The sequence below is a fragment of the Leucopleurus acutus genome, assembly GCF_964270905.1.
Source record: "Leucopleurus acutus genome assembly, chromosome: 12".
Classification (NCBI taxonomy): domain Eukaryota; kingdom Metazoa; phylum Chordata; class Mammalia; order Artiodactyla; family Delphinidae; genus Leucopleurus; species Leucopleurus acutus.
In genome coordinates, this window is record NC_139154.1 from 88132247 (window position 1) to 88203954 (window position 71708).

A 71708-nucleotide genomic window follows, 5' to 3' on the forward strand; every position below is an offset into this window, starting at 1 on the left:
AACGCTTCCTTACACCTCCTCTGCACCCTTGCCCATTCTGTAACTTGTTTCCATGCCTACTAGACTTAGGAACCTCCTTCAGGCGGGGACCATGTCCTGCCCTCAAGCTTGGTCCATGACCTAAGCTCACGCGTGGTTTCTGAATGCATAGGGAAAGAACAGATGGTTGGATATGAGGCGGCCCCATGGCATAAACTCCTGCAAGGCCTCACCTAAATGAGGCCTCCCTGTTTTCATGGGAATAAAGAGAATGTGATGAAAGCAAAGAGTCTGTTGACATCATCTCTGAGCGACGACCACTCAAACATAAAAAGCTGCGTCAGTGGTTGGGTCCCCTCTACCTTTCTCTTAACACTGCCTGCCGCTGACTGTTCCAGTCACAGCGATTGTTTTCTTTTAATGTCAGCATAATGCCTGCTGCTTAACAAATATTGGGATGAATGAATGAATGTGAAATCTTCTTTTTTTTTGAAAGAAGGCATCAAAGGAGTGGCTTTGAAAGGCATTTGGCATATCACAAGCTTTTCTGCTTTGGGTTGTCCATCACAAGACTTGACTCAGTCAGAAGCGGAACAGAGAAATGGGTCTGGGTAGCAGTTAGGAATCTTCTGCTCTAGGGACACACAGTATTTGTGTTTTCCTCAGTCCTGCGTCAGTTTCCTTCCTTCTCAAGAAAGAGCCCAACGATGATGGTGTTTCCTGCCCCAACCAGAAGGCTCTGGCCTCTCCTTTGTCAGAGGTCCACACTGGCCCTGTCACAGCCCACATTCACCAGGAACTTACTGTGCACTGATCGGGGGGAACACAGGTGGTTTCCTACCGTCACTTCAAGTGCTAACATTATGCAGTGGAGACCAGTCACAGAAACGAAACGGTCCAGGACTAAAACAACCACCCTCGGAGATTAAAGTTTTCTGATCATCATAGCTATTAAGTGCAAAGGCTCTGGACTCAGACGGACCTGGGTTCAAATCCAGCCTCTGACTCTTTCTAGCCAAGTCACTGGAACAAGTCAATTATCCTTTGGGATTGGAATTGGAATAATCTGACCCACATCACAGGATTATCATGAGGGTTAAAGGATATAGTGTATGTGAAGCCTGCACAGTGTGTGTGTGTGTGTGTGTGTGTGTGTGTGTGTGTGTGTGTGTGTGTGTAGTAAGTGCTCAAAAATGGAAAACTATGATTAAGAACTTTCAAAAATACTTTGACAATATTCAGGACAGAAAGGGAAAATATTCTTTGAAGACACTGTGCTTTAAAGAGAATGGATTGTCTGTTGTTTAGGAGTCAATGTTGCTTATAAATCAAAGCCCCAGGGAAGAGTATGAAAAGATAGTGACGGCATCTAAAAAAATAGCTGTGGCTCTTACAGGCCCCAGGATTGATGGGCAGACAGTGACGGGGCCAGGGACACGCAAGCCTTTCTCTGAGAGCTGGTCCGAGAGGATTAATCCTGAAGGGCTCACCTCATTCTCCTCTGCTGGACCTAGAGCGACTGAGTCAGAACCCAGAGGAGCCACGGTCAAGGGGCCAAGGTCAAGGGGCCAAGGATGCCAGTTCCAGGCTGTGAGCCAGGGCTTCTAGGTTTAAGGGAAGGTCAGGGGATCCCAGATGCCGGACCGGAGGGGGACGGGGTGAGCCGCGCTGCCCTGAGAGTCAGGCAAATGCTCGAAAGGCATCGCATATCCGCGCTGTCCTGATCCTCCTTGTACCACCCAAAGCCAACCGAGGATCAAAATTGCCCCAAATTTCGGCCCTGCTTATGACAGAAGTGTTTCCTAAGCTAAATTTGGTTTTAGTTTTGAAGTGCCTGAGATGCACTGTTCAAATGGGTCAAGTTCCTGGCTTCTTATATGGATCGAACCATCCTCCACGCCGTGGCTGAGCTGGCTGCCCTCACGTCTGCCCCCTCTTACAACAATTCCGGCCGTCATTCCAGAGGTTCCATGAAGAAAGCTTGGGGTTAGTGGTTGGGGGAGCACAGCTAAGCCATCAGCCCTTGGGAACAAGGATTAACTTCTGGTGGAGGGGGCGGGTCCACTTGTGTGGTTCCCGTGAGCAGCAGGGCAGTTACCCTACGGGAAAGAGAAGAGAGATTTCTAAACATAGTGACAGCTCCATCAGCAGGAGGTTGGGTTCACGCGAGGACAAGGACCCTGCTCAGGGGAGCCTCGATCTGTCTGATTTGGGTCTGATTTGTGAGAGCTTGCGGCTGACTTTGGCCCCTTGCCCTGGGCTCAGATCAGGGGCAGCGTCCTCACAAGGGCAGCCCACAGCTAGGCAGTGTCGTGTAGTGGGAAGAGCATTGGACTGGGAGCCAGAAGACCTGACTTCCAGTGCAGGCTCCGCCACGAACCAGCTGTATGACCTTGGGAAAGTCACCTGATTTCTGTGGGGCAACTGTAAAATGAGGGGTTGGTGGGGTAATCTCTAAGTTTCCCATCAGAGTGTGATCCAGGGCCTATTCGACCCCTCCTTGGCCCCGTGCTTCCAGGGACAGAGATGGGAGACGGCGAGGGAGGGGAGGGAGGACGCAGATGGGAGCCCCAGGGGGCTGCGAATCAGGACTCCACTTTCTCCTTCTTTTTGCTTTTCTTCAGGAAGGACGGGGTGCGGAATTTCTTCTTCTTCTTTGAGGGAGACTTGGAAGGCGAGCCCTCTGGGGACATGGGACCGCTGGTGACCGACTCTGTTTTGTCTTTCGAGGTATCGACATCCGTGTCGGCGCTGGTGGTCATCTGGCTGAGGCCTTTGCTGAGGATGTCCTCTGCCGTCTGCTCATCCTCCCTGCCGTTGACCACCACTCCTTCTGGCTGCGTCTTTTCCGGCTCTGTGGTGGCTTTGCTTGTTTCCGTCTTCTGAGCCTCTTCTAGAAAAAGATCCAAAGACGTGACCCATAAGATTACATTCAGGCGAGAGCTTCGACCTGGGGCTAACAGAACCATTTCTAGGCAATTATATAAAGGAAGTCTAGAGCAAAGAGAGGGGCGGGCTGACACGGTAAGGGGAAAGGGGTAGGCAGGGTTCTCTCCCAAACAGGAGAGAACAGGCCCTTGGCAGGCCAGGGACTATGGGCTCTTGCCTACAAATGTAAATAGGTAATGATCTCCAGAAATGGCAGCAGCCCAGCAGGGGCCCGGTTGGGAGCATTCCTAGGAACAGACAGAACAAGGGAACAGACGCAGACTACAGAGAGGCTGTAGGAAGGGGAGGGCACCTCCGTGGACAACTCAGGGGATGCATCTAAGAATTGTTGTGACTGGTTCAGTTTCACTAGTAAAAATATGGAAATGACATGTTTTCATACCCATTTCATTTCCTACACCTCTGAGGAACTTTTCAAAAATGGAGAGTATCTTCCCAGTAGGCAGAGAGGGGCAGGCAGAGGGAGGGTGGGATTCCCTGAGTGGCATGGACCCTACAGACTGCCACCCTATTCAAGGCCAGGAGTGAAAGCCTCCTGCTGCCCTTTCTCCTCCTTCCCACTCTCTTCCCACCCTGCTTCCACTCAAGCTTTGAAATGCCTGTATGGGGAAGGAGGAGGGAAAATTCTAAAACCGTAGACTTTGAAAAGTAGAAAGGAAGGTAAAGTTAATCTAGCTCCTCCCCATTTTACAGATAGGAAAACTGAGTAAAGCAGTAAAAGCGGGCAGACCTCAGTTTCTTGCCATCCCAACTTAGTGTTCTTTTCACTACGTGAAACTGAGAGGGGTGTGTGTGATTGTGCATGTGTGTGAGTGTGCATGTGTGTGAGTGTGAGGGATATCACACCACAAGAAAGTGGGAGTGTGGGAGCTGGGGAAGGTGGGAGACTGGTGTCCCTTACAGACAGAGTGGGGCAAGACAGATGTCTTGGGAAATGGCTAGGGTTCTTGACGGGGTAAAGACTGGAGAAATGTCTGGTTACATGGAAGATGGGACAGAGGGGGGTAAATTTGGGGACAGTTAACATGGGCTAGTTTAACTATCTGGGTAAGCAAACGTCTTCTCCAATAACTCCTGAGGACTGTCCCCTCTTAGTACTGAAGACCTCGGCCCTGGCTCCCATTCTTCCTACTGTCTGGCCCGCCTCCTGCCATCATCCAGCTACCAAGTCCTCTAATGCGCTTGACTCCTATGGCCCTTACTGCCCTCCCGCCCACCATGCATTCCCATGGTCATCACTGGCCATTCTCTTGAATGCAGAAAAGCAGTCCAGACACAGCCTTCCCCCTGACCGCTCCCCTCTCCTCTCTTCACCTGCTTTTGGCCTCATCGACCCTCTGATCCCTGGACCCCTCCCTGCCCTTGCAGTCTGTTTCCCTCTGTCTGGACCACCCTTCTCTCTCTTCTCTGTGTCCCCAACCTTCACCCACACAATCAATCAGCTTGAGTGTTACCCTCCCCTTAAAGTCTTTCCCGGTGCCATCCCTGCTTCCAGGTAGAATTTGTCACTCCTTCCTTTCGGCCCCTACTAGATAAATTTCCATCACAGTGACTGTGAAACAATCACTTCTTTTTTATGCCTATCTCTCCCCTCAAAACTGAAATAAATCAGACAAGACTGTGTTTAATTACCTACGTGACTAGCTTATAGGAGGTACTCAGAAAATGGTTGTGGAATCCATGAATGGTTGAATGCATAAGCAAACAAATGAACGTGTGAATGGTTTTATTCTAACCAAGCCAACACCATACCTCATCTTTCTTGTCTGTCCCAGCCTGAGCCTTCTACGCTGAACTGGACCCAACCTTGTAAACAAACAGCTGCCCTGCATGCTGGCCTTTGTCTCCTGTACCTACTCCCCTGTTCCCACTCTTGGCCTCCTGGGCTCTTGTACCTCCAATGACCCCTCACTTGGATGACCCGTGAGGATGTGTTTCTCAAGTTACACCCTCTCAGATGATTTCGTTACCTGCCTTCTAGCTCCACGAACACAACTATGGATCAGAGGACCCCACCTTCTGTCCAGGTGCCATTTCCTGCCCTGTGGCGATAGGCACCCTCGTCCCAGCAGTGGCCTTCACCCACGCCTGCCCCTTCAGCTGCATCTGCAACCGCAGCCCCTGCTGGCTTGCTCTAGAAGAGCACAGCAGGATTCTTCTCCCCAGCCAGAAAACAAGTCCACACCGGGCATGTCACCAGCTTCTCACAGAGCTCCCACACCATGAATCGTCTGGGGAGCACCAGCAAACAGAACGTGGGGCTGGGAGGCGCCATGGGCCTTGGAGGAGTCGGGTTCCAGATCGAGGTCACCACTCCCTCAGCTGGGGGGGACAGAGACCCCTGGAGGGTACAGTTGGCCAAGAGAAGGGGCAGCAGTCAAGGCTCTAGAAATAAATACTTATTGGGCCCCAGTAAGGAAAGTATCAAGGACCAGCTCTGAGAGTCCAGATCCCTCCTTTGTTAACAGCCCACGACAGTTAAGGTCAGAACTACCTGGGTCTTCAGCTATTTGAAGGGCTCCAGGAGCTGCGGCAGAAGCGAACTCACCTTCTAGCATCTCCTAAGACGAACCACTGGCTTTCTCTCCTAGATGGGGCACTTCGAGCTCTGGGAGTAGGAGACAGGTGTAGGGTGGATGGAATGGGGTAGAGGCTGGGAAATCGGGGGATCTATCCAAGGATGGTGGCCAGGAAGCAGAGGGGAATAGGGAGAGTGGATTTGGAACAAGACTGGACTTGGCAGCCTAGGTCCATAGCCACACCCTTGTGGCTTGGGAAGAGCTGAAAGGCTTGAAGAGGCTGGAGGAGGAAGGGAGGTGCTTTGGTAGGGAGATGCCGAGCTCGTTTGGGTACCTACCTCTCAGACTGGATTTCTCACTATCCCTCAGCATCCAAACACTTGTCTCTCAGTCCCCCGATGTCCCCTTCCAGAAATGCCCACTCCCTGGACAGCCCACTCTACTCCTATCTGCCAGTCCAAGCATATATCTCCCCAAGGTCTGGTTCCAGCCTCCCTTGACATTTGACAACGATTTTGCCCTTCTCTAAACCTACCACCAATATATGAATTTTACACTTGAGTGTGGTCCCCTCCCACTCTGAATCTGGGCTGGCCGTGTGGCTTGGAGAAACCAACAGAATGCAGAGGAAGTGCCACTGAGCCAGCCTCAGGCCGAAGAATTAAGAAGGCCCAGCAGCTTCTGCTTCTATAGTTTGGGGAGCCTTGAGGCACCATGTGTAAAGTCCAACTACCTTGATGGAAACACAGATGGAGAGGCCACATGGAGAGGACCTACAGTTATATGGAGGGACAGACAGACAGACAGAGAGACAGAGAAAGAGGCCCAGCCATTCCACTGTCCCAGCTGAGCCCAGCCTTCCAGCTGCCCCTGACAAGGCACCTTACATGTGAGTGCACCGTGTTGGAAGTTCTAGCTTAGTCAGGCAACCAGATGACTGCAGCCCCAGCTGACATCAGTGGAGCAGAAGAACCACCCGCTGAGCCTTGTCAACCCACAGAAGAACTAATTTCCATAAACCAGTTCTCATTAGGCACTATGATTTAATAGTTATCTACTGCTGCGTAACAAACCACACCAGAACTTAGTGGCTTAAAACAGCAAGCAGCGTAGTATCTCTCACAATCCTGAGAACACAGTACGTAAGGAGAACTCATTTATGAAAGCACATTACAAGGGCCTTTTATATTTATGAGCTCATTTTATCCTGATAACAATGCTGTAAGTCAGGAAAGGCAAGGATTCATGTTAGTCCCCCATCCTGCAGTGTTTTCATGCAACTTATTTGGGATGGCTAAATTAGTAAGTGACACAGCTGGCCTTCTGATGTTGAATGCAGGGCTATTTCTTTGCAGGCATAGCCAATGCTCCTGAGGGGCCCATGGAGGGATTAGCTCAGCAGGGGCAGGGACAGTCAGGAGCCAGTCAACAGAGAAGGTGATGACAGAGATGGCCAGATGTGAAGGAACAGGACTGGAAGGACTCCTTCAGAGACGCTGAGGGGTAGGAGTCAGGGAGGCAGATGAGGAGTGACACTGAGGTGAATTAGCACAAGAGGATTTGAGAGCATGGGGACCAATGGTGTAAAAGTCATTCCAGATCCGATGGGTGAGCTACATGTCAAAGTGCAGATGCTACTCGGGGGGTCAGCCCTGTTGTTCTGAGGAGCTGGGCAAGCCAATGGGCAGCCTGGCCAAGCCCACCCAGTCCCACTTCACACCGGTCACCCCAGACAGCTCCAACTGGTGCCTCTTCACGCGGGGAAGGCACCAAGGAGGTCCACGCTCCCCAGCTCTGCGTGTGTTACAGGAAGACTCTTTTCTAACAACTCAACTAGAGTGTGCCTCTCCATGGAGCATAGATTTGGGCCAGAGAGAAGCAGGAATCCTGCTGCAGTGGGAACGACGTCAGGCAGTGGGAAAGCAGTGATCCCACCCCTCACACCCCTCTCCTTCCCCGCTCTGTCCCACTGAGTAGCAGAGGTCACTCCAAGGGGCTCCCAAGAGCTGAAATGGAATTGCCACCCCTTGTCCCACTCCTGCCACCAGCCTCCTCTCCAGTGGGCTCGCCTTCCTGCAGTTGGTGCAGGGATGCTGCAGACGGCAGTCAGGCCGGGTGCTCTCTGCATGCAGATAAGGCAGTTGGTCCCCAAGGCCATTCAGGCTCTGGCCCCCAGCCCTAGAAGAGGTCATGGGCTCCTCAGAGGGGCCCATGCACTAGGAAGGGGTGGGGTGCAGATGTGCTCCCAAGGGCCACAAGCCCTCCGCCAAAGGGGGCGTCCAGCAGCTGGCCCAAGGCCCGTTCACTGTGGGTGGAATGTCCCATGGAAGTACGGGAGTGTGTTAGTGCACGGGTATGACCTATGTGTGTCTATCCTAGAGGGATGCCTAAACCATGCACAGCACATGTGGAATTGGCGATGACTTCGATGGTCAGGAAACCTCCCGAAGGCAGGGTTGTGAGCAGCAAAAGAAAGAACTGAGGAGCAACATATTTCCTTTGTAAACGTCCTCCCTGCCCCATTGCACGTATTGGAGTGAGTTAGTAAACAGCCTCTCTATACTTACTACAGAGACAAGTATTCAGAATCGGAGGAAACTCCTTTGACGAAGGCACCAACGGGAAGAGAAAGGAAGACGTTGTGGAGGCAGGTTGACAACACCACGAGGAGACACGATGAACACAGTCATGGGACATCCACTTGGGGCTCCGGCCTCAAGCAGATGGGTTTCCCCTGCCAATGCTGGGCCTGTGCTCAAGGCAGCAGTTCACTAACAGAGGGAGCTCAGAGTTGGGGATTCGAGCTGCATTCACACGTGTGGCCATTCTACCGGGGCGGGGGGGGGGGAAGGTTCTATCAGGACACCCAGCTGCTACTGTCTGCCTGGGGTTCAGCCCTCCCTGGTGAGGGCTCACAGTTGGGGTGGCGTGCCCCAAGGGAGGAGCATTCATGCCCCGGAGCGATTCTAGGAGCTCATTAAAGACACTCGCATGATCTGGGAGGTTTGGACTATCATCTTATTACCCATCCTATGCATATCATTAATCATAACCATAATTAGATCTTATATTTACATCAGGCTTTTACTCTTTCCAAGTATGTCTTCACCTACACCTTCCCTTATATATATAAGAACCTTAAAAGGGGAAAATATTAGTAGCCCCATCTGACAGACAGGGAAACTGAGGCACGGAGATTATCTGATTTTCTAAAATCAACAGTTGAGTTGGGCCTAGAACTCAGTTCTCTAAACTAGTAACTCATAAAGTGGTTTTCAACCTGGGCTACACATTAGATTCACCTGGAGAGATCCAGGCTGCACTCCCCCATGCCCACTCCTAGACCACTGAACTCAGAAACCGCTGGGGTGGGACCCCGGCAGGCGTCAGGGATTGTAAAGCTCCCCAGGTGATCCCGACGTGCAGCCAACGTTGAGAACGACACCATCAGCCTCACCTGGGGGCCTGCCAGAAATGCAGGGTCTCAGGTCCCACCCCAGACCTACTGTGTCTTCATTTTAACATTTTAGTCTTCATTTTAACCAGATCCCTAGGCGATCCCTGTGCACGTTAAACTCTGAGCACTGGGCTGGTGAGTCTAGAAAGGCCCATCAGCCAACCTGGCCTGAGTCAGAGATGAGAAGGCCGTGGGTCAATCATTAACGTACTCAGCATTGCTTAGACTCAGCTTAACCTGTAAGGTGTATCGTCACAGCTTGTGAACGGAACAAGCTTAAAGTTGGTAACCCCTGTTTCAGGTTCCCTAGAAACAGCAGAGGGGAGAGTCTCCCGTAGGAGGGCAGCACCTGTTGAAAGGCAGGTGCCCTGCAGTGAAGACCTGCCCACCCCCTATGCAGACCCCCTTCTCGGCCTGCGGAGGCCCCTCTCCCTCCCAGATGCTCAGCTCCACTCACCGTCCACAGACTTGGAGGGAGAGCCCACGGGGCTCTTCGTCTCTGACTTGGCTGGGCTCTGAGCTGGAGAAGCAGGTGCAGACTTTACAGGTGAGCCAGGCTCCTCAGGGGCAGGTTCTTTCTCTCCTGAAAATACAGAAAGCCAGCTCAGGATAGAGGTCAAGGAGAGGAGAGGTGGGCAGACCGAGAGTGCTTTAAAACAACTGCTTTCTTCGGCTTGGTCCTCATTTCTCCTGGCTGGAGTTAGCTGCTTCCTCTAACTTAAAAAAAAATTCCTGCTCCATCCTAGGGGAGGCAAGTGGGAGGAGTCGGGAGGAGTCGGAGTCCGTTTCCTCCCTCACAGGACATCTTTGGATGGACTTTGTTACCCCTGATGTGGACGGCAAGACTGCAGGGGAACTCCCACCCACGATCTGTTTGCATGTAGCTTATTGATTATTTGTCTAATTTACATGTCCGGTCCAAACAATCTCTAGACACAAAGAGCACCCTATTTTTCTATCTACTTTTTCGATTGGCACCGAAAACTCCAAGCAAGCTAACTCCAAGAAAGCCAGCGAGGATTCTTCTAGTGCCTTAGTTCCTAGGAAGATGGCTGAGTCTGGGTGGGGACGGGGGCTGTGGAAGGGGGCCCTGCCCTGAGGGAATGAAAGCCTTGCCTGGTGGACAAAACCAAGAGCTGAATTCTGTGTCTCAGACCCCAAGTGCACTTGAAGCAAAGAGAAGGGACAGCTCCATGTGGGGCACAGAGAGGGCTTCCTGGCTGGAGGGGGTTTGCCACAGAGGCCGAAGTGTAGATAATAGTGGATCAGGCTAGCCGAGAAGAGAAACTCTGTCAGGAGGGGACAAAGGCATGAACAAGCTCTCAAGAGTATGACTACTTAGGAGTCAGCATGGAGAGATGGGCTCGACTGAGATTCTGACATAAAGGACTCAGCTGCTGGATTCTGACATAAAGGACTCAGCTCTGATTGCCCGGCTAAGCGGTTTATACCACATCTGATAGACCATCAGTAATTATGATCACTATTATAATGAACATATTATTACAGCTAACGTTTGTCTGGTGTCTACTGACCGAGGCCATATTCGTAGGCAGTATCCTAAGCACTCCTCACGGATTAACTCCTTATTCCCAGGTGAGAGGGTCAGTGGGGTCATGGCGGCAGCACCGTTAACTGTCAGGCACGAGCCATGAGGGGCATTGGTGTGATTAACAAAATCATGCTGATAAGAATATTATTTGCTGGGCTTCCCTGGTGGCGCAGTGGTTGAGAGTCCGCCTGCCGATGCAGGGGACACGGGCTCATGCCCCGGTCCGGGAAGATCCCACATGCCGCGGAGCGGCTGGGCCCGTGAGCCGTGGCCGCTGAGCCTGCGCGTCCGGAGCCTGTGCTCCGCAACGGGAGAGGCCACAGCAGTGAGAGGCCCGCGTACCACAAAAAAAAAAAAAAAAAAAAAAAAAATTTGCTGATGGAGCAGGAAGGTCAAAGTGAGGACATGACAGAGAAGAGACAGAAAGAAGCAAATGAAGATTGAAAAGGAAAGTGAGACAAGGCTGGATTGAGCCCTGGGGGCCCTGGCAGGCAGCAAGGAAGGGGGTCCAGGGCTGCTGGCGGGGAGTGAGGGTCATGGTTTGCTCTGCTGCCTCTCTGGGTGCCCCGAGCTCTCCCCTCCGCCTGGGAGGTCCTGAAGCACCAGCTTCCGGGGGTTATTTACCATCGAGTTCTAGCTTCTTCCTCTCCACCTCTTTCTTGTACTCTTCCAGCTCCTGATCCGTGAGTTGGCTAAAGGGGTTGGGCGCTATCTCCTCGGCCTCGTCTTTGGTATCCGCCTGGCCCCGGGACATCAGCTGGCTCTCTGTGGACTGAAAGTTAACCACAGAGTGTGTCGCTCTCTGAACGCCGCAGTCGGGGCCCAGGCCCGAGCTTCCTTTCAGACTCACGGGGCTGCCAGTGGTCTTGCTAGCGACAGCGTGGCATGCAGCTCCATGGCAACAGCTCGGGGCCTCGGGGGTAGGGGTTGTTCACTCCGTCCCACGGCTACACCTCACCCCCCAGACCCGGCTTCTTTGTAACTGCCTGGATGAACGCAGGGGGTCCTCCCTCTGCCCCAGAAATAAAATCAAAGAATGCTCCCAAGCAGAAGGAAGACACACCTTTATTGCGATCTCTACTGTGGACGCTTGCAAGCCGTCACTGTGCAAATACAGCTGGCGGCCCACAGTCAGTCAGCCAAAACCCAGCATGCAAAGCGTTGGCTCAACCAGTGTCACGCCAGCCGCTCCCCGCCATGCACCCCACCACCCCGCATCAGCAGCGCAAGCCACAGCACCCAGCGATAAGTCATATGCAAAACACACAGTGGCTTTGGTGTTCTCAGTCCAAACTGTTAGTCCTGTTTTGCACACAGTCATAAAGAACAAGGGGGCCAAGGTCCTGAACCTTGGATATTCAACCCGCCTGTACTGCAGGTCCCTGAAGGGACATTGGCAAAATCACTGTGCTTCACCCCCTCTGGGGAGCCCCTGGCTCTGGGGAGCTCACCAGCTGGGCCTTGTGTAAGCTTCGGGAATCCTTTGATCCCTCTAGCTCGGGACAGCTCAGACTCCATAGCCCTTTATCCTAACTCAGCAACCTCATCTCAGCCTTTGGGAATTCAGTGGTCCGGAGCCAAGGAGTCAAAGAAAGTGAGCGGGGGTGGGGATGTGAGCCTGGGCAGCTGGCCCACACCACACACTCCAGGCCATCTGGCTCTGGCTCATCAAGTCTTCTGATGATGGGCCCATGGGCTCCTTCCAAAAGAAGGCAGCACTGGGCCTATCTTAAGGAATCATGGGGTTCAAAAAAGTCCAAGACTGGGATCCCAAGAAGAGGGACTCCAAGGAGAGCACTCGGTATAAATGGCAGAGTTTTTAACAATGTTGATCATAGTATTGAACTCCCACCTCCCCCCATTATCATGGAGTATTTCTATCCTTGACCCTGTAGCACATTTGCTGTTCCTCCTCTTGGCTCAGCTGAGGTGGGGTGGAGGTGATGACATAACCTTCACACTTCCCCTGCCAAGAGGCACCCACCTGGTGGGTTGCAGCCTGATCTGCAATCATGACATCACCTCAGTTTGCTCTGCAGAGAGGAATGGTCCCTGTATCCCCTGCCCCTGCCCTTACTGCTAAGGAAGATGCCACTGCTACTTTGCAATGAGCAGCAATGATTTCCAACACAAGCCAGAAGTCTGACGTTCACCCCTTTTGCTAAGCACTAAACAAAAACTGTTCTATCTCAAGCAGGGGAACAACTTTATATTTTCTAACTCTACGTGTGTTTGTGTGGGCAACTCACTGCCCCTTCCCATCCTGTAGGAGTACCGGTCCTTATATACATGTCTGCCCTCTGAGAGCCTGTGAGCATCTTCCCAGAGCTACGGCCTGATGGTGCTGTTTCCACGCACAGAGGCCAGAGCCGCTCAGGGCAGCCAGGCCTAGAGCCGCTGGGAGAGGCCAGCCGCGCTCCTGAGAGGTCACTCTGCGGGACACTGACAGAGGGCAGAGGGGAGTTCCAGGGGGAGGCACAGAAGCCGCATCACTCCCGTGGGCAGGCTGGGCTACTCCTCCCCTGCCTGGCGCCCACGGGAGGCGATGAGATACTGTCCCCAGTCCTCACAGCATCCATTTTGCAGCAAGAGCACCAGTGCCCAAGATCACAGGGGAAGGTGGGCATATAAGGACTCAGGGGTCCTGCTGCCCGGCCCCAGGCACTGCAGACCCAGAAGGCAAACACGTTTCCCCTCCAGACAAGGGCAGCGTCTGCTGTACCGGGCTTCGGCTCTTCTCAGCGATGACACTCGCCAGCAGCTGGGACTGAGGCCCCGCTGACTTCACATCCTGTCGGTTTTGTTCTCGAATCTGTGTAGAAAGGGATGGGGAGGGTGAGGTAGCTGTCCAGCATCAGGGTGTGAAGTTGGCAGGGAACATCCCCAGGGCACACTAGAAAGGCCACCCAGGGGTGCAGATGTAACGCATCACATCCACTCTGAGACAGTCTGTCTCCACGTCTGCTCCAGAATGAATGAGAAGTTTATGTAGAACACCAGATTCTCATTAACCATGAGCAGGTCATTGAGATGAAGAGGGAAATGAGGCATAGTAGATCCTTGAGGGAGATTCTCAATTTTTAATATTCCTATGAAGTCCCTGAGGAATTGGTTTAAACTACAGATTCCTGGGGGGCCACCCCGTGCACATTGAATCTCACTCCCATGGGAGGAGGGGTGGGAGTGACCCAGGAATCTGCCCTTCAGAGGACCACACACTGAAACACTGTTCTGGGAACATACCCGACCTATTGAAGGTGGTCTGTTACAAGTTAAGTTTTTAAAGTAACATTAGAAATATAAGTGAGTGAACTGTAAAGCCAAGGTAGAGAAATAAACACAAAGGATTTTGCAATCTTGAAAATGAGCCAAAGGGAAATAGCATAAAATTTGTAAAAATTCGATTTGCGGGTTGGTCTCTTAGACACATCTAATGTCTAAAGCTAGCACCTCTCTATTTGAGGGTTACACAGGACTACAAAAGCACAGCGCTTAGCACTGTGCCTGGAATATGGCCAATAAATGGTAGTTTCTTTTCCATAAGAGGCATCTGGGATGTCGGTAAGTCAGGCGCATCCTGGGGACCCCCCCCCACGCCCTTGAGGGAGAAAAGATGGGAGGTAATTAGCTATCCCCTTACCTTGTTGCGCATGTCCAGCACTTCTTGGGGGTCAGTATACAGAGGCACAAATTGGTTTGGGTTTTCGATCCGTATGGGCATGCCACTGCTGGATTTCTCCACCTCGTCAGCCTTCATCCACTGAACACACACAAGGCCCGGTGGGTGAGGCAAAGGCATATGGCTCGCCGTCCACCCTAGTGGTCCACCCCATGAGATCTGGGCCGACCAGCCCACGTGCAAGTCAGCAAGCCTAGACAAACACTTTCCCTCGTCTTGGGCCTCTTTGGTGTCTGTCTCCCAGAGCAGAGATGGGCAGCAAATGATCCAGCAACCAAAGAAAGGCCCCAGATCAATGGCCATAAAGAACACTTAAGACGAGGGACAGAGCCATGGTGCCAGCTTTGACAGACAGGCAGCCGCTGGTGTTGTAGTATTAGATGACTCGTGGATGTTAATTTGCAGGGCTTTGTTTTTTTTTTTTTAAACGAAGAGCTATTCTATTTGGCTGCCAGCTACTTTGTTAGTGAAAATCAAATTAAGAGCCAGGGTGTGTGATGAGGGAGAGAGAGGAAAAGAGCATACAATTTGTAAAAACTCAATCTGTGGGCAGGTCTCACACATCTAATGTCTAAAGCAAGCACCTCTCTACAGAAGAGGGTTATAAAGGGAGTGGACAACGTAATAGAAGCAAGTACCCCATGCACCTTCTGGTTTTGCATCAGATGGTCAGTTCAAATGTTGGGTACCCCTCTCTTGAATTTCCCAGAAGCCCCTTCCAGATATGGGAGCAAAAAGCTTTCATGCTGCTGGGAGTGACCTGGTCCAGCCACCCTCTGGACCAAAAACTCAGCATAGGGGTGCAAGAAACAGGTGATCTGCTCCGTAGGCATGAGAAGCTGCTCCCAGATGCCCAATAGGAAGCCTTAGGGGGAGACAGGACTAGTGCAGGCCCAGGGGAGGTTTGCTGTTTCCCTTTTAAAGCTGCTTAGCCCACACAGGTAGCTGGGCACTCTCCTTCCACCCCAATCTCCCCAGCGGAGCCCCCTCTGCCCTCCTTACCGTGGTCTTTGGCCGGGGGCTACCCATGCTCCTCTGGACCTCGTCGGCTACATTGACCCGCAGGTAGGTGTTGGGCGTGTTGAGCCAGCGGGTCTTCTCCTTCTGCTGCTTCTGGGCGTGTTGCCTCAGGGCGGGCACCGGGGTGCCGTCCTCCTCAAACACAAAGGCTGTGACCGTGGCTGGAATCTCCACCTCACTTTTGTGTTTGGTTTTCTCTTGAACAAAGGGGTAGCGGTAGGTGTAGCCTGTTCTGTAACCCTAAAAAGGACAAAAATAGAACCACATGTGGTGGGGAAAATGGTCAGGTACATGCCTGCTCGCCCGCTCACACGCTTTACCCCCTTCCATCTAAAGGACTCAGTTTAACCCAAAGTCTCTGTAATACAACCCAGGCCTTGCCGCACCTCTGGTATATTTCAGAATTGTTCCCTGTCTTGGTCCCCCAACCCCTCCCCTCCTCCACCCCAACAAGCCCTCTGATCAGGGATGAAAAAGTTCCCAGAATCTTGTGGACCAGACAGAGCTCCAGCTTTTGGTCTGGTCCAGTAGTTCTCAACACAAGAAAATCATGCGGGAGCTTTAAAAATGTGTATGCCTGGGCTCAACTCAGAGTTCCCCATTTCATTGGACAGTGGTGCAATCCGGGCTACAGGATTTTAAAAAGTTTCCCAGCTGATTCTAACAGTAGCCCTCCCTTCCTCGACTCTGAGGCTTCTTAACTATTTTTCTCTTGGGAGCCCTAACTCTGACTCAAGAACATCTCTGTCTCCTAAGCAAGACCATGTCCCCCAAAGGTGGACTGTTACTCAGAATGAACACTCGGGAATCTTAACAGCTGCTGGAGCAATTCTCGGCTCTGCCTGTCATCTTTTTTAAAATTCAAGTGGTATTAAAAAGGAAGTGGATTGGGGCTTCCCTGGTGACGCAGTGGTGGAGAGTCCGCCTGCCAATGCAGGGGACATGGGTTCGTGCCCCGGTCCGGGAGGATCCCACATGCCACGGAGCGGCTGGGCCCGTGAGCCGTGGCCACTGAGCCTGCACGTCTGGAGCCTGTTCTCCGCAACGGGAGAGGCCACAACAGTGAGAGGCCCGCGTACCACAAAAAAAAAAAAGAAAGTGGATTACAAAAGAAGTACAGAGCCATGTAGAAAAATTAAGCAATATAAAAAGCATAAGGAAAAAGTGGGTTTTATGCAAAATCTCATCCCCAGAGACAACCACTAAAAATCCTTTCAGTCATCTCTCTAAGCACACATATACAAATGCATGTATGTAAATATACAGACTATATAATTAATGCATCATATAATATATATAAAACAGTATATTAATGGACTGTACCACATAAGCAGCTTTTAAAAAAATTGAGATATAATTGACATGTAACTTTACATTAGTTTCAGGTGTGCAACATAGTGATTCAATATCTGTATGTATTATACGTGTAACTGAATCACTTTGCTGTACACCTGAAATTAACACATTGTAAATCAACTATACCTCAATTAAAAAAAATTGTATGTATTGTGAAATGATTACCACGAGTCTAATTAACATCCAGCACCTCTCATAGTTACCATTCTTTTTCTTGTGATGAGAACTTTTAAGATCTACTCTTTTAGCAACTTTCAAATATATAATACAGTATTAATAACTATTGTCACCATGCTGTACATTACATCCCCAGGATTACTTATTTTATATATGGAAGTTTGCACCTTTTGACTCCTGTACCCATTTCTCTCTGCCTCCCACCTGGCAGCTAGCAATCTGTTCTCTGTATCTATGAGTATGAATTTTTTGCTTTTTGGCTTTTGAGGGTTTTTTTTCAATTCCACATATAAATGAGATCATACAGTATTTGTCTTTCTCTGTCTGACTTATTTCACTTAGCATAATCCCCTCAAGGTCCATCCATATTGTTGCAAATGGTAAGACTTTCAGCTTTTTTATGGCTCAATAATATCCTATCATATATAAGTACCACATTTTCTTTATTCATTCTTCCATCAGTGGACACTTAGGTTGCTTCCATACCTTGGCTATTGTAAATAATAATGCTACATAATCAGCTTTATAAGCTGCTTTTAGCTCATCAATGTGTCTTGGAGTTTTTTTCATGTTATTGAACCTATAAATACACAGCAACCTTTAAACAACTACATAATATGCCAGTGAATGGACATATCATAATTTATCTAACCGACACCAGTGGACACTGTTATTTTCAAAATATTATAAACAACCCTGAAATGAGTATCTTTACACATTTTTCTTTAGGCAATTAACATAAGTGCCTAGTAATGTAAATGACTGAGTCAAAGGGAGCACAGTATAAGTTTTTATATATTTATCATGTCCGTCTTCCCAAAACACTGAGCCAATTTACACTTCTGCCAATTGTGCTGGAGTTCCCAGTTCTCGTCTCCTTTCCCCTGCACTGAATATTGCCCCACTCTTCTTTTTATAGGATTTTCTGAGCCATTCTGAATTTCACCTGAAATTTAAAGGATTTTTTAAAAATTTTAAAAAAATCCTTGGCAATCAGATGGGTTAAGAGTAATATCCTCTACTTTTGTTTTGTTCTTTTTTGGATTACTAGTAAGATTGGATATTTTTAATTACACTTAATGGCTTCTTGAATATCTTCCTTTGTAAACTGGGTTCTCAGTTCATTTTTCTATTGTGATGGTCATCTTTTCATATTGATTTGTAATACCTCCTTTTACAGTAAAGATATGAATCTGTTTTTGTTTTTGTTTTTGTTTTTTGCGGTACGCGGGCCTCTCACTGTTGGGGCCTCTCCCGTTGCGGAGCACAGGCTCCGGACGCGCAGGCTCAGCGGCCATGGCTCACAGGTCCAGCCGCTCCGCGGCATGTGGGATCTTCCCGGACCGGGGCACGAACCTGTGTCCCCTGCATCGGCAGGCGGACTCTCAACCACTGTGCCACCAGGGAAGCCCGATGTGAATCTTTTGACTGTCACAGATGTTGCAAATATTTTCCCCATACTTTGTCTTTTAGCTTTGTTTATATGGTGGGTGGGGTGGTTTATAAAAATACAAATTTTGAATTTTAATGTAATCATATCTGTTAATATTTGGCATCACGATTTCAGACTTTCCTGCCATGCTTGACAAGGTCTTTCCCAACACAAGAGCATTAAAACTACTAATCTATATTTTTAAATACCTATATCAATTTCCTTTCCATGTTTAAATTTTTGACAAATCAGGGATTTATCTTGTTGAAAGGACAAGGTAGTAATCCACCTTAGTTTTATTTCCCAGATGGCTAACAGTCTATTTTTTCCCCAGATTTATAAGATGGCTGTTTATCCTGTGTTAAATTTTCATGCATTTGGGATTTATTTCTGGATCCTCTAAGCTGTAGCATTGATTGGCCTGTGCATTCTGGACTAGTGCTCCACCCTTTAGTGACTCAAGCCTTATCACACTTTACCATGTGGTGGTAATCACTCTTTTTTTTTTTTTTTTTTTTTTTTTTTTGCGGGTACGCGGGCCTCTCACTGTTGTGGCCTCTCCCGTTGCGGAGCACAGGCTCCGGACGCGCAGGGTCAGCGGCCATGGCTCATGGGCCCAGCTGCTTTGCAGCATGTGGGATCTTCCCGGACTGGGGCACGACCCGTGTCCCCTGCATCGGCAGGCGGACTCTCAACCACTGCGCCACCAGGGAAGCCCCACTCTTCTTTTTATAGGATTTTCCGAGCCATTCTGAATTTCACCTGAAAGAACATTTTGCTCAGTCCTTATACCTTCCCCCACTTTTGAGGAAATTACATTGAGTTTATCGATTAATTTGGAAAAGTTACCCTACTGAAGCTTTTAACCAAGAATAAATTATAGCTTTTCACTGATTTCAGGTTTTCTCTGATGTCTATTGGTAAAATTTTACAGTTGTCTTTAAAGGGGTTCTGCTTAAAGTTTGATTTTGCTGCATTTGCAAATAGGATTATCTTCTCATTATATTTTCATTGTTTTGTTTCAAAATTTAATGGAAATTCTTCTAGTGTTTCACCATGATACCGGTGCGTGTCTTGAGAAAAAAATCATTTTAATCATGTTAAATAAATGGCTTCCTATCCTACTTAACAGCTATTATTTTTATAAATCAATATTAAATTTTTATCAAATAACTTTTGATCTCAAAGTGATCAGAAGGTTTATATTTTTGACTCATTGATATCATGAAATATATTTAAAAGATTTATAATATTAAACCATCCTTCAGTACTAGGAATGAGCCCTCACTTGGTTATTGTGTATTATTATTCTAATGTTATGCTGGATACTATCTGCTAGTTTTCATGCAGCCTTTTTCATCAACTCAAAGTGAGATTGGTCTGAATGTGTTATAATTGTTATGGTTTGGTTTCCTTCTTTCACTCTTATCTGCAACCGTTTAAATAGCATAAGAATAGCCTCTCTCTTAAAGGTCTGAAAGAATTTCTGCATGAAACCACTTGGTCCTGATGCTTTATTTAGGCATAGTTACACAGATGTTAACAGGAGTTGTATTTTCATTGTGGAGTGTACCTTTCACCATTATAAAGTGACCCTCAAGCTCAGCCTGCTAATAAAGTGGAAGTGATTTGGAGGAACTGGGGGCAGAAGGAAAGGACTGATTATTGCAATGACCCAGACACAACAAAGAGAGGGTCCCAAGTAGTCGCAGTGAGGCGGCGGGGAGGTAAATGATACAGAAATGTCACAGAGGTAGGTTTCGTCTTCGCTTTTTCGAGCAATCTAAGAAGTCAGAGCCTCTTCCTGCAATTAGCTCCCCACGGTATGTGCTTTCTTCTTATTCTTGAATTGTCTCATATTTACGTCATATACCATCAATTAAATTGTTAGCTCCAGAAGGAAGGATGTCTTATAATTCTTTGGATCCTTTAAAGCCCACTCCTGGACATATACCAGTTAACGCCCTACCTGATTGATTCATTCGTTACAGTAGGATATTGTTATAATGCCGCTCACCAGGAACAGGGAAATTAATGGCATTATGCGTTTTCTGCGTTAAAGTCATGAGATTAGAAAGAAAGGCAGAACTAACTGCAGAAGAGGAGTGAACAAAGCTGCAATATGAGAGAGGCTCTGTGGTGCTGATTATTGCTGGATTACCACCTCTCATACCAACCAAGGGCCTCCTACCCCTTCTGTAAAGAGCACCTTGCAGGTATGATAACAACCACAGCCCTTGGAAAAGGGGTGGCAAAGGCCACCACTTGAGAAAACTCAACTACTATTAGAATGACCACAAACTCTAAGTCAAGTGGCCGATCAAGGGGGCTTTAATAAATTAACTGTGATGTTGGCAGTTCTCACGCCCACCGAATGCTTCATACGGACTGGTTTGGGGGGAGCTAAGCCACAAAGGACTGGCCTGGAAGGACAACGGTAGGAGACTCACCAGATTGTCCAGCATCCTCATGAGGGCCTCGAACTCGTGCTCCCCCAGCCGGCTCTTCTGCATGGGCCCGAAGGTGCTCCCCGCCCACTGCACGGAGCCCACCTCGTGAGGCCGGTGCTTCTCCTGCTCCAGGAGGATGAGGTTCTCCACGCCCCCCGCGCTGGACAGAGCCGACACCTGCGCAAAGGGCAGAGAACGCTCAGCTCACACACACGGGTGTGCGCGTGTACACACACATCCCTGCGCGTGTACCTGTGCTCCTCTGTGTAACAGAGAATGGAGATCGGGGAAGATTAGAAACAGAAGTGTCTGGAAAACTGAGCTGTAGCTGGTTATTTCCTCCCAGAGGAGAGCCCCTCCAAACTTGTAGGGCATGTGCCCATTTCCAGGGAAAGAGGTGTTAGTATTTCTTTCCTAATGTCAGTTCTTAGGGGGACATAGCGAGTGTTAAACCTCAAGAATAAAGCAATGCAGAGTCCTGAAAAATTACCTGGGACACAGACCAACCTCAAATTGTGATTATTTCTGGGGAAGGAGGGAAGATGAGAAAAGGGGACTTCAATTCTTGTCTGTAACATTTTACTTCTTCCAGAGGAAAATGCCATTGATATTTGTTAAATCTGGTTGGTAGCAGGTGTCGATTATATGACTCTCTGCACTTTTCTGTATGTCTGAAATATTTCTCCTTAAAAAAAAAACAAAAGGTCACTTGAAAGAAATAAGCTGCCTTCTAGGCCAGTGAAATATGAGTGTAGCTGCATGTTGGGCTGAATTAACAGGTCTAAAAGCAGAAGACCCTCCATGATGGCGTTATCCAGTCAAGGAAGCCCAGAGAGAGGAGACGCATGAAATGCTGACAGTCACAGCCGGGCACTGTGTAGGCCTTAGGAAGCTTTTACCAGAAGACTTAGAGCGTTTGTCCCACTGTCAAGGCTCCATGGGGAGGGGACGATCCAGGTGGCTACAGGCAACGGACTCTGACTTTTAGGGCAAGTGGTGTGTGTATAAAGCAGGCAATTTTAGAACGATGCTAAAAACATTCATGAATCCAACTGATCTTATTTTCTAATTCCATGCTCATCTAAAAGCACATTCTATTTACTCCCTGTATCTGCCACTCAGATATAATTGGTCATGGTTTGGCTTCCTGGGTAAGTCCAGAGAGAGATGGTTCTTTCCAAGTATTGTAGGTAGTGAAGCTGGAGTTTTACACTGCTCATCAAGACCCCAGCATTCTGATTAATATTTGATATCCCATGTAAACCTGCTTGTTATGGGGGAACGGCTCTGATTATATAAACTTTCAGTGTTCCAGTTTTTGTGCCAGTTATTGTTTCACTGAAAATGAAAAGAATGCAGTGTAGCTTGCTGACAAACACAGGTCTATGAACACATGAGGATCCTGGACACACTCCAGAGTGTGTTAAATTCACCAGTGTAACACGTGGCCCCTGTGAGACTTCCTAGAGGTCAGCCAAGCAGCATTTCCAAGGTGACCCCCATCACTCTGTGAAGAGGAAGAAGCAACAATAAGCATTTCCATGCTCTCTTCATCCAAGGCATGTGTCCTATGGAAGCCTCCATTTTTATCTTAAAAAGATGACTCCACACCCTACAAACATAGAGGCTTCGAGGCCTTTTATTCCATTCTCTCACCAAAAATGAGTCCTTGTCTAGTATCCCTAGAAGTGGTCAGCTCCGTGCCTGTTGTCCAAATGTTAGAAGGGTTACAGTGAGTTGATATAGATTACCCTGAGTTGAAATCTACCTTTTTATTATGTTCATTCACTGGTCCCAGTTCTGCCCTCTGCTGACCGTGTTTTCTAATTCTGAAGTCCCTCACACCTGGCACTGCGGCTGAGCACCTGGAAACGCACTCTCAAAGCTAGTGAATCCCAGCTGGTTGATCAATTACCAAGTTCGTCCTGGACCCCTACCTGGCCAAGGCAGGGCTCCAGCTCTGGGACCCTGAAAGCCTGACTTGCAGTGCCAGCTCCCTGAAGAGAGGTCCCAACCTGACAGCTGACCTTTCCCACCGACGCTTGCCTTCCTGAGAGGCAGTGCAATGTGGTGTTTAGGACATAGGACCTGGGTACCAGGCTGTCTGGGTTTGGATCCTGGCTCTGCCACCTACTTGCTGTGTGACTTTCAGCAGCTATTTACCCTCCCTGTGCCTCAGCTTTCTCATCTGTAAAATGAAAATAGTATCTACCTCGTGAGGATTATTTAAGGTAATATTCGTAAAGCACTTAGAATAGCACCTGGTGCATACGGAGTGCCGTAGAAATATTTATGATAAATAAATTCTGAGGTTTTACCATGGAAGGCTGAGAAGCAATACCCCCTGGAGACTGGTCATTCATAGAGGAGGAGAAAACTGCCCACACCCTTGCAAGAGCTGCCTCCTCTCACCTCCCCCTTCCCCCATCCGTTTCCATGGCGATGGGTAGCAGATGGAGAATCGCCTGAGCTTCTTCTCATCTGCCTGTGAACAGAGCAGGGAGCTGCCTCTCTCAGCAGAGGATGACCCAGTTTCCTGGAACCCCAAACCGATGGGGAGCAAAGAGAACGCTGTCCGCAGGAGAATGGAATAGGCTCTTAGCCTCGAACCGCTGAAATGACCATGGACGCATTTGCTTGTTTGCCAAGGCCACTGAGGGAGAACACTAGTCATGATGGAAACAGAATTTCGGTGCTGGTCATTTGACCAGAAATGACCCTTCCAGGGACTGCAGTCCCAACAGCATCTGCAGGCTGCCGTACCTGGGCTCTTCCGAGCCTTAATGCACCCACACTCTTCGTCCAATCTCGCCTGTTTTTTTCCCACAACTTCCAGCTTCATTTCACCCTCTAGAAGCCTTCCTGCTCCACCTGCTGAAAAAAATCCACTGGCGCTTTCCTCGGGTTATCTGTCCCCATCGCCTGATGTGCTTTTAAAAGGTTACATCAAACCAGTCCTGACTGAAAAGGAAGTGACAGCAGACAGGGCCAAGAGAAGCAGCTGGGGCTGTCCAGGAAAGTGGCTGGCAGCTCTGCCCTTCATCTCCCCAGCTGCTAGATGGCCCTCTTCCCTTTGCTTAAATTGCACAGTGGCCATTTCTGGGGATCTGGAGCCTGGGGAAGGCATCCTTCACCGTGTGGTGGGGGGGGGACACCCGGGAACCTCTCTCCATTCATTCTTTTTCATGAGATATTTTCTCATGGAAGCCTCTTCTTCAGAAGAAAGATGGGCAACTCTTCAGATGTGGAGAAGGGAAAGTAGGCATATCAGAGGCTCTGCCAGGTTCTAACAACACTCAGGGGTCAGAGTTCAGGGCCAGCATTATTGGATGGGGGATGGGGAGTCAGGAGGGTCTCACACCACCTCCTCTTAACATTTCTTCATCACTGTCCTCTCAACATATCCTTCAAAAACCACTGAGAAAGGTCCCACTTGTAGAGCCTCCACTAGTGATGCTTCTGGGATTATCCCATTCTTCCCCCATAACGCCCAAGAGAGGGGCAGGCCGTCTTCCTTGGGGCACTGCTCTGCCCAGACCAGCCAGGAGAGGGCAGATGGGACACCAGAAGGGCCCTGCAAAGAGCCGACTCACCCTGGAGCAGCTAGCCTCTCCCTCTGTCAACCGAGTCCTAAAAATACCATCGGCAACACCTCTCCTTGTCTGAAAGGCCATCCTCACAAGGTCTCTCTAGACCCAGGTCTGAGGTTGAGGAAATGGAGGCTTGCAGAGGGCAAGTCCCTGACCCAAGAGCACAGAGCGCAGGCTGGGAAGGATGGAGCCCAGTCAGTCGTGCAAGACCCCCCTACTCACCTGACGGCTTGCCACACTGGAAGGAGCATATGCTTGGCTTATCCAACACTACCTGGTAATTTGATGAAACTACAGGATGTGTGTTTTCCTATTCCTTCTCCATCAAGTCTTCTAGGGGTCCCACGACTACTGACACTCCCCACCCACCCTCTATCTCATCCTTTACCAGTTAGGAGAACTTCACCATGGGCTCCCTGGACATCACCCTGGGGCTGCCCTGGGGTCAGGCCTGCCATGTCAACACTCTACTTTGGCCTTTCCACTTCTCTTTCTGGACTTGACCACATTCATGGTCTTTGCAAACTACCCTTCTCCAAACAAAGAAAGGAAAGAAGACTTACCTGTGTGGTGTCTGTGGGGCACAGCTGGAGGTAACAGGTACACCCCAGGTTATACAGGAGCATGGGAAGTACAGTTCCTCCCACTGTCCTACTGATGAGCCCAGGCAGCACCCCCTCCTGAGCACTGATCCCCAAGAGTTGGGTGTGGGTTGTTAGACAATGGCAGTAGAAAATTTTAAAGGTACAAAACTGATTCCAAATGTGAAACTTTAGAAGAATCAGGTGGTGCCAAGGCAGAGAAATAGGGTGAGGCTTTCAGAGGGCCCCGCTCAAAGGTCTCCCTAAATCACGGCCCACGGGGCTGCCACCTTTGTCCCCAGGCCCCTGTCAGGGTCCCTCCTGGGCCCACACCCCAGAGGAATTGCTCACCTGTATCTCACACGCAGCCTGCAGGTGGAAGATCTTATAAAACGCCTCCTCTACGGTGTCCCCCAGAGCAACCACTCCATGGTTTCTTAGCACCAGGATCTGCACAGGAGCAGACAGCCAATGAAAACTTTAAGCCTTCCAAACTTGAGTTAAGAGGGAGAGATTTTTCATTTTATTCAGATCAATTTCATAGCCAATCCTGGAGCACACGCCCCCCCCCCAATTCCTTACTCATTCTCCCTGTACAAACACCGAATGCTACCCACCCACCCCATGAGTTTTAATATCCACCCAAACGAACGTTTAAAGCATCCACCCTGAAAAACTGAAGATGCTTTTGAAAACTGAGACTGAATAGCTTGGTGGATTTCTTTGGGCAAGGCCTGGGTTTTTAGGCCCTGAAGAGCTTAAAGTCTGAAAAACGAATGTTTGTGTTAAAGTGAATGAAATTACTTGCTGTTGAATACAAGGGTCCTACCTCAAAAGCACTTGCCCCCCTGTAACTCAGTGGACTTGTGAGTCAGACCCAAGGGGGTGGTCCTCTGAGAGGTGTCTCTGCAGACACAGGTGAGTTGGGTTCCCTGTTTTCTGGCCCTCAGGCTTCCTCTCCATGAATTCCGTGAGGCCCTGGCAGCTCTAAGATCCTACAGTTCCATGAAAGAGGCCACAGTGACCTTCTAATCTAACTTACTAGTTTTACTAATGAGGAAAGAGAAGCCTAAAGAAACTGAAAGTCTCCCAGCTAATTAGGGGCAGAGTTGGAACCAGAACCCAGGCTCCCCCTGATGGAGCGATGTTTGTAGCTCAGCCAGGGGCAGGCAGATCTAAAAGGGGGAAAAAAACAGAAATGAATTTATACCAAGGTCCAGGTGCACCCTCCCTGTTGGAAACTCTTCTTGGTTGGTTTTATCCTTGAGAACACTCTGAAAGATACCTAGGTGACACCCACCTGGGAGTTGGGCCACAGACCCACGTATCAGATCTGTCCTTGCAGCACCTGGGCTGGGGCCCAGTGGCCTAATCTTCACATCCACTCTCGCTGAAAACAGCGGGAGTTTTTTCGTCTCAAGAGCCAGAGAGATGGAAAGAGACCGCGACTTTTGCTCACAAGATTTTGCAGACCTTTTGTGAATGCCCCATCTCTTAAATATTTGTACCATTTCACAACTGTGAACATCACCCCTCTCCTGGCACTGCTAATGAGGCTTCAGAGAATGGCAGGGATTTCTGCTCTATGTGAGAGATGGGAAGACAGGGACTCTCAGATGGAAAATGACTCCGGGAGTGAGTGCCTTTCAAGGAAGGGGGCAAGCGCCCACCCACCCAGGCTTGGCTATGAAACTTCCCGTCCTAAGCTCAACAGCCCGAATCACATGCTGTTATAAAAGAGGCCTTCAGACTTAAATCAAGCAATAATAATGAGATTCTGTTTATCTCTATCAAGTTAGCAAAAACAAAAAAAGTGATACAGTCAAGTTTGGGGAGACTGTAGGGAAATGGCATTCTCAAGTACTAGTCATGGCCGGAGGAGAGGACAATTTGGTACTATGAAGTAAGAGTTTATCCTAAGGAAATCATCCCAAGCAAATACAAAGATGTAGCTGAAAGAATTTTCATCACAGAGTTGTTTATATTCAGAGAATATTTGGGGCAAAACTTTTCAATGTCCAACCATAGAGGACTATGTAGGTAAATAGCGGCACAGCCATTCATACAATGAAGAATAATTTAAACTAGTGATTAGAAAGTATTTAGTAACATACAAGGGCGTTTACTGTATATCGCTAAGGGGAAAAGGGAGAATATATTTTATAATCCTAGTTTTGTAAATCTATATGAATAGTTATGGGGCTGTGCACCCAAATCGCAGGGTAGGGTGAAAGAGTTTTATGTCATTTGTTGTTATTGCTGTTTATCTGCAATTTATAAACATTTTCCAATGAACATTTGTCGCTCTTGTGATGTCGGTTTTTGACAATCCCACCCAGAGCATCTTCCCAGAACAGCTGAGCCGAACCTTGCAGGTGGGTCCAAGGCACTTCTGCAGGTTGATCCGATCGGCTTCCTGCTCCATCTCGCCGTTGAAGTCATAATAGGCCATGTCCCCCACCAGCAGGGCGTTGTGGGACACAGGCAGGAGGCCCCACTTCATGGCTGACACCTGTAGTGAGACGACAGAATGAATGTTTAGCGCAGCAGCTCCACCCCCCTCCTCGCCCCTCTGTCACAGTCGCCCTGGCCTCAGAGCAGCACGGTCAAGTTCTGTCTGGGGACGTGGCAGGGGAGGGAGCGAGCGCACGAGAAAAGGCACCCCCTCCCCTTGGCGAGGCTCTTGCTTTCTCACTACTTCCTCTAAAGCCTTTTCATCACACTTTTCCCAGCTGCCGTGTCAAGACATCACCTTCTAAAACTGCTGCAAAGCATACGCTCGAGGGACGGCGTGCTGCTGCCCACCCCTGCTTGGCTCTTGTCCTAGGACCCGGGAAGAGGCAAGGCTGGTGGAGTTGGCACCAGGCAGGGCAAAAGCAGGGTCCAGGGTCCCTGGGGTGGGTTACGCGAGACCCTCAGCCTTGGGTCAGTGTATCAACAGCCACGATTCTTCACTAACAGGGAGGCGCATTGAGAAGCCCCCATTTTCCCGGCAACGGAGCAATGCAAGTGCCAGAGAACAGGGTTAAAACACAGGCTGAGGGCTTCCCTGGTGGCGCAGTGGTTGAGAGTCCGCCTGCCGATGCAGGGGACATGGGTTCGTGCCCCAGTCTGGGAAGATCCCACATGCCGCGGAGCAGCTGGGCCCGTGAGCCATGGCTGCTGAGCCTGCGCGTCCGGAGCCTGTGCTCCGCAACGGGAGAGGCCACAACAGTGAGAGGCCCGCATACCGCAAAAAAAAAACAAAAAAAAACAAAAAAAAACAAAAAAAAAAAACCACAGGCTGAAACGGCCATGCCCCAAACCCCGCCTTTTATTAAAAGCAAGGAGCGTGGAGAGGTTAGGAGAGCCGCTCGCCCCCCTTCACTCATCTTGCCCCTCGTGTAAGCCCCGGCTCTGCAGAAATGGATACTTGGCACGAATACAACATGCAGTCTTAGTCCGAATTCTGGAAGGTCTGAGTGCTTGTAAGTGGAGTGATTTGCGGAAAAAACCACAGGCCAGTGACAGGTCTTTTTTGCCCCTGTAGGCATGTGGCCTGGGGGTGAGGGTTGAGGGAACACCCAGACTGGTTGTCTGCTGTCTTTCCAGGTGCACCGCAGCATCTCAGGTAGACATGGAGAAATGCCCAGAGACCCTTGGGGGACAGCTTGCTCCTTGAGGGTCTTCCCTCTGCTCTCTCCCAGTTCCCAGACACTCGGAAGGTGCCGTCACCCAAGCCTGTGGCACTGGTTTGCATATGTAGCAGGTGCGGGGTGCAGCAGGGAAGACTTTACACATCTTCACCTTGTCTCCCCTCACCTAGACTTCCATAGTTAGAAAATGCAGAGGAGGAGGTTCCCATGTTGGGTGTCCCCTCCTCACCTTGCTCTGAGTTCCAGGGAATCTTTCCAGAACTGTTTTATATGGCGAGTTTGCTCCTAGCTTGGGGGCTTATGTCTTTCTTCAGGGAGACCCTCAGAGAGACAGGTGCCATGGGTCTGCTGCCAGCCTCGGGGACTGAAATGCTGGCTGAAGAGCTGACACTCACCGCCGCCGTGGCCGGAGTATGCAGGTGGATGACACAGCGCACGTCGGGTCTGGCGGCGTAGATGGCCGAGTGCAGGCAGAAGCCCGTGGTGTCCACTGGGAAGCAGCTGCTGCCCTTCTCCACCACCTCTCCCAGGATGTTCACCTTGATCTGGGCCAGGGCGAAGAGAGACTTCCGGCCACCAGCAGGCAGAGGCCCCTCATTCCCCTCCCCGCAGGTGGGCCAGGCACACGCCCACCCACCTGTGTCCACTCTCCACCACACCACGGGCAATGGATGTGCTTTATGTGGGGGGCAAGAGACCCCATTCCTGCCTGCAGGGTGAGCACACAGGCTACTGGGAAACAAAGGCGATTATAATTCAGCATTGAAAAATGCTAGAGCAGAGTTTCTCAAACTATAACACCTGGATGCAACTAGAGATTATCATACTAAGTGAAGTCAGTCAAAAAGAGAAAGACAAATACCATATGATATCACTTATCTGTGGAATCTAAAATATGACACAAATGAACCTATCTATGAAACAGAAACAGAATCAGGGACATAGAGAAGAGACTGGTGGTTGACAAGGGGGGAGGGGTTGGGGGAGGGATGGAGTGGAAGGCTGGGGTTAGCAGATGTAAGCTTTTATATAGAGAATTGATAAACAACACGGTCCTACTGTATAGCACAGAGAACTATATTCAATATCCTATGATAAACCATAATGGAAAAAATATATAAAAAAAGAATGCATATACATGTATAACTGAATCACTTTGCTGTACAGCAGAAATTAATACAACATTGTAAATCGACTGTACTTTGATTTAAAAAAAAGAATCACCTGGAGATCCTGTCAAAATGCAGATTTGGATTCCGTAGGCCAAGAACTCGGCCTGAGAGTCTGCATTTCTAACAAGGTCCCAGTGATAGCCCTGCTGCTGGTCCACGGACCACACTTTGAGTAGCAAGGTGCAAGAGGAGACTCATTCACAGAATTCTCTAGAAGCAGATAGGAGGAGTCTTTAATTCCTCCTATTAAAGGGAAGAACATCTAAACTGAGCCTTTTTCCTTTTTTTCCCACTTCTTATTTTGAAAAATGTTTAATCACACACAGAGGTAAAGAGGATCATGTAATGAACACCCATTTACCAGTCACCCGAAAGCTAGGTCAAAGGACACATGGAGAGCAGTCAATGGTCTTACAATCTGCTTTTGACTCCAAGGGGTTGTGGGTGTCATGGTGAAAACACACGCGCACGCGCACGGGCGGGCGCGCGCGCGCGCGCGCACACACACACACACACACACACACACAACTGCTGGTCGCTGCGGCTGACCTGGCACCTACCTAAGCCATGGCGCTGCCTAACATTAACAATCTCATAGAACATCATCCCCAGAGACGGCCACTTTTGACTGTGACACAGAAGACAAAAGCCACTCCTTAATCGCGTCTAAGCACAGACAAAAACAACTTTGTGTCAATGTAAAAATGCACCTGAACTCGACTTCTTCTGCTTCTAAGCCAGTCCCTAGACTGCTCTCCTCTCCCCCGACCCCCGCACCCAGAAATCTTTCCTGATCGAAACCGATTCTGGAAGTTTCTTCCTACCACGCCTAAAAGGGGCAGGAGGACAGAAAGGGGGCCCAGAAGCTCTCTCTCTGGGCACCGGCACTAGAAGAGTCTTGCACTGCTTTGGGACAAAGCACTGGCTGTTGTTCTAATGTATCCCCTCAGCTGGAAGGCTTCCCGACTCCCAACCTTTGTCCAATCCCAGGCTCAGAGGCCTCCAGGCTCATCTCTTCTCCCCTCGCCCTCCCACTGCGCTTGCAGCCTGCACCTCCCATTTCGTCTCTTGATCACATCGTGCTCTGCGCTCAGTTTGTTTTGCGTCCATGTGACTTCTCTGTCCCGCTAGATTGCAAACCGCAAGAAGGACAGGATGGCAGTGGCTGCCTTGGAGATGACCTCTAACCATAGGAGCAGAGAGAGTACTGTCATTTCAGCAAGAAATGGGTGGTGACAGGCCGGACCGTACTCACCAGGCTGGATGCTGTGACTTCGCTGCACGAAACTCCCTTAGGGCTGATCAGGAAGTGGTCCTGCTCCTTGCTGACCCTCAACTGGAGGAAAGACACGTGTTCTCAGAGGCAAGGAGGGAGAGGGGTCATTTCCAATGCCATACTGCTTGAATCCCCTCTTTCCCTAAATCCACTGCACCCAAATCTTCCCCCCAAGAACCCTTACTTCTCCCTGACCCATAAGAGATGAAGAGGACTCAGCTTTATTTGGAGCTGGGGAAATGGAACTACAGGAGGAATCTCCCAATGGTCAAGGGTAGCCCTAGAAATAGGATCCAGAAATTCCTGGCTCCTCATCCGGAGACGTGCCCACTGGGCAGGTTATCTGTCTCAGGAAACCACAGTGGTTAGAAACCTTGGAAGGGCTCATTGAATTTCGGCCGAAGGCCACCAGCAGTGCCATGGCCATGCCAAAGATAAGGAGTTTTCCCTTTGGATTTGGTGGGGGTCACACACATTGCCCCACCTCACCCCCAAATGCTCTCCTTACCGTGACGTAGGTGTCACTCAGCTGGGCCCAGCCGTACAGGTCCAGGAGGCGGTAGACACTGCTGATCTTACACCGCATGAGCCGCTCCCCCTTGGCCAGGTTCAAGGAATCGGCTGTGTGGAGGTCATTGATGGGCGTCATCATGGAGAAGTCTGCAGGGGCACAGGGCATCTTTTGGGTCAGGGGCTCCCGTCTGCCGTCCCCTGCCCTGCCCCCGTCCTCTCAAATTCTCACTGGCACTACAACCACACACGAGACTTCAGGGAATTCAACATTCTTTGACCCTGACTCCAGAGGAGAAAATCCACAGAATGGATAGCTGTGCCCAATAAGGTCCTCTGCTCCTTCGGGGAAGAACGGCATTGCTTTCGGTCAAAAATCATGGCCAGACTCAAGGCCACAGAATGAAAGTTTCTCAGAAGGCCAAGCTGACCACAAACCCTAGAGATGGACATTGAATAAAAGCATAAATAAATTTCTGAGTGGAAATACGAGTATATTTTATCAGTTTTAATGAAGAAGTTACTAATCATTACCATATTGTTTTAACTATACCATGTAATATAACTTTTTCTCTAATTTGGAAACAGGGCAGACAGAAAGTCAAGTCAACCAGGAAGTAAATTCGTCAAGTTCTTCTGACAAGTCATGAACTTCCAGAAGTCAGTGTAGCTGTGCTGGCTGAGGGGCTGGAGGCCTCAGGGGGGCCACATCTGCTCCCCTCTGGATATGCAGCCCCTTGGTTAGTTATGGCTCTTTTGGGGAATTCAGAGGGACGTGGAAGTAATAGGGAAATGAGCCTAGAGCATTTGATAGTCAGGGCACCCAGAGGGTCTAGGAGTTGACGCTCAGTCTGTCCCATTAACCACGATGACCGCTGCCTGCATGCCTCAGGAAGGCAGAAGAGGGCATCTGAGCCCCAGAACTCCAATTAATCAGTGTCTAGGAAACAATAAAAGAATCAATAGGAAAGGGTTCCGGCTTAAGATGATGTCTGGCCGGGAGCCTCCTGATGCTGTCTCTCCCAGCTTCCCACTAAAACCGTTAATGGATTAAAATGCTCTTTGGAAGCTTCCACCAGCTCTATAAACCTCACTGTCACACCATGTGATGTATGTCCTCTATCAGGTTTGCCATTAGTTGAAATGACGACACGGTCTGCAAATATGAGGGTGGACTGGGGACATAAAGCAAGCAGAGCAAGCCTTGAACACCGCATGTCAGGAAGATGCCCCCAAAGGGCCTGTGCCCACCAACGGTGGTACGCTTCCAGTGCATGTGTCCAGTACACGAAGTTGACAGGGACAGAAGTGGTCCAAAGGCCCAGCTAAACTGGCAAGGAGAGCAACAACGAAACCCAAGAATCAAGGCTTTCTAATTCAAACTGACCAACCTGGGATGCCTGCCTCCTCTCTAGTTCCCCAGATAAGTAATTACCTCTTTGCTTCACCCCCTGCAGCAAGCTGGGAGGCATATCCAAAGCATAAGGCCCCCAGACAAAGCTGGAAGGGAGGGAGGTTGTTGTTGGGAGAGCCTTCAGACCCAGAGTCCTTTGAATCCTTCTCTTAGAAATAACTATGGAGCCCTGGAGATGGCAGGAGGCCAGCATAGGACTGAAAACACTCACTCTGTCATGTCCTCTGTGTCCCGTATCAAAGGGTCCCCTCCCCAACCCTGTGGAGCTTCCCCATGAGGACTACCCACCCACAGGCCCAGAATAGACCAGAGGGACCCACAGGAGTCCCCAGTCCTCTGTGCTCAGGGTCTTCACAGAGAGAACGCTTATTGTGACCAGCCTCACTAAAGTGAAAATCTAACTGGGCCATTATTTCAAAGTACCTAAGAAAACACAGAAAAAGATGAAAATCCACCAAACCCCCTGAAAGCTAAGCCTGAAGGACACACTATTTAGGAAAAAACAACAAAAACAAAACAACCAAAAAACCCAAAACCAACCAGGCAAAGAAAATTCTAAGGCAAATGGACAAAGAACAACCTCTCCGGGCTTGAACTCCGGACACGTGAAAGGTTCCCTCTCCACATTCCCTGACTCAGATACCCTGGCACCAACAAGATTTTCAGGCATCCAACTGTTTTCCTGGCAGTTGCTGATCAGTGAGGTGATGGGAATGCTGGTCAGCCCTAGTTCTCTCTCAAAAGGAAGAGTATAAGGTCAGAGATATGAAAATGATGAGAAAGAATATGATAGATATGGGAGACAAAGACCAGAGGACCTGGCATATAAGTTATAAGTACTGATATAATAGAAGAAAAAAATTCAGAATTGAAGAAAAGACTTTATATATAAAAACTGAAAGAACTTACTGCATTTCAGGGGAGAAAAGTCCATTAAAAGAAAAGCCTACAATTATATGCTTCCTGACACAGTCTTGAAATACAAGGGTAAGGGGGAAAATCCACAAGCACCTAGAAAACAAATTGGTTACCTACAAAGGAACCAATAATAGACTGTTTCAGACTTCTCTGCTACAGCAACAGATGTCAAAGACAGTACTATAGGAGATTTACAAAAACTAACAAATACTACAATAAAGTGACACAAAACAGGTAAAAATAAAGAGACCATCAAAAGTATGCCAAGGCAAATATAAACAAAAAGATAAATAGAGCCATAACATGATCAAAGTAGAAGCCAAGGAAAAGGATATTCTTTTGGACAAGAAGGATCATTTTGTAGGTCATTTTACATGGATTAAAGGCATAATCCATAATGAAGATATAGCTATAAAAACATGTATACTTTGAAAAGCGTTTCAAGATATTCAAAGCAAAAGCTATCAGAAACAGAGAGAAATGAACAGAAATCAAATACAGTGGGAGACATTAATTCTTTATAAAATCAAAAACAATAAATGAGGATGAAGATTAAATACTATGTCCCAGAGACAGAGTCTACACCCATATATCATTTAAGTATGATATTATTAGGGCACAAAGAAAATCTCAATAAATCCCCAACATAGACATTAAGTAGGCTACATTGTCTAAACATAATGCAATAAAACTAGACATTATCAACAAATCTTTAAAAGAATACAAATTCCAACGCTTAGAAATGAGAAAACACACTCTCGGAGTGTGTTTATTTTATTTTAGAATAAAAATAAAACCAAAACAGCAACTGCAAACTACCTAGAAATTAACAATAAAGGAAATACTACATGTCAAAATGTATGGGATAAGACCAAATTTATACTCAGAGAAAAAAATTCATAGTCTTAAATGCTTTTATTATTGAATTAAATATGAAAATAATCAAATCCATTTTATTCTATTGTAGAAAAACATAAAGAACAAAATAAACCAAAGAAGAGTTATGGAAAAGGATTAATGAGTATAAAAACAAAATCAGTAAATCAGAAAACAAGAAAGTTAGTAGAACCAATATGTAAATCCAAGAATTGGCTTATGTGAGAAGATCTATGAGGAAACCAACATCTGGATTGGCCAATAAAGAGGAAGTGGGAATACACAGCACGAGGAATGAGAATGGGATGTCATAGCCACAGTAGAAGGTTTAAGTAATAAAAATAGTATTGTAAATCAGGCTAATAATTTTTTAAAGGCACATGAAATGGATTATTTTATATAAAATATGACCAAAATTTACTCAAGAAGCAGCAAAATAAAATTTTAAAGAATTTTAAATGAAACAGAAAAAAAATGTTATCCAAATATTCCATATCTGGATAGCTTTATAAGTGAATAATAAATCTTAAAAGAGCAGAGACTTCCTATCTAATTTAAACTCCATTAGGGCAAAGAAATGGGTGGGGATCACCCTGATTCATCTTAGGAAATTATAGTCTTAATACCAATACTAAACAAAGGCTGCCCAAAAAGTGAACTGCTTTTTATCATGTGTATGGATGCAAAAATTAATAAAATTCCAGCAAATCAAAGCCAGAAGAGTATTTTTAAAAGAATGCATCAAAACCATGAATGATTTATTTCAGGAATGAAAAAAAGAGTTCAATATTCAGAAATCTATTAATATAATTCACCACATCAAGGAAAGAAAAATCAATAAATACCCAAAATGCATTTTATAAAATTCAATATCCATTTCTGAGAAAAACCCATATTGAACTAGAATACAAAGATATTTTCTCAACATGATAAAGAATAACTATCTCAAACTCTTGTGGTAAAAAAATTTCCACTGAAATCAGAAACAAGACAAGGATGATTACTCTCTAATCTATTATTAAACATTGTTCTGAGAGTTCTAACGGATGCAATGAGAAAACTGGAAAAATAAACCAAAGGGTAAATGTTGGATTGAAGGATGCAAAATGACCATTATTTGCAGATTATGTGATTTTTCTATATACAAAGCCCCAAAGAATTGAGAACATACCAGAATTTAAGAGTCCAGTAAGCGGCTAGTTTAAATAATATATAAATACATATATCTCCAACGATTTCCCTAGATGACAGCTATAACCAGAAAAAAAGTTGAATGGAGAGTCACTTAAAATGACAAAGTTACATAAAATTTCCAGGATAAACTTAACAAGAAATAAGTAAGGACTATAAGAAAATAACTACTAGCTTTTCTGATGGACATTTAAAAAGATTTAAATAAATAGAAGACACACATCATTTCTGAAAAGATTTAAAATTCATTTATGCACATATTTTTTAGCACCTGTTATATGCCAGGTGCTACTTTTCTAAGTCCAGGACACTACTCTAACGGTGAACAAAACATACATATATCCTCCCCGCCATGGAGTTTACATTCTAATATAAAGTTGTACATTTATAAATTCTCCACCAAATTAATCTATTCATTTAATGTAATCCCAATCAAAATCCCAAAAGGAATTTTTTGAGGTGGATGGAGAGACCTGACAAAATACTTCTAAAGTCATTTTAAAGAATCAACTTAAACAATGGTTGAGAAAAATTGGCAAATGAATAATTAAGGGTATTTTATTGGATGATAAAACATAGGGAAGGTGTTTCTAAGTATGCAATCAAAAGCAGAAAACACAAAGGAAAATAATAATGGATTCAACTACATGGAAATTAAAGAATTCTGCAACACAAAAATATCATGAACAAAATGAAAAGGCAAAGGAGACACTGGAAAAAAATCTGCAATGTATTTGACAGATAGTAGGGAACTAGCCTTACTTTATGATTTTTAAATCTGTAAGAAAAGAATATGCAAGTAGAAAAATTGGCAAAGGATGTGACAGGCAATTTAGTACAAAAAGAAAATCATGCCCAATATATATATGAAAATATATTCAATCTCTATAGTAATCAAATGCAGATTAAAACACAAAGTACTATTCATCACCCATCATATCATGAGGATGAAACAAATGGTAACACAGACTACAGATCAGGGTGGAGGAAATGGGTACTCTTGCATTTCTGGTAGGAATGTAAATTCATTCCATCTTTCTCCAGGGTAATTTGGTATTATGCATTGCTGCCTTTAAAACATGCATATAATTCAGTCTGGCAATTCTACTTCTAGTAATTTATCTTAAGAAAATAGTCATGGATATACTCGCAGATTTATTTACAAGGATGTTTATTGCACTGTCATTCATAATAGCAAAGAGTTGGAAACCACCTAAAAGTCCAAAAACGGGAAACTGATTAAATAAACTGTGGCATATTCAGCCATGTACAGAAGAGTATACATCCACCAAAAATTATGCTATAGAACCATATTTTATTATGTGAAAAATTAGTCAAGATATGCTAAGGCTATTAAATTTGTATGTATAATGCGATTCCACTTTTTTTTGGCATAGTCTGTATATGTTAAGAGAAAAAGGCTGGAAGGATATACACCAAAATATTGATAATAGTAATTCCTTGGTTGTAAGAACACAGTACAGTAATTTTTATTACCCTTTCTCAACTATTTTCCTAATTTTCAACTATAATCCTATATTCATCTTGCTGAGGGGAAGTATTTTTCGATGTCTGTTTCTTAAAGGTTGTGGGCAGAGCTTCAGAGGCAAGGAAGATATGTTCGTGCCTAACCCTGGCTGCTCTTGGCCCTTGTCTACGGAGTCAGGTTGGCCCGTCCAGTGGGGTGAGGAGACAATGGCTCCAATGGCCTCCTATCTGCCCCCCCCCCCCCCCCCCCCCCGCCAACTCCATCTCCAAGGGAGTGACGCCAGGGGATTGAGGGAAGGTCAGCCTTAGGGCTGGATGCTGTGAGGACACAAGGATTTTCTTAGGTTCTGTGCCCATAGCTCGAGTAACAGAGAGCAGAATCCTAACTCTCCACTGTCCACTCCTGGGCCTCAAGCAGCGGCCGTGCAAGGGACCTTGAGTTGCAAAGCTCTTCCCTCCATGCTAATCCGCTTACGAGGGGTGGGGGTGGAGGGACCATACATAGGCCGCCCTGCCTCTCATCGCAGTGACACGGTGTCATCCTCCGCCCGCCCCCAGCAGAACCCGAACTAGGTTCTCCCTTAAGTCTCCACCACCCCCTGCCCTCCGATTTCTGGGCATCAGGGGTAATCCTCCTGGGCTCTTTAAATCGCAGCAGCATCAGAAGCAGAGGCAGGTATCTCTCTGGCTGCGGCCCAGCTCCCCCAGGTCTGTTAATGCAGCTGCAGCGCTCACTGCGTAGGCCGGCGGCAACCAAGCCGCTTCTGACTGCGCCTTTCCCTCCCCCACTACCTCTACCTCTGCTCCTGGCAGCTCCCCAGCTCCCCCACGTACTCATGGAAGATGTTGGGAAGACTGCGTGGGAGGTGCTGGCCATGAAGTCCGCGATCTGCCGCAGGGCCCAGATGTTGGAGGAGTTGTTCCCCTTCTTCATCTGCTCCTGGATGAGGCCTTCCAGCTCCTCCCTGAAAGACTGAAGCAGGCCCCCGAGTCGCTGGTCCTCCAGTGTGCCTCATGTGGAAGACAGAGGGCCCCTCTCCCAAGTGCCCACCCCTAGCCCTTGGGTCAGCTAGGCCAGGACCACATGTGGGATATCTAGGTCCCAGGGGGCACCGGGCAATCCCACTGGGACCTCAGGAGCCTCCCCAGACTGCTGTGTGGGGAGCAGTAAGGAGATGCTGGGAATGAATCCTGTTCCTTTGCCTCATGGGCAATACTCCAGACTCCTGGTCCTTCCTGTGTCTGAGGGATAGCCTAGACCCCCTCCCCTGCCCATCCAGCAGACATGGCAGGACTTCACTTTAGTAATTAAAAGACTTTTTAAAAAGCAGAATTGAATGAAAAAGTATGCCATCTTTCCTGTCCGCTAGCCAGGCCGATGGCTCTTCTGGGCCTCAGTTTCTTCATATTCAGGATTTGATGACCTCAGAGGTCACTTCCACTTCTGATGTCCCGCTACTCTAAGCCTGGCTTTTCAGACCATCAGGCCACAAATAGGGCATGCCTGTCCACCAGGTGGCAGCAGGGAACACTCAGGAGGAAACGGGGAGCCACTTAGGTGTTGGGGAATCTACAAAAGGACAGAAGAAGCATGTCCTCCTCCTGTCCCCATCTCCTGCCTGAGAATAGAGTCCCATCCTTCAGGCCCCCAAACGTGGGTTGGTACTAACTCTGCCACTTCTCCTACCACACCCGCCATCCCTTCTAGTCTCCCTCAGAGTTTCTGTCATCCCAACGTTTTTAGCAGCTGCCATTTTCCTCCAGACTCCCCAACATGGTGTCACCTGTCACCAAGACCTCGGGCCCATCCCCCTTAGCACTCCTCTGTGAGGCCCGAGCATTCACAGTGTGCTCTCAACCAGGGTCTCAGAAAAGCCGGGTAGTGGCTGAGGCGGATCTCATCCTGGCAGGTACCTGGAGATGCCAGCTCCGCCCCTGAGCTTCCCAACCCTTAGGACCATGCACTGTTGCCTGCGGACCCCCCAGCTTTACTGCCCTGAGACTCCCCCTTGCCTCTGTCCACACTGCTCTTCCTCCCCCTCCGAGGGCCTGCACCACCCTCCTGCTTCACTGGTCCAGTACGCCCACCCTCCACCCTCCATCCTCAACGCACCACCTGCCTCAAGGAAGAGCTCTGTGTCCACGCCAGGCAGGCGCCAGCTGACCTCCAGACTCCAGCCACGGCTGGGTGATCCGGTCTTGCCCGCTGTGCCCTCCACTCCCCCACCTCCTGGGGTTTTCAAAGCCTTATTTGCCAGGACGGAGTTCTTTGTGGCGTTCAGAAAAGGGAGCCCCAACCCTCCCACGTGGCGCCCCCCGGTGGCCGCTGGTTTACTCGAATTGTTACAGCTTTCGGTGAAGAGGGAAAGGAAGACTGGAAAGTGAGGCTCAAGAAGGGGCACGAGAAACTGAGGCGGGGCTCCTGCCTCTCAGACCCACCTCCTCCCGGCGCCGAGCCAAACCGCTGCATATAAACCAGGTTTTGCCCTCCGCCAGTGACTAGGGAGAGACACACACCCATGCCGCCAGGGCATCTTGCTCAGAGAGCTGAAAATTGCTCCGACCCTGAGCCAGCGGAAGCGGAGTTACTTATCTTTCAGGTTCACCGGCTGAATCAGCGTCCCCCTCATCTCCCCTCGCCACACCCTCTGCGGCCTCCTTTCTCCTCCCCCGCCCCGCCGGGGCAGACCCCGCTCACCGGGCTCTGCAGGATCATGGTGACACGCTTCTTCTTCTCCATCAGGTTGAAGTCCTGCCGCAGGTCCGCTGCACGGTTGCGAAGGCGCAGGTACTCGGGGTCGTCCTCGGAGAAACGATCGAAGTACTGCTGCCCCTGCGCGGACGGCGGGGAGGCGGCCTCGGGGACAGGCTCTTCACTCATTGTCCTGGTGGGTTTACAATCCACTCCTGGAATCCTGCAGAGAAAAAAGGAGGGTACTCCCAGTCGGGGTACGCGCCTCCTAAGGCAAAGGGCTTGGATTCGGGGAGATTCGCGGTGGGAGGCGGCTCTTCCCTGGAGGGTGTGAGCGGGGCAGCGGGTTGGAGGGCTGGGCACCGCGGCTGCCGGCCTGTAGGGCGTCCAACGAAGTGAAAATGTGTCACCGGCTCGGGGTCCCCCGCCCTTCCCTGCCTGACCCTCCCGGCTTCGGCGGCCACACTCGGGTTCAAGTAGACGGGTCCTCCAGTGGGAGCGCGACCTGCAAACCTCTGAGGGCATCTTGTGATGCTTATCTACACAGTGTAAAGCTATTCACTGGGAATTCGTACTTGATCTATCATGTAAACTCTCTAAGAAGCCTCCTAAAAACATTCGGTGGGAAATCCACAAAACTGAAAAGAGAACGGGTAACTTCTAAAAGGCGGGAAACGCTTTGAGCAGTGCTTTTCTTCACAACTTTGACTTTGCTCTCGCCTCTGGAAAAGAATTACTGGTGAATCGGTTTCTGTAAAACATGTCTCACTGGAGAATCAGATTCTTATTCCAAGTTTAAAAGAGGTGTGCAATTTTTATAAATAGAAAATAAGTTTCTCCTAAACCCCAGTAAATAAATATTGAGAAACAGTAAAAGAATAAACACCGGGCTTTCCTGGTGGCGCAGTGGTTGAGAGTCCGCCTGCCGATGCAGGGGACACGGGTTCGTGCCCCGGTCCGGGAAGATCCCACATGCTGCAGAGCGGCTGGGCCCGTGAGCCATGGCCGCTAAGCCTGCGCGTCCGGAGCCTGTGCTCCGCAACGGGAGAGGCCACAACAGTGAGAGGCCCGCGTACCGCAAAAAAAAAAAAAAAAAAAAGAATAAACACCGTTTGAAGGGCACCACATTGCCGGGCTGCCCAGAGGCCCGTATATCTTGACCTGGTCCCTAGAGGGAGGGCTAGGGCAGTGTTTGGAAAGTTGGTCTGGGGAAAAGCCACATATTTTTTCTACTCAAGCAGGCTTTTTTAAAATGCCTGAACGAGGAATGAAGAAATGGCTTCTATGGCCATATTGGAGCCCTTCTGAAGAAGGAGGCTGCCATTCAGCCTCTGCTTCCCAGCTGTGAGACTCTGGCCATGACAGCCTCCCTCTGTATCAGCACTGCTAGGCCCTCAGATCTGGGTTGTGCCCCTTCAACATCCAGAGGGGGTGGAGGCTTACAGAGCTTCAGCCTTCTCCCAGTTGGCTGAGCCCCTTCTCAGCAAAAGAAGGCAAGTGCCTGGGCTTCCCTGGTGGCGCAGTGGTTGAGAGTCCGCCTGCCGAGGCAGGGGACACGGGTTCGTGCCCCGGTCCGGGAAGATCCCACATGCCGCGGAGCGGCTGGACCCGTGAGCCATGGCCGCTGAGCCTGCGCGTCCGGAGCCTGTGCTCCGCAACGGGAGAGGCCGCAGCAGTGAGAGGCCAGCGTACCGCAAAAAAAAAAAGAAGGCAAGTGCCTTGACTGAACAATAATTAGTTTTTGAACACAAGTACGGAGATGCCAACGAAAGAGCTTTACCTGGGGTCAGGGCACCTGGCTTTCATCCTTAACCTGACCCTCCCTCACTTTGCCTCTGGGGTCTCCCATTCCAGAAGGAGATGGAGCCTCTCTTGTTCTCTCAGAGCAGCTGCTGGCCTCCCCAGATCTGATCTGCTCCGACCCTTCAGCTGATCCTGTTAGCCCAAGCCTTAGCCTTCATTCCAGCCAACAGCTCATTACGAAAGAGGCCTTGCTGACAACCAGGAAAGCATATTCTTGTTGTCCATGAGCTGTCTGTGATCTCTTCTTCCAGCTTCTGTCAGCACTTTACCCTCCACCTTATAGTTCCTCTGAGTGGGGTGGGCATGAGAAATGGGAGTCCATGCCATCAGCCCAGAACACTCAGGTGATTGATTGATTGATTGATTTCATTATTATTATTTGCATTCTCCTTTGGGGAAGGCAAGTAACAAGTTCAAGGGAAGACACATGGACAAGGTCCTTCGAGGGTCAGCTGAAGCTCTGAACCCTCGGCCTGGAGCAGGGATCTCAATCTTGGGTGCACATTGGAATCATCTGGAGAACTTTGAAAAATACTGATATCAGAGATTCTAATATTATTAGTCCAGGGTGTGACCTCATCATCAGGATTTTTAAAAGTTCTCTGGGTGATTCTAATGGGAAGCCGGGTTGAAATACCACTGGCTAGATGTCAGTTGCTGTATCATGCAACAGAAGGCATCCATCCCAGGTGCTGGCCATTTCTGGCGAGACTGCCAAGGTGGCACTGCCTCCCGTGGCTGTCCAGGCCTCCTCCTCCCACTGTATTCACCAGCTGCCACCACACACTTGACCTGGGGCAGCAAGAGGGCTCCAAGTGCCACCACCACCTGCTTTTACAAGTTTACAAAACCATGACGTCTGATCTTAATTCCGTCACTAATTAGTCAGCTCCTTGTGAAAGCCCTCACCAGATCTCCCCCAGTTAGCACCACCCTTACCAGCCATGTCGATGGGATGGAGGATGGAGAAGGGAAGAAGGAGTCACCTTGGAGTGGCAGCCAAAAACAAACGAACCAACCAACGGTCTCTAAGGAAATATTTTGAGACATATTTGGCAGGTTGCTAAAATGTTTGAGGTTGTACTTAGTGACATGTAAAGGCAGATTCTTCGTCTAAGTGAAGAGTGATTGAGTCCATCAGGGATGTTTCTGGTTGAATTAGCTCTGGACTAAAGTCAGCATCTGCAATGTTGCCCCAGTTCTGACATTCTCTAGTTCATGGACTTGGGCGAGTAATTTCCCTCTTTGGGTGTCACTTTGTCCATTCCTAAATTGGGGAGTGGACAGAATGGACCTCTGGGGCCCCTTCCAGTTCTGACACTATAGGGAGAGAGACAGACTCATGTAGAAAAGGCAGAAGGATGGAGGATCTAGGTTTCCTGGAGCAAGAGACCTTCTTCCTGCATCTCCCCAGTTCCTCTTCCTCAAGCCAAATGCTGAAAGAGAAACATCTGCAAAGAGCACATATGACCTACTGACTGTTACCTTGTGGTTTCAAGTCAATCCCATGCACATGGGATGAGTTAAGAATACTTCACCCCCATCGTGCTCCCAAACAGCTTCATCTCTGGAACTTGGGAAGAGAGAAGAGACCGCAAGGTCAAACATGATGGGAATGCAACGGAGCCATGCAGACATGGGGTCACCACCCAGGTTCTTCTGGGAAGACACTGCTGCAGACCAAAATTCTTCCAGAGCCATCGCCCCCCTGCATCTGTCCCCTTTAATTCTCTCGGGCACCTTCACACCCCCGAATCTTTGATGTTATTTTTAAAATAGCAACAAGCAACCCCCCAATGGATACACTGGATGTGGGCGTGGAGATCCCTGTGCCCCTCACAACGCCAAATCCCACTAGCTCCAGAACCACCTGAGCTGTCAGCTTCTCTGGGACCAGCACAGCCTGGTACTGAACCCTCCTGGACTAAATCCTTTTCATCCAGGCAGGAAAAAGCTGGTCCTCTCTCTTCCCTTTGGAGTGGCTGCACTTCCCGGGAATCAGGCTGTGAAGTCTCTGAAGTAGCTCTGGCCCACGAAGCATGAGGAAAAAAGACCTTCCAGGCCCGATGGACAGGAACCTCCAGGCCTGCCTTCACTCGTTAGAGCCCAGCCCCACAGGGCTGCTCCAGAGGTGCTCCGATGGGGGAGGGGGTAGAAAATGGAAGCCGTGACTCCCTCACCACGACAGCTGGGGCCTGGGCAAACTCTTCGGTTTTGTGAACCAAAGGCATTCTTCTGTGCTCCTTCTTTCCCTCCCCAAAATGTTGGGAGGTGGTCAAAGTTGTGTGCAGCACAGCTTAGTGGTTAAAACCAAGGACTCTGGAACCAGACCATGAGTTCAAATCTTAGCTATGCCCCTTATTAGCTGTGTGATCTTGGGCAAGTTACCTAACCTCTCTGTGCCTCAGTTTCCCCATATATTAAACAGGGATTGCAACTATTTAACTTCTCTTTAGGTTGTTGTGAGGATTGGGTGAATTAATGTATGTGAAGTAGTTCAAAAAGCTCCTGGTGCATAGCAAGTGCTATCAGCATTTGCTCTTATTATGTGTCATTTAGGGGCTAGAATCATCGTAGCATGAGGAGCTCGAGTAATGAGAGGCTTATGGTTCAATTGTAAACAGGTGCACACCAAATAACTGTAATTATATGTTTTAGTCCCCAAACTAATTCAATCTTGAACTATATTAACAAAGAGAAAATCCAGAAAGAGACTGACGAGAATGCCTCGTTCTCTGACCAGATAGCGGGAACATGTCAACTGGGAGATCACAAAGGAAAAGGGGTAAGCAGGGTGCTAAAGATCACAGGATACCGGCGCTTGTGAGGCCAGGTGCGGCGTCATAAAGAATAGAAGGGGCCTCTGGCCCCAGTTCCTGGCACAGAGCTTCAAAAACACATGGGATTTCTAAAACGTCCAAAAGACATTAGGAGTGTCTTTTCTTAGTCATCGTGAGCCCCTTTCACCAAGTCTGAGTTTTTATGCAAATGTGGTGACTTATGGTGGGCACTTAGATATTTCAAGGGAGGGACTGGCCACTGAGAAAGACCAAGCACATGATTAGAGGGTTGGAACTTCACCCCCATCTCAACCACAGAGGGAGGAGGGGAGAGGGGCTGGGGATTGCATTCAATCAAGTGGCAAATGATTGAATCAGTTGTGCCTGGTAATAATGCACACCGCCTTTAAAGAACCCTGGAGAGTAAGGCCAGGGGGAGCTTCCTGGTTGGTGAGCACATTGCTGGGCTGGATGGGGGCGTGGAAGCTCGGCACCACGTCCTCCACCCCCAGACCCTACCCTGCTTTTGTCCGGCTATTCCTGAGTTGGATCTTTTATAATAAAACTGCAATTGCAGTTACAGCGCTTTCGATGAGTTCGGTGAGTTCTTCTAGGGAATTATAGAAACTGAAAGGGAGGTTGTGGGAACCCCCAAATTTACAGTCAAGTTGGTCGGAAGTGCAGATGGCCTGGGGTTCACACCTGTAGCTGGCCTCTGAAGAGGGCGGAGCCTTGTTCATGACTTTGCCTTTTCTTACGTGCCCTTTTAACTCAGGGTAGTGTCAGAACTGGGTTGAATTGTAGGACATTCAGAGAATTGGTGATGGAATAACACCAAGCAACTTCTATTTGTGATTTATTTTCATTCCCAGGACCACTCTACGAGGCAGACATTATTGTCCCAGCTTTACAGATTAAAAAAAACTGAATCAGAGAGGTTAACTAACTTGCTGAAGAGCACACAGATTAACAGTGGAGTCAGGATTTCAACCAGGCCTGTCTCTGGCCCCAGATCCTGCATTCCTCCACTCCGATTGTCCCTAAGTATCTGCTGGACTGCCATGTGGAAGAGGGATTAGGCTGATTCCTTAGAGCCTCGGGGGCCAGAACCAGGAAGCAAGTGGTTACTGCAGGCAGGCAGGCAGGCAGATTCTAGCCAAGGGTGCGAGGGTGAGCCTTCCACCAGCAGGAGCTGCTCAGTAACGAGAAGGTGGGACAGGCTGCCCCGTTAGGTGGTGAGCTCTCTCCTTGGAGTCAGGGTGACTACAGGATGCTATAGTGGGGCTTCTGCCCTGCTCGGGGTTGGACCGGTGACCTCTAAGGTCCTTCTGATTCCATGGTAGCTCTTTTGCTTATTGAAGTGTAGTTGATTTACAATGTTATGCCCATCTCTGCTGTACAGCAAAATGACTCAGTTTTAGACATATATACATTCTTTTTTAATATTCTTTTCCATTATGATTTATCCCAGGAGATTGGATATAGTTCCCTGTGCTATACATTAGGACCTTGTTGTTTATCCGTTCTAAATGTAATAGTTTGCATCTGCTCACCCCAAACTCCCAGTCCACTCCTCTCCCTCCCTCCTCCCCCTTGGTAACCACAAGTCTGATCTCTACATGTCTGCGAGTCTGTTTCTGTTTTGTAGATGGGTTCATTTGTACCATATTTTAGATTCCATATATAAGTGATAGCATATGGTATTTGTCTTTCTCTTTCTGACTTCCTTCACTTAGCATGATAATCTCTAGTTGCACATGGTAGCTCTTGAGTCAGCAGGATCGGGGCAGTTCATGGCGATGACCTGAGTGTCTGGAAGCTCATCCTGGTGAGATGGACCCAATCAAAAAGTGTGTCTCACCCCCCCATCACCACTGAAAACTACTGACTAATTACCAGGAGGCTGGAGCAGCCTTGCCCCAGGCTGCCTCTTCTCAGCGCTCAGCCTGCACACTCCGTTCCACTCCCAGGGTCACCGATTGCATCTACAGGATCTCAAGCATCCGGGTAGAAACTGGAAGACACAAAACACAACAGATATCAGGGTGTTGTCTGCACCACCATGACTCTCCACCCTGTTTCTGCAGCACCATTAGTTGCTGATTTATTTTAAGGACTGCTGGGAAATTCTTGAAAATGAACTGAAGCTGAATTTTTTATTTTAAAAGCAAATTGTGTCTACAAAAAGGTAAAGAAAGCTTCATTATCTTTACAATCAGGATCAAAATTCCTTTCAAAGAGAGGAATTGGGAAATCCCTTTGCTGAGTGTTGGCCAAGGGAGCCCAGAGGAGGGCGGCTGCTCTGTCGGGTGCAGGGAGCAGAATGTGGAACTCCGCGCAAGCCCAGAAAGCACATGCTGCTGGGCTAGAAGGGATTGGCCCCTTCCTGACACCCCCCAGAATACGTCACTAACAGCTACCAAACTCACAGATGCTGGTGTGACTGATTTTTGGATGCAGCCCAAAGAGGCAGAAGAAGCCCAAAGAATCTCAAACCCCAGGAAAGTGGGAGGGTTTCGAAGTTACACAGACCATGAATTGGTGGATTCAAGACAATGTCACCTACTGTTCAAGGGGAAGAAAGGCCCCAGCTAATACCTGGGTAACAGGTCATAAAGTACTACTGAAGGAGGAATGTAAAGTTGTTAATGTCTTATTAAGAAGGGCGAGTTACTAGTCCAAAACTCCTGGGGACCAAGGTCATCAAAGAGTTAATCATCAAAATGCTTTAGAATAAAAGACAAGTGATAGGTTTTTTGTGTTTTTTTTTCACTTGGGTGCCTGTTGTTTAGACCCAGGGATGCTTGTCTCACCCAGAGCCAGTGTCCCATCCCCACCCCCACCCCCACCCCCTCTGTGGCTCCGAGGGCCTGGCCCTGCCTGTCCTGCCTCACCAGCAGCTCAGCTCCACCCCAGATCCCATACTGCCCAGAGAGCAGCACTTGGGAAGACTAGTCTCACCCAGGAGGGGCAAGGAGAAGTCGTCCCAGCAGGTCCAGTGTGTGTGAGGGAAACCAAGATGCTGCGTGGCCCCTGAGGCACAGCTGCCTTCTCAGCCCTGCTGGGCACTCGGGGCTCAGCATTCCAGTGCTGAGAGGGCCCCTGAGCTCAGTCCCAATGGTCATGCCTCTAGCTAGGGACCTGGCAGTCGCTTTCAAAAGCTCTTCTCTATGCTCTATGTGTGCAGCTGCCAGCTGGGGCTCTCCTCCCATGGGCCTCATTTTTAGCTAGAACAGAGTCACTGCCACCACTTAATGCTGCTTCTGTCCACTGCCTACCAATATGGGAGCCCTCCCTGGGGGGTTTGCTGACATACCTCTGGATGCCCTGCTTTCTATGGGTGGCCACTGACCCACCTTAAAGACCAATCCTGCAGCCAGATAAGTTGTCTTACATGAAGCTCCAGCTCCCTCCCCTTCACCGACAGTCCCTGCCACAGAGATGTGAGGTTGTCCCGTCCCTGTTAAGGCTTGGATTTTCAGAGTCTGAGCTATTTCTTGTGTCCACTGAGAGAATTAAACTTTTGTCCCCAGAAGGAACCTATGCCATTCAGGTAAGAAGAGAGACATCTGTCCCACAGAGAAGTATACACTGAATGCTGAATAATTCCTTCCTGATCTCCATCAGTGTTGAAATTCTACCATTAGTGTTCCATTCCTTGGGTTATAGCATTAACCCCTGATTACAATGAAAATAGCCCTGAGAGGTATTGTAGGCAAAGGCATTATTTTAAACATTCTCCTGTGTTACCAAATCGGTCAAATCTCTGATTGCAGTCAGGCTGGGCAGGGCCAGGAAAGGTACCAGATCAGCAAAAGAGGTCTGATGCCAGGGTCACTCAGGAGGGTCCAGCACCTGGGGCAGAGCTGCGGTCCTGGGTGGGCCTCGGGGGATCCTGGCCTGACAGAACCCTCTGAGCTGTGCCTGCTGTGGTTTTGAGGCCAGGATCATGATACACGGAGTCCTTGGCTTCCCCAGCACGTGCTTCAAGAGGCGAGCTCACCCAAGCTTCCAGCCACCTAGGCCCCGTGGGCAGAGCTGAGAAGCAAGGGGTGCCCCATGTAGTGAGAATGCCAGACCCCTCCACCCCGGGGCCACCTGCTCGCTACTCTCAGTGCACAACCAAGCCGGCTGGAAGGCAGAAGCTGGGACACGAGATTTCAGCCCTAGCTGGCTGCTAACTAGACTGTGGCCTTTGCCCACCTGTATGTCCCACAGCCACCTTGAAAATGACCCGTCGGAGCAGACCATCACTCTGGCCAACCCTGCACCAGAGCCTCCTTCCTCCAGCCAGCGTCTCCTTCCTGCCCCCCACCCAGCTGGCCACCCACCAAGGGCCCCAGAAGGCAGCCTTGTCTCCTCCCTCTTCATGCCCTGTGTACCTACTCTGTCACCAAATTCTCTGGTTTTGTGTCCTACGTATCTCCCCACCCAGAGTACCACGCCCCGAATCAAGCCAGTGTCATCCCCATCCCTTTCATGGTCTCTGCCTAGCCTTTCCTCTCTCATACCCTCCAGCCAATCAGTAGCCAGAGTCACTATAATGCAAATCTGGCTCATGTCCGTCATTGCCCTGTATCCCCCCCACCCACCCAACTCATCCATGGCTCCCCGCCACCTGAGGCAGCGTTCCTGCACCTTTTTTTCTAATTTCTGCTCCTCTATCCAAAATTTAGTCAAATTTAGACTGTGTTACAAGAGTGACAGCTATCCTTTTTGTATTTATCAAATAAAATGTTAAGTCTGATTTTGCTCTTTTAAACCAAATGCGTGGCCCATGTTGGAAATTCAAACCAGCCCATTCCCGACCAGGGGACCGGGGATCATGTCTTTCTCTCTCTGGCCACTCCCTTCCTCTTGAGGACTGCACCCTGCAGAATGAAGTCCCTCTCAGCTGGTACACAAAGCCCCATGGGCCTCCCAGTGCCTGCCCCCACCCTCCCTGCCTACCACTGGTGCTCTGGGGGCTATTCCCAGGACCCAGAAGGCACCAGGCTGGTCCCCGTCTTTGTCTTGCTGGTCTCTTCCTGGAGCACTCTTTCTTCTTTGCCATCATCTCCCTTCGGCTCAGGTTGTCCTCTCCTCCCAGAAGCCTTCCCTCCACACCCCTGTCCCTTACGCTCTCCTATCACCGTTACCCTCCTCTTTCATTCCACTTATAATCCGACAGCAACAATCTATTACCATGAGCTCCTAGCAGGCAGGGCCTGTGTCTTTGCCATTTCTCTATTCCTTGTGTTGCTATAGGGCCTGGTGCCAGGTAGGTGCTGAATAAATGTTATTTGAACTAAAACTCAACTAACGGTGAATTGGGAGGAGTTAGGATGGCAGAGCAGCACCGTCCAGGCCCTGGGGTCCCAGAGGTGAGTAAGGCCCTAGGGGAGTCCAGGGAACAGCGTGGGGAGACAGACCCCTGAGCAGCCCATTTCAGAGTAAGCTGATAGCGGGGCGTGCGTGGCAGGCACCCTAGAGCCTAGATCACCTCCTCTAAAATAACATGTTCTTTTGTTATGTAACCCAAATGGCTGGGCCTGCTCTGGCAGCCGTTCTTCTTGCCTATTTTGAGACAGAATTCCAGTAATTGATTGGAACTCTAACAAAGCCAACTCCACAATATAGCACCAACTGTGGCCACACGGAGGAGAAGGTAATAGACACCCTTGGCTCAGCCCCGCCCCCTTATCCATCCCTCTCACCTCGTCCCTCCAGTAGCTCCTCCTCTGCCCCAACCCCCAACACAGGACCCTCAGCTGCCCGCTCAGCGGAGCCCTGGAACTCCCTCTGGGCATCTCCAGTTTGCACCCTCACACTCTTGCGACTACTCAGCAAAGACTCTGCTGGGATTCACCCTCCTAGGAGAGCAGCCGGGGATCACCAATCATGAACGACGCTCCCTGTCACAGGTCCTTTTCTTCCCTGTCCCACTGGAGACCACGTATATGTCACCAGTGGAGTATGAAATCACTTTTCTGCGGGTCGTTCCTTGTAGCTATAAAAGGAACAGAAGGTCGCGAAGAGGATGCTCAAGTTGTCTGACTTTTGGTTAAAGTCTGTTTCAGCCCCGTGAGCCCACAACGGAGCCGAGTGCCCGTCTCCTGCCACTTCAGTGGGAGGTGTCCCGACGGGAGCCGACAGTCTGTATCACACGCACCCCAAGCCCGAAGCAGAAAGACGTGGCAAGTGGTCCTTGCGCGGATGCTCCCGCTGCTGCCGTGGGCACGGCCACCCCCTGGGTGGTGCCAGCCTCTGAAGCCCCAGGCCCCCAGCCCCACAGGTCAGCTCCAGACAAGGACAGCACGGCGTTTGCTTCAAGCCCGAGACTTAAAGTCAGAGCCCAAACTCACCGATCCCTGAATGAAACTTCCAGAAGTGAGGGAGGAGCTGGCCAAGGCCCTGCTGCTGTTGCTTTGCAGAGTAAATGGAGACCGTTGAACAAGGGACCGGACCACACCCTGCCTGGTCTGTTCAGATAAATAGAAAGCCCATGCCCCTGGGTGGTGGGATTACAGCTGGAGCTTATCAACAGCTTCTTCACGTACTTCTGAATTTTCCACGGTTCTGCATGAGGCGTTAACTGCTGTGACCACTGAGGATGAAAATTGTTTCAAAGAAGAAAGGGCAAAGGAGGAAGGAGAGAGTCTCCCTCTGTCCATCTCCGGAGACCCCCTTGGCTGGAAGAATCCTTTAACCCCCTGACTGCTGCAGGCCTAAGAAGGAAGACATTATTCAATCTAAAAAATTAGGGCTGTTAAACCCAAATAGGTATTGGAGCCGTGCCCAGCCCTTCTCATCAGTGCTGCGGTGAAGGGCCCATCATCCTGGTTTTCAGGTGAGGAAACTGAGGCTCAGGAAATGGAGTGACTTGATCAGGACCACAGAGCTATTGGGAATCATCGCATTACCGAGCGATACATACATAGATCATTAAACACCGGGGGTGGGGGACAGTGCTCCAGTACAGGCTCGTGAGCCACGGGGTTCCAGGGGGGTCTCAAGCTTGATGCGCCAGCATGAGCTCTAACACACTTGCCAGGTATCCCTGCCACCAGTCACCAAACCATGCGGACCTCATGCGTTCAGTGAAATGAAAGAAAGGGGGATTCAGGAAACCCTGGTGATGCAGAGACAATCCTGAACCAGCAGGATGGCTGGGCCCAGCCTTCAAATACTCAGTCCTTTCAGTGAGGAGGTCAGCCAAACTTGCACACTATGTGGATGAAAGATCATCCAAAAGCCCGTCTAATTGAACTGACACGTCCTCTGATTCACTGTTCCACACCTCAGGCTGTCCTAGAATCCAATCACAGGTACTTTTAAGCGGTCGTCTCATCTGCCTTTTGCCTTCAGGAAAGCCTGTACCCAAAAACCCATGGAGCCATATTTTGAAAAGCTTCACCTTGGTCAAATTCAAACACAAAACAGTCGATTCTGCTTTGGGGCCTAATCTGAGAGCATTTGTCCTTCATGTGGCAGGACTACTCTTGCCCCCAACTCCACCTCCAGCCAAGAAGTCCAGGGAACAGCTATTGGATGCTGTGTCCTCTATGTCTAATAGTATGAACCACATCCTCAGCAGATGAGGTTTGTTGGCTATCAATCCTGCTTCTGCCAGGGATGCTGTCCCAAGATCTACAGAGCAAGGCGGACTGAGATGCCCGGCCCCCAAACAGTATACATCCGTGTTCTGCTGAGGAGGCATCTTCCTCCTCTGTGAAACAGGACCATAATGTCATCAGGCAGAACCAGACTAGGATGAGAAGGCCAAACTTAAAAGACATCAAGAGGAGACAAAATGGAAATAGATCCACTCCCTGGATTTCTGATTCACTGAGCCAATGAAAACATCCATGGCTGGAAGTGTTCTCCAGAAGGACTAGCACATAGTAAGTGCTCAACCAATCCCCGATATCCTCACTCCAAGAACCCTCCCAGATCTGCCTTTGGGATCTGCCCTGCATTTTCCCAATGCTGGGAGTAGAGAGATTTAAGGCAAGCAGAGAGAAAATTAAGAACTATTACAGGGAGTGGGGATGGGATGGGATGGTAAATTACTCAAAAGGAGTCCGAAGCTATCTCATTACATTAAGAGCCCAGGGAGTTGGCTGTACCATGCAACATCATCGCTAAGATCCAGGCTCTGGAGAGCATTAAGGGCCCAGGATCAAATCCCAGCTCTGCACCTTTCCAACGTTACTTAGTTTCTCTAAACCTCAGTTTCTTCATCTGTACAATGGAGACAGGAATGGTACCTCCTCAGAGGATCATATGAGGCAATTTATGTAAGGACAGGCTCTGTACAGGGTCTGGTAGATAATAAGTGCTCAATAAATGTTACGTGCTACTATTCAATCCGTCCTCATGTGGTCTATGACAGTGTAACAATTGAATCTTTAAATCACAGTCTGGACTCCATCTTGCCGTCAAGCGTACATCTGGGCTGACTGCCCCATCAAATGTTCTCAAGGGAATGTCAAAGAATCTGTGAAACTGAGCTTAATACAATTAGACAGGTTACGTCTGCTGCTGAATTTCTGTACTAAAGACACAGGTAGATTTGGGGCTGATTATGCATTTTTAAATGGTGGGCTCCACTTTTCCATCTGAGCAGGTAGTCTAGAGCTTCCACTGCTGCTTGCGCCAATGCTGAGAATGCCTGGACTGGGTGTGGGCTTTCCCAGCTAATTCTCTGACCCCCTCAACCCGACATTTATTGTAGGTACAAAAGGCTGTATCCAAAAAAAAAAAAAAAAAAAAAAGGCTGTATCCAGTCATCACCGTGCTTGTGCCTTGGGAAGGGCTTCTGGAGATTCTTAGCAGTCAAGCTTGGAACTCAAGAGAAAGGGGTGAGTCTCTCAGTCTGGGAAAAATGAAGGTGGCAAAAGACTGCAAGCCAAGGCAGAAGATCAGGAAGGGCATAAAGAGGATGAAGGCAAGGGGAGAGCAAGGGTAGTTAAAACAAATTAAATGAGGTTTCACATGCTGGTTAGTAAGCAAATGGCATGTGTGAGCCCAAGGCAGGAGGCAGATCCAAAGTGCCAAGTGATGAAACCATATTAAATACTCATCTAAGTACCTTCTTTAATGACAAACACCCACAAGGCACTTAGCCATGCAGGCTGTCCCATGGAAACATGTACCTATACAGTGTTAAATGAAAAAGGGTTTGGGGTGGAATCTATATATATATATATTTTTTTTTTTTAAGTGCCCGCTATGCCCGGGCGCTGTACTTAGCACTGCCCTGCCGTAAGCCTGGCGTTCCAGAGCCCATGCTGCGCTGTGGGGGGAGGGACTGAGCAGCTGTGTGACCTTGGGCACTGTGGGCTTCATTTCTAAGTGGCGGCCACAGCAGTACCGCTCTCATGAGAATGTCTCACCTGCATTTCTGGGTGGCCTTTTCATGAGGGATTCAGAACTTGGCTCAGCTGCCAGCATCCTAATGAAACCATGCACCTGTCCAGGGCACACTTGCCTCTGCCCCCTCGTGCCCCCCACAAACACACACCATGCACGTGGGCCTTCAGAGCTCAAGCCCGGTTGTACGCTCCCTGGGCTGCTCACCCAGGCACACCGGGAGGTGGCGTGGTAACATCTCCCCTGTGGTTCTGGCCCCTCCTGGACTCTTGGATGTTGCTTCTGGCTCTCCTTGACTTGGAGCCCCATCTTGGGGTTGCAGGACTCAGCTCCGTGCCCTCCAGAGAGCTGAGCATCCAGCCTGGGCAGGTCCACAGAGAGAGTCCCCAGCAATCCCTGCCCCGAGCAATGTCCCCGGCATGGCTATGCATGTGGTCCTTTGACACAGATGGGAGGCACTGTGTCAGTCACTCGCTGCTGAGTGAGATGTGCTCCATCCTCTGGGCACCAACAAGTGGGGGTCCCCCGACCTCCAGGCACTGTGTGGTGGGTGCAGAAGGGCCCACACCGGATCTGGGCCTTCTTTGTGCCCAGCTTCCCTGGGCAGTGGGCCAAAGAGTCCTGGTGCTATCTCTCTCCTCCACCGCTTGAATCTTCCATAATTCCCGAAGCATCTAATCATGCTTCTGAATGGTGAAGCATATGGGAAAGAGCACAGATTCTGAGGCAGGCTGCCCGGTTTGCAGGCCAAGTTCAACTCTACTAGCTGTGAGAACTTAGGCGAGTTCCTGAACTACTCCGAGCTTCAGTTTCCTCATCCGTAAAGTGGGGGTGGTAATTACAGTAGCAGCCCTGAGGGGGTGTTGCAATCCAATGGATTCGTCCATGTGAAACATGTAGGGCAACATGTCGTAGAAAAGGCATCAGTAATGCTGGTACTATCTGGCAGTGTTCAGCAGTACGGCTAAATCAGTACGCCAGGCTGGACTAGCTGCGGAGGGTGAGCTACGGCAAGGGGCTGGAAGCATCTGCCTGGGAATGTTCCAGAGGGGTCTGCAGTGGGTTGAACAGTGGCCCCTCCCCTCAAAAAATAGGTCCATGTCCCAACTCCTAGAACCTGCGAATGGGACCTGATTTGGAAAACGGATCTTTACTGATGTAATTAAATTAAGAATCTCAAGATGAAATCATTCTGAGTTATCCTGGGGGGCCCTGACTGCCATCACGACTGTCCTTACAAGCCACATGAAGATGGATGCAGAGATCTGAATGAGGCAGCCACAGGGCAAGGAAGACCAGGAGCCACCAGAAACTGGAAGGGGAAAGAAAAGATTCTCCCTTAGAGCTCTGGCGGGAGTTCAGCCCTGCTGACACCTTGATTTCACACTTGTGGCCTCCCCAGCTGTTTCAGGCTTCTCCGACCCTAAAATGCACACATTTCCTGAGGATCTTGCTGACCAGCAGACGCTGATTCAATCAGCGGGTCCGGAGTGAGGCCTGAGATTGTGCATTTCTCAAAAGCTCCTGGGCGAGGCTGATACCGCTGGTCTACAGACCATGCTTTGAGCAGCAAGGGTATAAGAGCCTATGGTCATCAGCAGCACGACGATGGCAAAGGGGACCCCTAAAACCAAAAGTTCAGGATTTGTAGATGCAGCGAGCCACCCTGCAGGGCCACCGTGTGGCAGCGAAGGAGCCCAGCTTTCAGCTGCAGGGTGCAGGTCGTTGACCTCTGATGATACGTCTCCCTGGGCTTAGCCAATGCTTCTACATTGAACAGCAGCTCACTGGGCCAGTGCTAATGGCTTCTGACTGCTCCAGTTCATCACTCTCTAAGAGGGTCAACCAAGAAGTGGTTTCATCTTTTTGGACGGAAAAAAACCAAAACAAAACACCAGATTATCTCTGGCTTACGAAGGGCCCAGAACAATTCCTGGGAGAATGGAAACTTTGATGACAGAATCCCAGTGCTCTAATTGCAATGAACTTGATGGAGACTTCTACATCAGTACTTATTTTTTTAATGTTTAATTATTTTCTTTATTTTTTTGTCTGTGTCGCATCTTAGTTGCGGCATGCGGGATCTTCGTTGAGGCATGCGGTATCTTTCGTTGTGGCGTGCGGGCTCTTCGTTGTGGCACACGGGCTCCTCTCTAGCTGTGGCATAAGGGTTTTCTCTCTCTAGTTGTGGTGTGCGGGCTCCAGAGCGCACGGGCTCTGTAGTTTGCGGCACGCGGGCTCTCTCGTTGAGGCGCGCTAGCTCAGTAGTGGTGGCGCGCGGGCTTAGTTGCCCCATGGCGCGTGGGATATTAGTTCCCCGACCAGGGATCGAACCCGCGTCCCCTGCATTGGAAGGCGGATTCTTTGTCACTGGACCACCAGGGAAGTCCCTACATCAATACTTTTGCCATAATGTTTTTATGGAGTGAAAAGCACCTGGTCCAAAAAGAAGGCAAGAGTGTGCCTCTAACATAGCCTGAGCTCTTCCATGACTGAGTACCTAGAAGCTCAGCTTGATAGACAAGAGAGGAAAGGCGGCTGCACGGATGCCCCAGATGACGGTGGGAGTGGAGGAGCTTTACCCCATAAAAGAGCCTAGGTTTAAAACTGAAAACAAAAAAGGCTGGTCCACCAAGTCCAATGTAAGAATAGGCAGAAGAAGATACAGATGTCCCTTGGCCTGAAATCTCCCCACATTCATTTCCCCACTCATCTCTTTCTCCAGCACTTGCTCCCTCAATCCAATCCACACCCATGGTTATATGTCTAAAATGCTTCACAAAAACCATCCATGTCTTCTTGTCCGTAGCCAGATGGTCCCCAGGCTTTATGCCATGTACCAGCTCCCATGTACCAGCAGCACCGCCCTAGGAGAGCTTGAGTCCTCCTCTGCCTTCAGAGGGAAACAACGTGCTGTGGGCTGGGGGCAGGGAGTTGGCACCAGCCATTTCGTTTTTGTTTTATTTTGCGGTACGCGGGCCTCTCACTGCTGTGGCCTCTCCCGTTGCGGAGCACAGGCTCCGGACGCGCAGGCTCAGCGGCCATGGCTCAAGGGCCCAGCCGCTCCGCGGCATGTGGGATCTTCCCGGACTGCGGCACGAACCCGTGTCCCCTGCATCGGCAGGCGGACTCTCAACCACTGCGCCACCAGGGAAGCCCGCCATGCCATTTCTTTCTGGACAGGCTTTCAAGCTCCTCAGGTTGGAACTGAGGTGCCATCTTCCCGCTCCTACTACATGAAAGGCCCAGCCCAGCCCAACAGACAGGCCCTCCCTCTCCACCCCAACACAGCACATGCATCCCTGCCTCTGCAGCCTGGCTCAGGCCAGACCTCTCCTCTTCCCCTGGCCAAGGTCCTTCTATTCTCTCCCTCTTCTCAGCTCCAGGACCTCTCATTTGTCACCAAACTGGCATCTTTTCCAGCTATCGCTCATCTCTGTATATGTCAGGACAAAAATGACTAACGCATGAGTGTCCCCAGCTCTTCCCCCACCACGGGCCTTCCTCCCTGACTGGCAAGAGCCTGCCTCACCTCCTCGGTTCTTTGGGCTTCGTAATGCAGAATGGACAGGAAGGGAAGTGGGGAGAGAACGAGAGGTAAGCCCTTCAAGGAAGCCGGAGAGGAGAGCGCGTGAGGCCTGAGGGCAGCGGGCAGAGAAGCGTGGATTCAGGGGAAGCGTTGCCGTGCTCTGCACACTCCCCGTTTCACAGGAAATGCAAAACCTGGAGTTATTACAAAGGGCTTCCGGTTACTTAGTCCGCCCTTGAGCCACAGCCGTGCTCTCGGTTCAGACCTCCTGGGACATGGCTGTGTGAGTGTCCTATTCCCAGCCTGGCGGAAGGACCATTTCCTGCCCCTGTCTGCCAGGGACTGGGGTAGGTCCCAAGTGCAGGGCTGGGAGAACCCCTCACTTCACAGGTAAAGAGCCTGAAGCCCAGAGATGGGGGCCTGTTAGCACCTCAAACTCCACTGCAGCTGACATCTGTGTGAGCGGTCTGTCCCGAGCTGAGGACAAAGCTAACACCACTTCCGTTCTTCAGGAAGAGAACACCTTAGGCAAGGGGATGTCCAGCCAATCCAGTCTGACAGGTACTGATTGAAGACACTCCATGAAAACGGTGCCTTGTGTGAAAATCCGTTAAACATTCTAGAGAAGCCTGATGTGGACACTGCCCTGTTGTGAATTATTTTATGGTGGGAAGCATCGTTTTGCACAGACAGTGACCATCACTGGTCATGGGTGAGGCCCTTTGACCCCTTTGCCTTTGGGTTCAGCTCTCCACCCACAGGTATGAACCCTTTTCTGTCTCCTCTTTCTCTTCCGTTCCCCATCTTGTACCTACCCCTCATCCCCACACCCACAAACACCTTCCCTGAAGTCTTGCCACGTTTTCCCCCATAAAGGCAAGCCCAGCACAGAACAAGGCAGGTGTACCTTGAGAAGGTTTGTTTCTGATGCTGGGATGGGGAGTCTCATTAAAGACCAGTGTGGCCTTATTGGCCTGATTTTCCCATCGGCACACCCTTGAGGACACACTGAGCTTCTCTCTCTCATTGAACGTCAGAGTTAACAGGGACTTCAACTGGCCTGGGCTGCTCCCAGCCTAACCATTTCTCAGCCTTCCCTGCCGACGCCTGCAGGCTCCACGTCATCTGGCTGCCTGCTGGCTTGGGGGCAGTAGGAGGCACTGACCCAAGATTTGTGGGGGGAAGATGCCAGAGTATTTCCTCCCTCATTCTCTGCCTCAAGCAGCATCCCCTCCATGGCCCCAGCTCTTGCCCCAGAGGCCCCCACGTTCCAGCTTCCACAGAGTGGCCCTGGCCCCTGGGCTGGGATGACACCCCCTCCTCCCCTTCTCCCTCCAGCTTCGAGGAAGAAGAAACATCCCACTGGGGCTAACCTCGGGGCTACCTTCTCATACCCTATCTGTTTCAGCTCCTCCATTACTTGTGTAACTGTCCTGCATTCAATTCCTTCTGTCGACATACTCGAAGAAGTTCCTATTTTCCTTGTTAGACCCTGACTGATACACAGCCCAACCCTCCCCTCCCACGTCTTTAAACCTATGAGAAAACTGAGCCCAAGAGGGTGGGATGTGTCCAAAGAAAGACGCACTAATCCTTAGTTGTCTGTGACTGGACTGGGTCTCCAGGCTCTGTCCTCCTCGTCTCTGCAGAATATGGCACGGGGTGCTTGCTTTTCACCTTCAAGCCCAAAGAGTCACGAGTCATTGGGATCAAGTGTGAAATACGTGACTTCCAAGATACAGCCACAGTTGTAATTCGTTCACATTCTAAACACACCCTCTGGACATGAGGAGTGCTTTCGACCTCCACTGTGGGAGATGGAAACACATCAATTAGAATAGCCCAGGAGGTAACCACAGCCAGGTCACCTCCTGCTTCCTGTGCCTCAGTTTCCATATCTAAGGGATTAAAAGTGACACAAAATGACCGTTTCCAGAAGCATTTAAACACCTCTCTTAATATATGCAGCAAAATTCAACTCCTCAGATTTTTTTGGACCAGATGGTTTCTCAACTCTGCAAAGTAGGTTTAATTTAATAATTATTTAAATATGCCATATATTTTAAATACATAGAGCTTCTACTAATTAACACTTCATAATTTCTCCAGAGTCCCACAGGCAATTGTTACCACGTTTAACTGGTGAGAGATAGTGTCAAGAAAATGAACCCTATTTCCTTTCCTAATTGCAGCCCGTGGATAGTCTATGTGCAGTATCTCGTCTCTTCTGCCCGTGTGAACGCAGTGGTGGGAAAAGACGAGTGTGACCCCCTGGGGTTGGATGATGGGGACATGTGAGCAGAGCATCACCTCAGGTTCTCTGAACAATGATGTTCTTCAAAAGGGCCGATGGGGCCACGATTCGTTACACAGATGCACCTAAGGTAAACAGTGACCTGACAAGCAGACACAGACATACGTGCACCTAGGTAGACGCAAACACAGCGCTTGTATGAAAAACCCAGTCACAGGGCAAAATGAGCCCAGTCTGTGTAAGCCTGAGAGGCAGGGCAAACTAAACCCAGGTGCAGAGTGGGAGCGAGGGGCGCTCTTCCCCCAGATCTCACCAGGCTGCCTAAACATCCTTACCCTACTCCTCTGTGCCTGAAGTTCCATCATTTAGAGGTTTATGTGCCTAATATGTCTTCTCCTTTGAAAGGCCATCCCTCTTGGGACATTCAGTTGGATATTGGTCCTTTCTGCCGATTCATCACTGTGGCCTAATGAGCGAGCTTTCTTCCTGGGGCTTTGCAGGCATCCAGGGCTCATAGGCCCCCAAGGAGGACATGGCGCACTTAGGGGTGCCCACTGGGAGGATGCAGGCTGCCTTACTTTATTGTAAAAGGGACCCTGAGCACCTGGGAGTGGAGAAAAAGGGGTACCTAGGAGTTGCTGGGGCACCGAAAAGGGAGGGAGGAGGGAACGTCTGCGTACCCAGGGCTCTGTCTAGGACAGGCTCCCACCCCCCATGCTCATTACAGCCTCAGGATGCTGCTTCTCTGGGGGAAAAGGAAACGATGAGAGCAAAAGGTTGACAATGCAGCCGGGGATAAAAATGACAGGAAAGACTGCGTGTGATGGAAGAAAAGCTCACTGTGTGGAAACTTCTTTCTTGAAAATCTAAAAATAAAGACCTAGAACAGGCTTCCACCTGTCACGATACTGGAAGTTCTCAGAGGGAAGCCCTGCCTGATTTTGTTCCACACTGTATTCCAGCACCTAGAACGGTGCCTGAGAGACGGGAGGCGCTCTATAGGAACTGGTTACGTGAATGAGGTGGGACAGACCAACACACAACGGGAGCTCTTCCAGGCCTTCCAATCCCATGTCTGAAGGCCCACCGACCATCCACGGCTGCTCCATCTCTTGCTGGAGTTATGGATGGCTCTGGGGAAGAGGAAGCCCACTCTGCAGACCCCTACAGAGATGTATGCCGAGCTCTGCTGGTTTCCTCATGTCCCCCTGGGTCTCTGCGTTCATTAGGCAGCAACTGCTACGTGGCCAGCCCACCTGTCCCATCCAGCAGCCCAGGCATCTTCCGGCTGATGCCCACCCCAGGAGGCAGATGCTGCACCAACCAAACTTACATTTCCCTGAACCAAACCTGTGGTTCAACGGGCGGCAGGCTCTGCACCGGCAGAGACTGAAGGGAAATTCTTGGGAGTATTTTCCACCTTTCATTTTTGAGGCACCACAGGAAAGATAAAACTCCTGATATTCTGTTAGACCCAGTGCCCCAAGGTGATGTTTATGGCCATATCTTCAATCTCCCCCTCCCTTCATTGGGTTCAGAGGATTAAGTGGCACAGGTAGCAGGTGAGGACGTGGCCATGATTCTGGAGGAAGGTAGAACAAGGTTAATGCTTTGTAACTACGAAGCAGTACAAAAATATATAGCATGAAGACTACGGATCTTTACAACTTGCAAACCTCTTTTGTCAATCAATCAAAAACAGCACTGGATTTAGCCAGAGACACTACCTGAAGCCCATCTACAAAAATCCAGATACACACAGAAGCATCTTGCTCAGGGCGAGGCTCACAGTAAGTTCTCAATTAATTTCTGTGCGATGGAGAAACAATTGAACGCAATGTGTATCTGGCCCCATCGAGATCATATGTGTATGAAACAGAAAGCCTTCCTGATCCCTGGGTACACATGACGTGTACACCATACTGAGAAACCAGGGCGCTAAATGGACATTCCAGGGGCTGTGTCCTGGGGAAAGAGCACCGGACAGACTCAAGAGACCACAGGTCTGGTCCTGGATCTCCAACCAATTCACTCTGTGATCGACAGCAAGCCACTTAACTTCTCTGGGCTTCTGTTTTCCCAACTGTAAAATAAAGAGCGAGACAAGGCAGCCTCTGAAATTCCTGCCAGTTCAGAGGTGCTCTTTTGAGTCTGTGATTTGAACACAGGATTGTGATTTGCTTGGTCCATGTGGGGGAAGAACTGAGACTGGAAACACAGCCCCCTGGGCTCACCCCCTCCGCAGTCATCCTCAGGTGGCCCTCGGGGATGTGGGAGGTGAGGCCAGAGAGGAGGATCCTGTGTCATCTAGAGTTAGAGCAACATGGGCCCAGGGCCAGGCAGGTTGCCTCCAAAGAACTCGGCCTAGGGAGAGCCCACTGTTTGCATGGGGGAGGTAATGTCTTTCCTTTGGGGAGATGAAGGAAACAAAGGAGCTTGGCAGAGGGCTTTGAAGGCCACAGCTCATCCCCTGGCTCCTGGGGGAGGGGTCCGGCAGGAGCTAAATTTGAGCCACAGAGCTGGGAACCTCACGAGAGGAAAGAGTCCCTGAAACACCTCATGGAGAAGTACGGGCTTCAGACCTCCCTCTCTCACAATCCGCCTTCCTCTGTTAATTAATTCCCATCTTGTCACAGTCACTCTTGGCCCATAAGTCCCGCTTACAATCTCCCATCTATATTACCTGGCATTCAAGAATTCCAGGCACTGACAGACACACACAAAATAAGACACATTTGAACAAATGAGCAGCTTTGATAAGCTCAGGGTCCAAGGGCCACCTTTATTCGATCTGCCATCAGCTACAATTTTGCAAATTCTTCTCTCTGAGATTTTTTGGCAGCAGACGTTGCTTCTTGCAGGAGATGTGAAATCGCTGCTGGCACGCTCCTCCCCTGCCATCCATGGACTGCTTTTTAAAGAGACTTTAATAATGCATAGGAAGGGCAGGGCGGTGCATGAATTAAACACCAAGCCTCCACCAAGATGAGATGTGCTGCTTGAAATCAGGCTGGTGAGCGAAGCAAATGGACCCGCTTTTAGCCTGAGTCCTCTGGTTTGCATCAAGAATGGGAGTTTGGATCCCAAAGCCTTTTCTGAGGATGCCATCTGACAAGTGTAGGTTTGAGCCAACATCAGCTTGTCAGGAGCCGATTTTCATTTCCTCCCAGCAGCCTGGCCACACAAATCATTGCTAGCTGGACAGACAAGAAATGATTTTCATTTAGCCTTCAAGAGTTCTAGGGGTGAATACATACTTGACTGACGTGTCAAAAAGTTATGAAAAAGGTGTGGCAAGTCTGGTAAGATATGTCAAGGATCAGACGCAATGCAGTGGAAAGGAAGGGAAGATTCTATATCTGGATTCCCAATGTGCAAATTACGTAACTGATGTTACTGTGCCACCTGGGAAGTTGTTAATATTGTTAATAATACAGTAAGAGTTGGCAAGTTTTAAGAAATGGGCTGCTACTTTGATAAAGAAAGGATCGCCTTTCTTGTCCCCAAGTCCCTGTACTTTCCACCCACACACACACACACACACACACGCACAAAACCCACCCCCAGGAGCAGATGAGCAGACTTCATCCCTGTTGTCAAGGAAACCAGTCTGTTCTGAGCTCTAGATTTAAAAAGCCTGGGCCTGGCCTCAGCAGTGCCTTCTGCCCACTTCTGATGGGCCTGCCGTCTCTCCCCCACCAGGGACACCCTTTCACAAAGTTGCTAGCATTGACCTGTAGAGTGGGTGCTCCATGGACAGACAGGCCAAACCAGCCTGCTGGCAGCTGTAGAGGCCACATGAACAAATCCATGTGAAAAAATGGGTTTATCCACATGGAAAGGGAGAGGACAATTGCCAAGGGCCTGGGACAAGTGCCAAGTGATTGACCCACGTTACCAGGAATGGCTTCGGGAAGCAGGATCAACCACCCAAAGCCAGCCCAGCACTTCTCCCTCCAAAACATCTACCCCCATGTTTCTCCAAACAGGAGGGTCACCCCACTGGCGTCCACCAATGGTTCGAACCTGGTGCTCCCCCTGAGGCAGGGAGGGGGGTCCAGGGAAGCCATTTGGGGTAGGGGGACTGGGTAAAATGCTCCCAGGTGGTTGGGGGCATTTGGAGAGTCAGAGATAGGACAAGGGTCTGGGAGGAGGGGAGAGAACCTCAATATTGCTGCCACCATGAGAGGGGGTGTCTGAGATGCAAAGGAAACAGGGAAAGACAGGAGGGAACCGGCTGCTGGCAGGAGGGGGAAGAGGACCACAGCATCTTTAGGGATGTTCTCTGTGAGAAGCAAGCATGGGGGATAAATTAAAGGGCCCTGAGGTGACATCTGCTAAGGACGGCCTTACCAAGAAAACAACCCATGTGCTTGATCCTCTGAACTCTCTGAGCCAACACTGTGTCAGTACCCCTTTCAGAAGTGAGCACCTCAGAAGACCTATATAGACATTTCTCCAAAGAAGACATATAGATGGCCAATAGGCCCATGAAAAGATGCTCATCATCGCTTATTATTAGAGAAATGCAAATCAAAATTACAATGAGGTACCACCTTACACTGGTCAGAATGGCCATCATTAAAAAGTCTACAAACAATAAATGCTGGAGAGGGTGTGGAGAAAAGGGAACCATCCTTCGCTGTTGGTGGGAATGTAAATTGGTACAGCCACTGTGGAGAACAGTATGAAGTTTCCTCAAAAAACTAAAAATAGAGCTAGCATATGATCCAGCAATCCCACTTCTGGGCATATACCCAGACAAAACTATAATTTGAAAAGATACATGCAGCCCAATGTTCATTGCAGCACTATTTATAATAGCCAAGACATGGAAGCAACTTAAGTGTCTATCAACAGCTGAATGGATAAAGAAGGTGTGGGGTGTGTGTGTGTGTGTGTGTGTGTGTGTGTGTGTGTATACACACACATATATATATATACACACACACAATGGAATATTACTCAGCCATAAAAAGAATGAAATAATGCCACTTGCAGCTACATGGATGGACCTAGAGATTATCATACTAAGTGAAGTAAGTCAGAAAGAGAAAGACAAATAACATATGATATCACTTACATGTGGAATCTAAAATATGACACAAATGAACCTATCTATGAAACAGAAACAGACTCACAGACAGAGAAAACAGACTTGTGGTTGTGGGGCGGGGAGGGATGGATTGGGAGTTCGGAGCTAGCAGATGCAAACTATTATATATAGAATGGATAAACTACAAGGTTCTATTGTATGGCACAGGGAACTATCAATACATTCAATATCCTGTGATAAACCATAACGGAAAAGAATATGAAAAAGAATATATATATATTATATAATATCTATATATAATATATAGATATATAATATATATAACTGAATCACTTTGCTGTACACCAGAAACTAACACAACGTTATAAACCAACTATACTTCAATTTTAGAAAAAGGAAGTGAGCAGCCTCCACCTTGAACTATACCTTCTGGATACACGGTTTATCTGCCTTTTTAAACCAAGATCCTTGAGGGGTCCATTTCTGACCCATCTCTCCATCCTCCACAGCCCTGGAAGGACAGCTTGCACAAACTAGGAATGATGAGGGTCTGCTGAGTTTTCATGAATGAATGAATTCTTACTCTAGATCTTGTGAAATTCCCTACCCAAAATGTTCACAATTTTGAGGTGATTCTAAGAAGAATTTTATAATTTCTATCCCTAGAGTTCAGAGTATTAGTTGGGTTTTCATTTCTAGCGGTGCTTTATCCGGCTGCCCCAATTATTGCAATTGCTTTATTGTTCTGAACAGTGATGGTGATGGTACTGATTCTTGTCAGCATAGGGAAGCTACAGTGAGACACCTGCCTCTATTCCCCACTCGTCATCACAGAAGCCAGAAGAACAGGCCTATGGCAGATCTAATAAAGATGACCCTTGCGCCGTGGCATACAAAAGCAGCTAACTTATTCAAATGTGTCTGCCTGACCAGTCATGCCTTCCCTCCTCAGGACGGTATAAGATGGCAAGGGAAGAAGCTGTGTGCACGAAACCAGTGTCTTCTTCAGCTGCCAGGGGAGCAGAAAGGCTGAGAACAGTCAGATGGTGATGATTTCTGTCCCATCACCCAAGAAAGACTATGTCAGGAGGAAGGAACATAGGACAGGCACGAAGGTATCAAGGAGAGTGTCACATGGGGCAGTAGTTGGATTGAAGGTGGGCCAGCTGGGCACACACCTGGAGCACCCATCACCAAGCAGCATTACAGTATCACTATTGTCATATATGTAGAGATACAGTGCCAGTTTTAACCAGGTGTTCCTAGAAACAGCACCAGTTAACTAGGATTTCCGTACATGACTCCTCACATCATGGTGAAACGTAAACTGATTCTGCTCCCCTGGAGCAGACAGAAGACTTAGGGCAGCTCCTTGACTGTGCTGACCTACAATTTTTAAGTATTTTTGTAAAATGCCCCTCCAGCTCTCATGGTAGAAGCATGACAGTCCCCTGAAGTCTGTCACCACATTCAGCTGAAATTTCTAAATTAAAGACAGGATGGAGTGCTCTGTACTGAGATAAGCTATTTAGCTTATTATATAACTTCTAGAACTTTTCATATGCCTTTTGAGAAGCTGCCCAGTTCAGAAAATCTTATGAGTGTTTTCTTTATTTGGGACATGAGGAGAATTTATCTCTCCTCACTCCTCCTTTATATAAAAGTTAAATGAATACTTAAATAATATCAACTTGGAGGGAGGCAGAATCATTAGTCCATCGGGGATGCTCATAAAGTACCATTCAGGAGAGAGACCACCCCTATTATAAAAAGGATACTTCAGGCGTCATACTGTTTGGAAACATTGAATTCATCCAAGTTCCCCTGCTCTGATTCCATCTCTCTAAGAATTCTTGCGATTGTGATTCAGCTCCTCAAATCCATGTGAGGCCAAAAGAGAGCACGTTCTGGCAAACACACCACAGATCGCCTCTGATTTTCACTACCACTCTTTAGGGTGAAAATTATTATCCCCATTTTACAGAAAAGGAAACTGAGGCCCAGAGAGTTTAAGTGAGTTGCCCGGGAACACACAGCTAATAAGTGGCAGAACTGAACACTGGACCTGCATTCATCTGATTCCAGAGTCCAGGATCCTACAAGGCCTCCAATTGTTTCTACAGCTCCTTTACTTATTTACTTTCTAAATTAACACCATTTGTGAGACTTAAGAATCCAGTAAGGGAAGACCAGGGTTTTTTAAATGATTACAAATATTTGAAGAAATTCCACTTTAGGATGGTATCTGGCTAGTGATCCATAACTCACCCTCCCCCAACTTTTCACTAAAAACCAATGTCAACTCACATACAAAATCAGATGATAACTTATAAGAACTCCAAAAATGAAGGCTGACGATTAGACTAGAGCTAAAACAATGGATGAATAGTTACTTGTCACAAGATCTGTGAGATTGAAGGAGAGGCACAAAGAGTGACTGATATGGGCACTTGTCTTTGTCACCTGCAGGACAGAAAGCTCATTAGGTGGAAGGTGAGGCCTTATTCCTCCCCAACTAAATGCCTCCCCTCAGAGTCTATACCCTCCAGAAAATTTAGCAATGATGTGGAAGGTGCTCCTCCAGTGGCCAGAGCCATTTCACACACATATCACCCCTGTGAGCATCTCTCATGCTACATTTGTACCAGGTTTGCAGTGTCAGTCATGCAACACGGCCAGGACAGACATGGATTCCCATGCTATGTTGCGCCCAGAGATTTGAAGACACTAATGTAAAGTGGTTATGACAGGATAGGTGTGGGAATGTCAAAAAAATCCACCTCTAGACTACTCATAAAAAGTTATGTGGGGGGCTTCCCTGGTGGCGCAGTGGTTGAGGGTCCGCCTGCCGATGCAGGGGACACGGGTTCGTGCCCCGGTCCGGGAAGATCCCACATGCCGTGGAGCGGCTGGGTCCGTGAGCCATGGCCGCTGAGCCTGCGCGTCCGGAGCCTGTGCTCCGCAATGGGAGAGGCCACAACAGTGAGAGGCCCGCGTAACGCAAAAAAAAAAAAAAACAAAACAAAACATTACGTGGGGTCTCTTGAGGAACCCAGGAAGGAGGCTCAGCTAGGGCCTCCGGGCCACGGGCTGCCGCTACCGGGTTGCAGCAGTCGTTAGCAGATCATGAACTGCCGGAGGGGAGGAGGCGCCGCAGGCGGCGGCGGCGGCGGAGACAGCGGGGCCGGCGGGGGCATTGGGGGCAGCGGGGGTCGGGGAGCCGGCCAGCTCAACCGCTTCGTGCAACTCTCCGGGCGGTCGCACCCGCCAGGCCACAGACCTCCACCAGCACGAGGCGGACATCGTTGTGTGGCAGCTAATACCAATCTATGTGTTTGGAGGTTACAACCCAGGTTATGATGAATCAGGAGGGCCAGTTCATGAAGACTATCCTCTCTTCAGGGAACTTTGGAGGTATCATTTTGCTACAGGAGTATGGCATCAGATGGGCACAGATGGCTACATGCCCCGAGCATTGGCATCTATGTCACTCGTGCTGCATGGAAACAACCTGTTAGTGTTTGGAGGAACAGGCGTCCCATTTGGTGAGAGCAATGGCAATGACGTCCATGTCTGTAACGTGAAGTATAAGAGATAGGCTTTACTCAGCTGTCCGGGGAAGAAACCCAGTCGTATATATGGACAGGACATGGCTATCATCAATGGCTCCCCTTATGGCTTTGGAGGGACAACTGGCTATATTTGCAGCACAGACCTGCACAAATTAGATCTCAGTACCAGAGAGTGGACACAACTGAAACCAAACAACCTATCCTGTGATCCACCAGAAGAGAGATACAGACATGAAATTACACATGATGGGCAGAGGATTTACATCTTGGGAGGCGGTACTTCTTGGACAGCTTATTCCTTAAACAAGATTCATGCATACAACCTTGAAATGAATGCATGGGAGGAAATTGCAACAAAACCCCATGAAAAAATAAGCTTTCCTGCAGCCCGAAAATGTCACAGTTGTGTTCAGATAAAAAATGATGTGCTTATTTGCGGGGGTTATAATGGAGAAGCGATCCTGGGAGATATCTGGAAGCTGAATCTGCAGACTTTTCAATGGGTAAAGCTCCAAGAGACCATGCCAGAGCCAGTTTATTTTCGCTGCAGCTGTTACACCAGCTGGTTGCATGTACGTTCATGGAGGAGTGGTGAACATCCACGCAAATAAACGGACTGGGTCGTTGTTTAAGATCTGGCTGGTGGTTCCTAGCCTGCTGGAACTGGCGTGGGAGAAGCTGCTTGCGGCCTCCCCCAGCCTAGCAAACCTCTCCCGGACACAGCTTCTGCACCTTGGGCTCACACAGGGACTCATCGAGCGCTTGAAATGAGGATTTCTGGACTGTTCCTTGATACTGGAAATGTTCATTTAAAGAGACTCCTTTATTTATGGGCAGTGTAGAATGTGCTACAGAGAGGGGATTGGTTACCCTGATCAAGGCCTTATTCAGAAAATCCATCAGATGCCTTTCTGTACATTGTTTTAAATTGATGGAATCTCACTTTCCCTTGTGCTTTTTTCTTTGCTTCTCTCCCTTCTGCCCCAATACACACACACAGACTCACGTACTCACATACTCCCTCTTCCTTGATGGAGTTGAGGGCAAGTCTGAAAGTACCTTAATAATGGGATGAATCAAAATAAGATAAAGAAAAATTTAAAGGAACTCTATAAACATATGACCCTTTCAGGCAGTGCTCTATAAATTAAAGCAACATCATCAATAAAAATAAAATTAAAAAAATTAAATCCAGCAACAACAACAAGAAGTTTGGGGGATAGAACAAGAAGGCTAACCTTGAGACTTGCAGATTATAGGGAAAGCTAGATGTTTAACTTCCTGTTTTCAAAGGTACATCTAATTGAGTAGCTGCATCTAATGGCAGCGGTGGTTGACACCTTGCTGCCTAGGTACCCAAACCGATCCTTTGACTTTGGAGAAAAGTTAAGCAGCTCAGCAGCTCTTGATTAGTGATTTCTTTTCTCATCCTTATGGCGCCAGCAGTGGTTAGAGTTGACTTGTCTAAAGACTTTACTGTGTGTTGTAGCTGTGCTGTTTGTCGTTGCCCTTAGAAATTATGGCACCAACAACATGTCAAATCAAGAAATTTATGGTGGTCAAAGTTCTTCGTTCTGGGCAGTTTTGGAATTCTCCTACGCTTATTAATGGTTTCAAGTATCTTTTTGACTTCATTGTGGGGAATTGCAGACCCCAAGTGTGTGGCATAAATGCTGTGGGACATAAATGTAAGTTCGTGAGAAGCCAGAGTAGAGCAGGGCAGGGAGGGCTTCTGCTCTGGGCTGTGAGCTTTGACTGTCATATTGGCCATTTCCTTTCAGAACTGTTTCTTTTCTCACTCTGGGCCGTGTGCCTGCCATATTCTCAGGCAATGGGTTTTATCTCTAGAAAGCCAATTGGCCCTTGATATTTCTCTTAGCTTTTTGCCTCGTTTTCTGTCTGCTTGAATGTGCATGGTGCTGTGAGTAATTGCCTAGTAACTGGAAAAAGGTCTTGGGGAAAAGCCACAGGTCATTCTTCCCGATGAACTAAGTATCATTTTAAAAACTAGCATGAGGAAGGAATGAAACTGAGTATCATTCACTTTGGTGTGAAATTTTAGTTCTGGTTTGTTTTGCGTTGTATTTTAATTCTAAAAAAGAAATGACCTAAATGTTCTAAAAAAGAAATGACCTAAATGATTGCTTTGCCATCAGGCTGCTAGAGTAGTCACTGAGACATAGCAGCTGGAAGTCCTTCGGTGTATGAAAGGTGCTAAAGGTGTGCAGGAGGGCACAGCGCTGATCACCCCGTTGGTTACATCATAACAGGAGTGTCAGATGGGAGACTAGGGACATGTTTTTGCTTTAAGTGCCTCTTTTTCGCTTAGCTTTTAAAATTATTCTTCTTTTTCCTTTGTCCCAGAAGGAAATCTCTTAGGCTCATGTGTGGATTGAAAATCACCCTTGAGTTACGGCTAAAAAGTTACCATCTAGTGTTCAGTTCTGGGGAAGAGAAAAATGTGGCCTCTAGACTTGGACTCCTAACTTCCAGGCCTTATTATAACCTCCCGTCCATGTGGGGTTGATGTCGCAGAGCCTGTGTTCTGCAAGGTCTTGTAACAACCTTTCATCTGTGAGTTTGGGTCCTTTTGGGGGAGTGAGGGGCTAGGGGAGAGGCAGGAAAAGGAGCAACTCCCCTAGAGGCCCATCCTCCTCTTGCCATGACCAATCAGGCCTGTAACGTCTTACCACCCACTGCTAGGCCCTTCCAATGAGGAGCTGTCTCCAGAGCAAGTCAGTCTGAGCAGCGCCATTAGTTCAAAACAAAGCTTTGCTTTGCGTGACTCCAATCTAGTCTCTGGAAGTTTGGGGGGAAACTATCCATAATTAAACAAGTCACACTCCCCTGGGTGGCAAAAGGATCTGTGTCCTGGATTGATAGGGACCAAAGACTGAATGCTCAGCCTCTGTGCTTATCCTTCCATAGTCCTTGGGATATAAGCAGGTCTCTAGTTCTACGACCCCAGAGATCTGAAAGAGACACTGGTTCAATCCACACTTGCTAGCATCCTTTTTAAAACCTTCTGAAGGCGGTCTTCTTTGAGGTAGACTTTGGAGGCCTGACATCCAAGACCTTGTGTGTAACGTTTCCATAAAAGTACATATCCTTGGTCTAAAGTGTCTTCTTTTAATATGACACTGTGAAAATGATGTCGTGTGATCAGCTCTGAGGGCTATAGAACCACACATGTGCACGCGTTCTGGATGCCAAATGAGACGGTGTATATGATGACTTCAATGTAGACGACTAGAGTTTTATATAGGGAGTCACCAGGCCTTTTAGTGTATCCAAAACCAGCACTCTGAATTCCCGACACTGTTACTCGATTTAGGAAAGTTTATGCCTGCTGCTCCTCTGCCTCTTTGAGGTACTCCCAGCCATCTTACTGCAGTCCTGTAAGTTTAAGTGCAATATATAGAAACACATATGGATATATACAGATTA

At 48.8% G+C, this 71708-nt stretch overlaps 1 protein-coding gene and 1 pseudogene across 3 annotated transcripts; one reads left to right on the forward strand and one right to left on the reverse strand.

Annotated features, from left to right (window-relative positions):
* Nucleotides 1–2564: 2564 nt before the first annotated feature.
* ADD2 (adducin 2) lies at nt 2565–40102 on the reverse strand (the record flags this gene model as incomplete). 2 transcript variants are annotated; one of them, XM_082851988.1, is made up of 14 exons in its annotated part: nt 2565–2869; nt 9362–9487; nt 11081–11228; nt 13179–13268; nt 14097–14216; nt 15138–15395; nt 20571–20747; nt 25093–25191; nt 27110–27253; nt 28772–28921; nt 30804–30884; nt 31333–31484; nt 38056–38194; nt 39920–40102. In XM_082851988.1, 14 exons carry the CDS (start codon nt 40100–40102, stop codon nt 2565–2567), a joined length of 2172 nt encoding a protein of 723 aa, XP_082708114.1. The 2 variants fall into 2 exon arrangements, with proteins under 2 accessions (XP_082708114.1, XP_082708113.1); XM_082851987.1 differs by having other exon boundaries at nt 2565–2872.
* A 27607-nt stretch (nt 40103–67709) lies between these two features.
* Nucleotides 67710–69032, forward strand: LOC309969506 (kelch domain-containing protein 10-like; annotated as a pseudogene). The gene has a single exon. The product of its transcript is annotated as a kelch domain-containing protein 10-like (transcript).
* Nucleotides 69033–71708: the final 2676 nt, after the last annotated feature.